The sequence below is a fragment of the Lycorma delicatula genome, chromosome 4 (genome assembly GCF_047948215.1).
Source record: "Lycorma delicatula isolate Av1 chromosome 4, ASM4794821v1, whole genome shotgun sequence".
Lineage (NCBI taxonomy): Eukaryota > Metazoa > Arthropoda > Insecta > Hemiptera > Fulgoridae > Lycorma > Lycorma delicatula.
The window spans coordinates 119121723-119193811 of NC_134458.1; the positions used below are offsets into that span (position 1 = coordinate 119121723).

At 30.8% G+C, this 72089-nt stretch overlaps 1 long non-coding RNA gene across 2 annotated transcripts; it reads left to right on the forward strand.

Moving 5' to 3' along the window:
* The first annotated feature begins 9066 nt into the window (after positions 1-9066).
* On the forward strand, positions 9067-26431 carry LOC142322932 (uncharacterized). Of its 2 annotated transcripts, none has more exons than XR_012755968.1 (3): positions 9067-9194; positions 22737-22872; positions 26391-26431. It is a non-coding gene; the product is annotated as an uncharacterized LOC142322932 (long non-coding RNA). The 2 variants fall into 2 exon arrangements; XR_012755969.1 differs by lacking the exon at positions 9067-9194 and adding an exon at positions 20833-21046.
* The last annotated feature ends 45658 nt before the right edge of the window (positions 26432-72089 follow it).

Consider the following 72089-nt stretch of genomic DNA (forward strand, 5'->3'; position numbering starts at 1 on the left):
TTAACTTGTTCATGTTACTTTTTTATAGATTGAGGTTTTATTTAATTCTGTAACATTTTATTGGAATTTGAAATTTCATAAAAAAATGTTTACATAAATATTTTAGTTGTGACAGGCTGACATGAACAATCATATATAATAAATTTCCTTAAGTAAATACTAGCTCTCTTCTGGTCATGAGATGCATCTTCCTCTTCCAAAAGTGCAGTGCATTGAAATAAAACATTTTATATTGTTCTGCACTAATGGTGTACTGAGAAAAAATTGCAACTAGCAATTTTTTTTGTGATTTTGCAAACTTGCATTGTAGGTCCTTCTATGGTGGTGAAGTTTCAGTTAATATTGAATTTAATTAGCACATTGGTCAATATGTTGATTAATTACTTGAATTAAATATATATATATATATATATATATATATTATTATTATTAATGAATGTAAAGTAATTGTTTTTAATGTAGTCAGTTCATTACAGAATTATTGTTAAAACATAAGATTAATCTATTGATAGCTATAAATTTTAAAAAAATGACTAAAAATTCAAGTTCATTATAATAACAAAAAAGCTGGAAAATACTTGACTTTCCTGGTTATTGATAATAAAAATTGAAAGTTAGAGCAAAAAAAACAAAACAGAATATGTATTTTTTAGAGGTGCGGAATACATTTAAAAATATTTTTTTAAAAATATTCATATGGTTAAGCTTAACAAGTTTGCTTAAGTAAAGCCTTCTCTAAATCTAACACCTTCAGTAATGGCTAAAATAAGAAAAATAAAATTTTCAAAACTTTTGTACATTTTAGATCTGGGTCTATTATTAAAAAAATATTGTAGACATTTCTTGGTAGTCTACATATCAAGTACAAACTTTCACAAATTTTTTGAAAAGTATTTAAACTGAACAGAGAAGGAGTAAAAGAACAAAAAACATATATTTCATTTGTAGGAGGTGGAGGGGTTGATTTTTTAGATTATTTTTTATGCACTGTAGGTAACAAACTTGCTTTAATAAAGTTTTTCCAAGATGACTCTGAAGAAAATTAAAATTGGTTTTTACATGAGATAACCCCAACATTAACGAATTTTGAAAAAGAAAATATGTTCAATGCTCCATATCTAGAAATATTTGAGTCAATTTGAAGAAAATTGCTTTGGTCAGTTCGAGGTATAAAGCCAAAAGCAGTGCTACACATGTATACAAGTATGTACTCACATACGCACATTCTTATGTTTTTTACGGTCTAGGTAAACTAGTTGGACCCTAAAATATAAACATTTGCAATAAACCTGATACCCTATTTTATGATCACCATACTCTCCCCTTTAATGTAGCTACTCTAGCTATTTTTGCCAGAAAAGTAATAGTGGATATCTGTATAGAAAGATTAACAAAATATTACTAATATTTAATGACAAAAAACTGGGCTCCCATATAAAATGCAGTCATAGCTGTATGTCAGTGGTATACTTAAATTAAAATACTTCAGTAAGTTATTAAATACATTTTATTATCAAATTTTATAACACTTAAATTCTAGAGTAAATGCTGAAAGTGGCTGCCATCTTCCTGAATACAAACTTCTATTTTTTTCACTGTATTTCTTGCAACTGTTTTCAGACTTTGTGACTATAAACTTAATACAGTTCTTTAATACTGATATTCAGTTGTTTTAGTGTTCATGGTTTGTGGCTGAATGCTTTTTAAAGAAATAAATCTAGTGATGTCAAATGTGGAAATCTTGGTGCTCATAAACCATGACTGATGATGTGATTATTAAAGAATTCAAGAATGAAAGGAAGTGTTGAATTTGCATAGTGTGATATTGCATCCCATATTAAAATCAACAAATCAATCTTCCTCTACCAAAAGTGCTATGCATTAAAATAAAACATTCAATATTGTTCTGCATTAATGGTGTACTCAGAGAAAATGGAACCAGCAATTTTTTTGTAATATCACACATTAAACATGAATTTTCTCTGGTTGCAATGGTTTTTTTATGATACAAATGGGGCTTTTCAGCATGCTAAATTGTACTGTTTTGACCATTTATGTTGCCATCCAAATGGAACCACACCTCATCAGAGAATTTTAGCGAGTCCATTTGTAAATTCTCACACACAAATCAACGAAACTAATGACAGTATTCTATCATATTTCTTTGTCAGTATCATGAATTTGACAAATTATTTGAATTTGATATAGTCATAAGTTTAACTGTTTTGTGATTTGATGAATGGCTGATGTTGGCAAATTAATTTCAGTTGACTATCAACTAATTCAGTGATTACCAAACTTCTTCAACTCATGGCATCCTTGCTGATTCTAGATTTTCCCTAAGTGCTCTGTTTAAATTCTAACTATTACACCTTGTGGAACAGTCAATTTTTTCTGTAAGGGTTAGGTAAAAATAAATAAAATATGTTTTAGATCACATAAAAATGTGACATCAGTTCTGCTAGATGTTGTGTGTTACCCACCGGGTTGGTCTAGTGGTGAACACGTCTTCCCAAATCAGCTGATTTAGAAGTCGAGAGTTCCAGTGTTCAAGTCCTAGTGATGTCAGTTATTTTCACACGGATTTAAATACTAGATCGTGGATACCAGTGTTCTTTGGTGGTTGGGTTTCAATTAACCACACATCTCAGGAATGGTCGAACTGAGAATGTACAAGACTACACTTCATTTACACTCATACATATCATCCTCATTCATCCTCTGAAGTATTATCTAAACGGTAGTTACCGGAGGCTAAACAGGAAAAAGGAGATGTTGTGTGTTATGAGATTCAACTGAAAATGAAAATAAAATTATGAAAATTGTGTAATATTTCATAGTGCCTCTGTGAGGAAGTTGCAGCTCCCAAGGGAGTCTAGGTATATACTTCGGGAACCATTGGTCAAATTAATTTTTTAAATGAGGCACTTATCAGTCATTGATTTTCAGTGATTGTCTGCATTCAGCAATGTCTTCAGTCTTTCATATTTCTTCTCATTAATAGAACGTCTCTCTGAATTTAGTCACTGACCTTAATACACTGTCTTGTTGAGAATTGGTCCAACTCAAAACTATTAATTTGTTTAACTATATTGAATATCATGTAAAACGATGAATAAAGAAAATTGAATTAGTTTGATTAGGTGTGTGATTGATTTACTCAGTAAATGAATGAATCTCTGTATTTTTGTACTATATCACAGTAATAATATTTTTTATCCATATTTGTTTTGTAAGTTTACAGTATTTATTGTTTGTCATATTTGTTCTGTCGATTTTACTGATGCCCAAGTAATTTTTTATCATGCGTATTCATTTACTAATTTTTTTTTTATTACTTTTTTTAACAGTGGAAGTTGCTAGTAACATATAGTTTTGTGGTAAATATAAAAAAAAGTTACTCAACTATTAGTACAGTTTGGAAAAATTAGGATAATAGAAAAACTATTTAGGAAAATACAAAAGCCATGAGTAAAGGTATCTGAACATAAGGATTTAGAGGAAACCTTTTCGATTTAAACAAAAATACCGTTGAAATGTCCCTGTGAATGGGCCAGTTTTACAGTCCATAAACATTAAGAAGTCAGTTACATTTCTCAAATGATTTACTATCCAGCTTAGGAATAAACCAAAGATGTGTGTATACAGTTGTTTAATGTACCATTAACAACATTTTATGTTACTAAACATAAGTGGAGGATTTTTTCAAACACAGTTTTCTAGTATTTATAATTTTTCTCTTGTAAATTGTTATTTACAAAAAATCAAATATTTAAAATTTGTTTTAAATATTCGTTTTTTTGACAAATATCGTTAATAGATGTAGGCCCAAAATGAGTCCTTTACGTTAAAGTTTAAATGTGTTTAAAAGAATATGAACAGAAAAAATATACTAATATATTACTCTGTTCATTTATTCACAAGAGTGGTATTGGTTATTGGAAGGAGATATAAGAGGTCTAGGTCTAGCTTAATCTGATAGACATGCTAGCAATTAGTGTTATATAGCCAGCAGAAAGGAAACATTCTCTGAGGTAATTCAGGTTCTCACATGCTCAGCATGATGTATCTGTCACGGTCAGAACTGTATTCAGAGAACTGATGTCAGAATCAAGGATAAGGAAAATGGGTATTGGTGAAAAAGGATGATCTACCTATCAGGGTAGATTTTATTAGTAATCTACTGTACATGCATATTGATTGTTATGTAAAGTATGTAGTTTAAGAACTGCTCCAGGCGTCCGGTAACAGTGTCAACTTGTGACATTAGATTCTTGTATTGATTCACTTATCCAAGAAGACCAATGACTTACAGTTGTAAAAATTGCTGAAAAATGTAGAGTAAGTGTTGGCACAACTCATTCCATCATTAAAAACAAACTGAATACCATAAGACTTGTGCAAGGTGGGTTCCCAGAGAGCTTACCATTCATAACAAAGCCAAGAGATTTCAAATTTGCACCGAACTCAAAAATCGTTTCAGTAATAAAGGTGACGCATTTTTGGACAGGATTTTAACCTGTGAAGAAACTTGGATACATAATTTTGAGCCAGAGTCCAAGTGTCAAAGCATGCAGTGGAAACATCCTGAATTGCCTGTCCATATGAAATTCAAAACGCAACTATCGGCTGGTAAGGTCATGTTGACCATCTTCTGGAGTGCCCATTGTTCTGATTTCTGTGATTATTTGGATTAGCAATGCACTATCAACAGCCTGTACTACTCAGCCGTGATTGAAAACAAAATCAAGCCTGTGTTTAAGAGGAAATGTCTGGGATGACAGAGGAAAGGCATGCTTCTTCTTCAAGCTAACACTTGACCTCATACAGCACAACTGATGCTGGAAACTATTGGCAAAGTGGGTTGGGAGCTCCTACTTCATCCTTCTTACTCTGACCTTGCCGCTTTGAGTTTTTATCTGTTTGGTCTGATGAAAGAAGCTTTGCATGGCATCAAGTTCAATAACAATGAAGAGGTAAAGGTAAAAGTACAAAACTGGCTTCAAGATCAGCGTTATGAATTCTTTGCTGAGGGGGATAAGAAGACTCGTAAAAAGATGGGACAAGTGCATTGAAATTGGTAGGGATTATGTGGTAAAATAGACAAAAAATTGTATTTATTTAATAAACCAGTTTTGTTATATAGCTATTTGTCTGTTTAATTATTGAAAGACCCTCGTACAATGATTGATATACTCTCATCACAATAAATTGCAATTAAGTTATTGCTATCTTTCAGTCCATAAAATATTATTAAACAATTTATGTACATGAAAGCTGTAATTGTTTGCCATAATTTTTATTACTGTAATGAATAACCATAGGATTAATGAGAAAATGAATAATTTTACAGACTGAAAAATTGTATTCATTACTGGTTTAAAGGTTTCAACATTATCTAGTGCAGTTCATTTACCATAATGGAAGGATTGTTACTCAAAAGATTTTGTTTTGTACAGAAATTAACAATCTTTTTGACAAATTTGTGTTGTTCAGAGGTGATATTGTTGCCATTACAAACATCAGAGTTGCCATTCTAAAGGTGTTTTCTGTATCTTACAGAAAATAAAATTTTTTTACAAGTCCTTATCTGCCTGCAGCTGCAGTCGATTTTGACGGGCTGTGAATGAAACTTGCACGCACACGTTGGAAATTGACTTCTGAGATTGATGGATGACCAGTTGATTTTATACCATGCACGAATTGAGTTGTCACTTGGTGGCTCCTTATGAAATTTCAACCGAAACGCACGTTGCACAGAAATTACTGACTTTGACAAGTGAAATTCTAATACACAAAACGACTTCTCGCTTCCTGTGGCAGCCATTTTCTCTACTGTCGACGCCTAGCATGCAAATGGTTTACTAACTGCCTAGTATATGTGGAAAAAACTATTTGAAGTACTCTTTCGTACAGTACTCGTTTTATTCTTATGAGTGAAATAGTTTTTTGTTAATGAATTTTTGAAACTCCAAAGAACATATGAAACGCCCTGTACTAATATGTCATTATGAATTTGTGTTAATGGTTTAGATTAGGACACTTGTGTATATATCTTTCTTTTTCTGCTATCAAGACTAAGAGTAAAGCACAAGCTACCTGTAAAAAATATAATTAATGTTCTCCTGAACACATGATAATCATAATATGGTAAATATTGTGCAATTGGCTATCAGCGATAATTATTGGTTACTACATTATGTGAAAATTATTATTTTTTTTTTTACAGTTATTTTTACTTTATTTAGTTGTTAAATGTTTTTATGCTAGCTATTTAATGTTTGGGAGACCTTGTAATTATTAATCCAATAATCATTAATCCAATAATAATCCTGAATTGTATCCACATTAAAGAGCGATATATTGCACAATTTTATTTTATGAATTGACTTGTGCTACATTTTCTAGCAGTTTTTCAAAACTATTTGAAACTGTAAGTACAAGGGTGATGTGGAAGTAATCTCCATTTGGCTATAAATAAACCTATATAAATAAAAATATTTTATTATGTACAACTTAAAACTACAGATTTTAACTATTTTACAACATAGTCATCATTGAAATTTAAGTATTTGTCATAGAATTTCACTAATTTACAAATACCTTATTCATAAAATTCAGCCGCCTGGGTACCTAACCAACCTTTCACAGCATTTTGAAGTTATTTGTCATCATCGAAGTGCTGCAGTGTAAGCCATTTCTTCATGTGACTGAAGAGATGAAAATCACTTGTTGCCAAGTCCGGTCTATAAGGGGGATGATAAAAAATGTCCCATTGGAATTGATTCCGAAGTTCTTGAGTTCTTTGAGCACTTTGAGGGCAAGTGTTGTCATGCAAAGAACAAAACTGGATGACAGCATACTGTGAAATTTGTTTTGAATGGCTTGCCTAAGTTTCTTCAAAGTTTCACAGTAGACTGCTGAAGTAATCATATTACGTTCCATAAAATCAACTAGAAGAACTCCCTTGGCATCCCAAAAAACTCTAGCCATAACCTTCTGTTGTTTTGCGACTGTTGTTTTGTTTCAGATTTCACACAGGCCAACCCAAGTTTTATCTCCAGTCACAATTCTCTTCAAAAAACTTTCTCCTTCCACATTGTAGCATGAAAGGAAATCTACGACAGAGCCCATTCATTTGGTTCAATGGATCTCTGAGCATTTTTGGAACCCACCAAGCACAGAACTTCCGGTAGCCCAATTTATTGGTGACAGTCTCATACAAAACTATACGACAAATTTGCAGGAGTTGTTAAGAAAGTTCAGAGATGGTGAAACTTCGATTTTCACACACTTTCATCAAGTTTACTGACCAGATTATCACTTACAACAGAAGGCCTACCACTTTTCTCTTCTGCATGAATATTTGTCTTTCCATTTTTTAAATGCTGGACCCATTGCCACATTATACAGTCACTCATAACATTTGGGCCACACACAGTACACACCTGATGATGGATACCCGCTGCCAAAACGTTTTGTGCCCAAAGAAATCTTATGACAGCGTGCACATTGTATTTCACAGGATTTTCTATTGCAGCACTCATGCTTTTAGATTATAACAAGCGAACAGACTAAAGTACATGGCTCACACTGACACAGCTGGAAGTGCACTGATTCAGAGAGTACACCAATGTGTCAGTGGCGGCGCCGCTAACACTACTTCTAGTGCCATGCTACAACAGAGATTAAGTTTCTGAACTGCCCTCTTATTTTAAAATATATTTTTGTGATAGTGTTTTGTGTTAGCAAGTTTTTATTTAAGTAATTCTCTCCTTTGAAAAATAAATGTAGTAAAAAGTTCTAACATTATTGCTAAATGTAGTTTTTTTTTTTTTAATAAAGCTTAAAACCTACTGTTCCTCCCATTGCTAAACTTGAAAATATTTATTGTACTTTTGATTTTTTTTAAGTTTTACAGTCTAGAAAAATTTAATTTACAGTTTATACATTTATTTAAAAGGTTTAAAAAAGGCAAAGTGTGAATGAGTTGGTGAATCGTTGCAATGATTTATGATGGTATCGTTTAAGTACTTTGTCTTAAAATACCTAATAAATTGAGGCAGTGGTTATTGGTACTCCCCATTTGAGTTGATTCATTGTTCCGCATTAGAATGGGGTACAGTAATTACTACTTTGTAATATATTTATCTCACTCTTGTGACAGTGATGCATGGCATGTTTAAGATTTGTGGTACAATTGGTGTCAGAAAAAGTTGGTTTCTTTGATTGTAATGCTATTCATTACACAACCAGTTTATATTATGAACAAAGTAAATGCATCTGTAGGACTTTATATCACATTTTAGTGGGCTTGGATGGTGATGTTCTATAGTTCATTTAGCTCTATAATGAAGTCAGTGGAAAACCTAATTTTCCCTAGTAAGCATGCCATGAAATCTTATTTTTGAGAATATTATGTTGTTATTGGGAGTGACTGTGACTTATGTCAGATCATCTGCAGCTGTTATTCTTGTAGGAATGAATATGTGTGGTCTTAAAATACTGTTAGTGAGTTCAATCACAATAAAAATGTGGTTCACCAGGAATTATCAGGAAAGGAGTCAAAAAGGAGTGGAATTTAAAAATTTATGGTAAAATTCTATATAAGAGAAAGTATTGCTATAATCTATTGACGTATATACTATAATTAATAAAAAAAACACAATATAAAACTTAGCAGTTTATGCTACATGCATTTCAACTATGCCGATCTCTGTGGCAGAGTGGTAGTGTCTTGGTCTTTCTTCTGGAGGTCCCGGGTTCAAATCCTGGTCAGGCATGACATTTTTCATTCTCTACAAATTTCCATCTTCATATTTCTTGGTTTAAGTTTTTTGTAAGTTTCTGTAGTGAATTAATTTATCAGTAAAAAAAAAAATTCATCAGTTTATAACTATCAGGTCACATTATGTAAGTGTGCCAGTTCAAAAATGTGTGTTCATGTTCAAAATTTACCTGTAGTCAAAAATGTGCTTATTTGTAAATATAACATTTTTCTTTATGCTCATGTTTGTTATTAATTATTTCTAGTATTTATAAATTATTTTTTATATTGTTATTATAGGTCCATAATGAGTCCAGGGGTGGACTTATAAATTTTGCAGAACCGGAATATTTGATTATCTATTACTGCAGATCGCAAGAACACACGCCACATTGATAAGAAGTGAAATTTATCTTTTTCATCTCAGGTGTTTAATTTTTTTTCATGAATTAGACTTTTAGCGACTTATTTTGTCGTCGTTTGCCTACTGATATCCAAAAGCAAGGACCATTTTCATGCAGTCTAATTTTGATAATGTAGATTATATTTTTTATTAACTCATAATTTTGATAACATATCAATAAAAACAAAAGTGATGAAAACTTTTTTCATCTTTTTTGTTTACTAGAAAATCTTGAACAAGTTCTTGAGTAATAGTTTTATTGCTAGCCCTTTTGGGATCAGTTCATCAAACATGTATTAATCAATTGTGTAATAATTTTGTGATTTCAGGTCCAATAAATACTTCCTCTTTCAGTTTGGCATCTTAATTTCTGAAAAATCTGAATTAAAGCCTTTCTGATTTTTATGCTTTTATAAAATTCTTTGTTAGGCCTACTTTTAGTCTGTGAAACCGAACAAGCAGAGTATTTTTATCATCTTGTCCTGATATGAGTTTATTTCTTTTTGGGCAGTATTTAACCATTAATGTTGATTGGTAACACAACTGTCCTGTAAATACAAAAAAACAGTAGTATTTTGTAAAGTCACTATATAGATCAAGAAGAAGCTCAATATCTTTCAGGTCCACATATTCGTCATAAGTGTTCATCATATCTATTAAATATGATGAACACTGAAAATGATATTGGTTGATTTATGTTTCCTTCTTTCATATGCCACTAGCTACCAATATAGAGGAAAGCCGTTTTGGGCTATGCCTGTCTCTTTTAAGCTTGTTTTGTCATGAGAATAGATGCCAATCTCAACAGCATGTATTAATTAATATCAGCCCATTAATATCACAGAAGGAACAGAAGTAAGCAGCATATATAATAAAATACGTCATTAAATTTTGGTTTCTATTTCTGTACAATGAAATTTTAGAATCTAATTTCAGATGTCTAATAAATTTCATTCTTTTAATCATAAACCAAGTAGTTCTGTTTGTTTTTTAAACAACCACAGGTCACAGACTAAATCACTGACTTCTGCTTATGTGATGCAATTCTTCTGATATGAATGTTTTATCTCTTGAAGTTTATGCTTTTCAATAATATTAGGAGAACTTTCATCAAAGTCAGAAATTTCTTGCCAAGAAGCTGGTGCTGATGGCAAATTATGTTTACTGCAAAATAATTTGTCTCATCAAATCATGTTTACTCCAAAAGGTAAATGCTCATTTTTTCCTTGTAATTACCGGGTTATATTAATATATAACACCAAATGTATCCTATACATGGAGTAGTCCAGGTTTTATCTTCATCTCCTAAAGCAATAATTAAGTGTACAAGCAGTTTCCAGCAGTGTTGGTTGTTTGCATTGACTTTTCATAATGAATTCTTTGCAAACGTAAAAAAGTATTTCAAGAATTTTTACATGTATAATTTCTTTTCATGTTGTAAATTCCTGAAAGAAAGTTTTAACATACTAAATGAAGCAGATATGTTTTATATCACTTAAAAATATTTAATAAAATTTGTTTTTACATGTATAATTTCTTTTCATGTTGTAAATTCCTGAAAGAAAGTTTTAACATACTAAATGAAGCAGATATGTTTTAAATCACTTAAAAATATTTAATAAAATTTGTTGACTTTGTATACAATAATTATATGACATCATATGATTATATAAGGTGTTAAGGTACATCAAATTACAATGTCCAGTTTCCAAAAATTTTTTAAGTCTAAAAAAGTTATTTATCTTACTAAAATTTATTATATCAGTTATGAGCAATGTAATTCTTTGACTTAAGTATTGAACGGAAATTCTAACACAACAAAAAACACACACAAGTTATACTGTGAACAGCTTAAGTCATATTGAAGGAAATTTGAGTTAGTAGAATTTAACTCATTGTTTTGTCTGTGAACACTGTGTTGATATTGCTGTTGGATTTTTACAGCCACATGCACTTTAGACCTACAACATTAGTCATGTAAGAAATCAGACATGAATAAACACATTTACTAAAACAACACTAACAAGTTTGTACGATTTTTTATACCAAAATTCTAATGGTACAACATAGATATCTTGAAAATGTGACATGATAAGAGAAATTTTGATAAGAGAAATGTGACATGATAATATATTGTCAATTCCTTTTGTTGCATTACTGTGATTTATTCTATTGAAAACTACTGACTTCCCAGTAGTGAAATCAATAACCATGTAGGTACCTGACTGAACTGGTCTTTTCCATTTACTTTTAAACATCATGTGATAACATTAGATTACAGATTGACTTATAAGAAGAGATTTAAAATCACTTCAATTTGTTTTTTAATCTTTTACAAATTGCAAAAATTATAAATTATAATTATTTTGCAAATTGCAAATTTAAAAAATTTTTAATCTTTTATCAAAAGCATTATTTTCAAAGTTAACATAATGTATTTAGTGTGATTTATATTACCTAGTAACATCTGGATTCAGTTTGTTCGTGACAAGCTGAATTAAATATGCATTCAATTGTATCATTTTGGGAGGGCATAATGATCTGTAAGAATTTAATACGAATGTGGTAACCCATTTACTTATTTAAATACAAAATATCACTAATTCACTCATGCACTGCAATATATGAATTTTTGAGTTCTGAAAATTCCTATGTTAAAAGATGTGAAACCAGAGCCTTCTCCCCTAAGAAGTTAACATTTTTTATAGAGCACTCGTGAAAATTTTTTAAAACATTTTCATCCCCAAAACATGAGCCTTCCAGAAACCATGGTCGTTCTACAGTCTAAAGCAGATTATTTAGTTAATGTGGTGCATGTAGAATTGTAGAAATAAGAGAAACTTACATGGGGTCAGACCTTGGGGACTATCTGCAAACAAGCTCTATCATTGGGTCCATTCCAACTGATCCAGTGGTGAGAGAAAACTTCGTTCAACCAATCCCATACAGAGTTATGCCAGTGAAGAGGCACATCATCTTGGTGCCAAATAAAATTCTCCGTTCCAACTTGCAGTTGAGAAAAGAGCAATGTATGCAGCATATCCAAATAAGCAATTCCTTTAATGGTTGCATAAGCAAAAAAAGGACAGCCTGAAAACTTGCTGTCAGAATATTGCAGAAAACATTTAATTTTGCGGAGTTCCTTTCATATTGTAAGAGTTCATAGGGATTTCTGATCCTCAAATACAAACATTTTGTATATTAACTTCTCCACTATTAAATGTTGACTAGACACTACATAATCAAGAAAGTCGTTATTTTCATACAATAACATTTTGATTGTGAAGTCGATACACACGGCTTATTCTGTAGACTTCAAAGCCTGAGACAATTGTAAATGGTATGGAAGCATATGTAAATGTTTCCTTAAAACGTTCCACATTGTTATCACCAGTATTGCTAGTTCACGTCCGGCCATCCTAACAGAGTTTTTAGAACTACGCTGGAAAGACTTAATGATACATTCAATATTTTCTTTGACATATCATTGACCATATCATGCACTACTCCCACGTCTACTGTGTGGAAGAAACTCCATTCAATTTGCGGATCACCGAAACAATCTATTCTCGGAATCATTCATGAAAAATTTGTTTCATCTTCTTCTGCAGTGGTAACTAACTTGGCAGGCTGTTGCCGTTCGGTGTCTCTCGCCTCATCTTACACTAATGAATTTCAGTGCTACAAGTTACAGATGCAAATATTATCGCTAAATGTTGGTGATTCGGTCGGTGAGTTGAATGCTCCATTCGCATTCAATGAGTTGTCACACGCACAGTGAGGGCTCATAGCTAAAATTAGTGGGGTACTGCTCCAGAAAATTTTTTCTGGGCCTTTTCAAGACCATGGTTAAGTTTTCTGTAAAATAAAACAATCCCAAAAAATTAAATAAAATGTATGGAAGCACATTGTGATTAAAAACCGTATTCGGTTTAACCGAATAAATAATAAAATGTCAGTACAGATAATATTTTCTAGTTATTAGATAACTTAATAAAATGTCCTCATAAAAACACTATAGTTCAATGGTGCTTAATTTAAATTTCTATATACACAGAAACAAATACATAATTAGTTTTTACTAATTACCTTCTCTTTCGCCCTTTCAGAGTGTTTTTGGACAGATTTGGCAATCAAAGAGCTCTTGCTTTCTTTCATCTTCTGATCATTACTGGAAAAACAACTAAACCACTTTCATATTCCTTCCACCGACTAAACTAGAAAAGGGAATGAACAAGGAATGTTCCATACATACGCGGAGTAAAAAAAAACTACCTTCCACCAGCACGCCAGGGTGAGCATTGCGGGAGCGACAGTGCTCTCTCCCTCGCAGCCACGCATGCAGCTTCCTATGTGCGCATGCGCATAACAGCCAAACACCACGCCGCTGGAACTGTGAAGCGCATAGTTCCATACAAAGATTTTTGTATCTTTTGCATAAACTGGGGGATGGCTACTGACGTTAAGCTTAAGAGTACATATTGTACAAGTATAAAGAAAAAAGGACTCGTATTAAATGTTATCGGTAATATCAAGTGGAAATAGGGGGTGCTGCAGTTCCACAGTGCCTATACGCGAGCCGCCACACGCACTTAAAAACTCACATGAACCTACCCTGGACTTGACAACATTCATTTCAGTATGTTCAAACACCTTTCCAATGCGTCGCTACAACACTTATTATGTATTTATACAGATTTGTTCTCCGCACAGTGTTGCCACCCGTCTAGTCAGAAGCCATTGTTGAACCAGTACTTAAATCTGGTAAAACACACGCCTCAGGCTACCGCCCTATCTCCTTGACAAGCGTTTTATGGAGATATAGCGAACCGCAAGTTTACGTGGTTTTTAGAGTGACATGAACTTTTATCTCCAGAATAGTGTGGTTTCTGGCAAGGACGATCTTTTCCATTGACCATTTAGTGTCACTGGAAGCAGCCATTCAAAACACTTTCCTACTCCGCCAGCGCCTCGTCTCAATCTTCCTTGACATCAAGATGGCGTACGACACGGCCTGGCGAAGTGGTACACCCTTAAAGAATGGGGAGTCAACGGTATTGTGGTTGCTTTTGTTACCGGTTTCTTAAATTACTGAACTTTCCGTGTTCGTGTTGGAGGGTTTTTATCGGGTAACTTCACCTTGGAGAATGGAGTGCCTGAAGGAAGTGTAATAAGTGCCATCTTGTTTGCTATAGCTATAACAGTATTGCTAAATGTGTGCAACCATCTGTTTCATGTTTTTTATTTGTTGATGATTTTTCTATAGATATTACTTTCCGTTCAACAGTCGCAGTATAGAGAACACTATATCTCTAAGGTTACCGGCTTCACCTTTTCACTTGAAAAAACAAAAGTGTAGTCTTTTCTCGCCTGCGGGACCCTGTTATTTCGCAAGTCTTTCTCAACGGAGAGCAAAATGCTATCTCTCCTAATAAGCTTCTAGGTTTATTTTTTGATAGACGTCTTACGTGGGCCAAACTCTTCAAACAATTAAAAACGTAATGTTTAAAACTTACAGATATGCTGCGTGTCCTGAGCAACACCAATCGGGTAGCTGATCGGTCAAATATGTTGCGTTTTTATTATTTCTTAGTTCGTTCCCGTTTAGATTGTGGTTGTGTCGCCTACTTTTCAGCGTGTCATACCGTGCTTTAAATGCTGGATGCTGCTGTACATCATGCTTTTCTCCGTCTTGTTACAGGTGCTTATTGACACCGCAGTCAATAAGTATGTTACTTATTGACATAGCATACTTATTGACTGCGGTAGGCCATCACTTTGGCCCACACAAACAAAATTTAATATTGTGGTGTATATATTTTATTCTGGTGTTAAAGCGATTTATTTTAATGTAGTTGTTTTTCTTTTTTCGTTTAATTGTTATGTAATTGTATTGTTTATATTGTTTAATTTTTATGTTTTTTTTTCTGTTCTCTGTGAAGGGACCATTACATACTTCTCGGATTTCGTTAAATTTTATTTATATTTATTTAAATTTCATATTTGTGTTTTTACCTTGGTGTTTCTTTTTAAATAAATGTATCTTATTAAGATTACTACTGTGAAGTTAGTTGAAAGTTTTTAGTGATATTTTATCTGTTTTGTTATTTTAAGTTTTATATATATATATATATATTTTTTAATATTTTAGTTTTTAACCTAGTTTTAGTTTTTATGTTAGTTATTTAATCTTTCTGTTATCCGAGAACGGGCCCTTTATATCCCTCTCGTACTTTGTTAAATTCTATTTATTTTTACCTTAACTTTGTATTCTTTATGTTTACTTTTATTTTAATTTTATGTTTACGACAGTGATATTAATTCGTATTTTAATGTGTAGCGTATTAATGAGTTTTAAGATCTATTTTAGCTGTGATATTAGTTTAAGTTTTGTTTATTTAAATTTTTTAGTTTTTTAGCCCATCTTTAGTTTTTTTGTTAAAATATTTTATTCCGGGCGATGATAATACGAAAGCATTTTTCGCTGTTTGGTTGGTTTGGTATGCTGTTAATACCAGTATCGTTTATAGTGGCGTCGGATATAATGTCATGTTGGATATAGTGACCAAAAATTTGTCTCTTGATTGGTTTGGTATGCTGTAAATACACATACAGGAAGTATATTGTTTATAATTATACCGGTTGTAGTGACATAACGGTTATTATGATTTACCTTTTCTACTGCAATGCAAATTTTATCGCTTAAATTGACGGACGAAAGTGACTCTTCAGTAACGAAGTATATGTACATTGTAGCTAAAGAAATATTTTGACGGTTAAAATGAGTCACCTTTTTATTTTTACCTGCATATCTAATATAGTTTTTCTTATCTTCTTCCTGTACCAGATTATTGTAAACTGAAGCAGTCGCTTTCAGTTTATTAATCTTTTACTGTGAGTGTAACATATCGTGCGGATGTAGTATCTTATTTTGCTTATCTTGTGTAATTCATTTAACAGTGATTTAATTATGACTTCACGAAAAACATTCACGATAGAGGAAAAGGCGCACATTATCTGGTGGTTAGAGAATGGTGAAACATTTAAGGACATTGTCTAAAAATTAGGCGTAGGTCATTTGACAATATCGGTGATATGGAAGAACCGTGAAAAAATTTTGAAACAAATTCTATGAAATCAAAAAAATTACGGTCTAGTCAAAATAATGATGTAGACCAAGCGCTGGTAAAATGATTTAAATATCAGAGGGCTAGTGATATTCCTATTAGCGGCACTATATTGCAAAATAAAGCAAACGATTTTTATAATTATATTATTTATATTAGTGTGTAAAAGTTAAGTATTGCTTTCAATTTTTCAGATTAAATTTCATATAAACACTAAATTTACCCCTTAATTTGATTTTCAAGAATTATTGTCTGGCTTAATTTTACCGAAGGCGCAGAAATCAGGTCGAGATCTTTCGCCAGCCAACACTCGCTAACGAAGAGTCTCTGAAGTAGTTTATTATTATTATTCACTTTTCTTGTTTATTTCGAATCCGAACCCCCGGATTAAAGGTTGAAACGTTAACATTCCGCCATGGAAATTGACAATATTTCTGTATTTAAGGCATTACTGATAATTAATTTTGACCGCAATCGGTCAAGGTAGAAGGGAGACCGTATCTTCTTAGCATTTAGCATTTTACTCAAAGGGCAGATAAATTTTTTCATGTACTATAATGCTTCGTAGATAGCTAAGATGCATTTGTGATGGTTTTGGTCATATTCCAACTCCACAAAGGGGTAGGGGCAGAAAACATTTTTTATTTTTATTTTCTGAACTCAAATTTATGTTTTGTAGAGAGTGTAATGCATTTCCCATGCTGAGAAAGTTGTGTAGAGCTGCCTGCCTTTTAAATGATACAACAGGAAGAAGAATCGGAGTTCTGGAAATTGTTCTTCTTCTGATGGTCTGGGTGTGCTTGATTGGTGAGCTGATAATAAGTGGAAGGGTTAGAACAAGTTTTTGTGATTTTCATGATGGTTGAAAGAAGCAAGTGGATCGTTAAGATGAATATATATAAATAAGGAAAACTGTTAAATTTGTAAGAAAAAAACCTTGTTACTTCTAGCAAAATTTGTTTCTAATTATGAAACAGCAAGTTATCCGTTATCTTTTTTTTTGGAAATAAATCATTGCTATCAGTATATTTTATTATTTATATTTGTTTCTATATTTTGTGGTATTAATATTAATGAAATGCCACAAAACATGAACTAAAGGTTTTTAGATGCAATGGTAATTATTCATTTGTGCAAAACGTTTGGATCTAATTACGTTTTTTATGCTAATCTTTTATTACTGTTAGGAAATATATAGTAAAGTTACTATTGTTTATTAATGAAATATATTATATAGTCTAAATGTGCATTTAGGTTTCATTTATTTAATATTATTACTGTTGCACATTGTTTAATTTATTATGCTTATAAATTTTCTTAACACAAAAAGAGAAAAATAGTTGAGTAGAGTATATATTTCGATAATTCCTATCAATAATTTTTAATCACTGTCTGTTAAGTATATTATGATAATTGACGTAATATTATTTAAGAATTATAGTAATAATACTAAGATAAGAAGGAAAGTATATGTCGATTACATTTTAGTTATACGAGTACTAAGTTACATGAATCATTTGTACAGAGTGTTTCAAGAAGAATGAAACTAACTTTCAGGCCATGATCTGCTGGTGAAAATAAAGAAGAAAGTGAATAATAATAATAAACTATTTCAAAATCTCTTCGTTAGCAAGTGTTGGCTGGCGAAAGATCTCGACCTGTTTTGTGCGCCTTCAGTAAAATTAAGCCAGACTGTAATCTTGTAAAGTAAATTAAGGGGTAAATTTAGTTGTTTTATATGAAATTTAATCTGAAAAATTGAAAGCAATACTTTTACACACTAATATAAGAAGAAACAAAAAACAGTGCAAAACCTAATAATGTTTTTAATAAAAATTATTCAAAAAGTAATACTGTACTTTCACTTTTTAACATTGAAGAATAGAATGTTTTTTTTATTTATTATTATTTCAAAAATGCAATATAGCGAGCACTATTTACTTAGAAACCAGAAACAAATTAATTTATCTTTTAATTATTATTAATAATTATACTACTTTGCATCGGAATTAAAGCCTAATAACAATCTAACAATTATTGTATACCCATTCCCAACCATTCTATCCTCTACCATTTTTGAAAAAAATAAAAATTTTAATTAAAGGGCTTTTTCATTTTTCAATGTATTAGTTAGCTCCTATATTGTATTTTGTTAGCTCATTTTTTATTGTTTAACTTTGTTAACATAATTTGTAAGCTCTAAATAAACAATTGTAGACAAAGAATTCAATCATATCATAGTCACATATTATGTCATCATATCTAATACTGAAGAGTGAGCCTTCATGGACAAGATTAACCACGTCTGTGCAGGTCAAAACATGTAGCTGTAAACACAGCCGTGTTGTTTGTATTAAGCACTGGATTTAGGAATGAATTACTTTGTTCAGTCTTATTGTTGTCTTAAGTTTGTTAACAGTGCAGTGTCATAATGCCTCGAAATTCTGTAAATGATGTACATGCCTTTTGTGTTACGTATGTGGTGAGTTTACCGTAAAATCAAATAGAAAAACATTACACCTTTAATTAAAAAAGCATATCATTTATACTTTCAGTGATACTTTCAAAATTGGTGATCAGTGTAAAATTGGTGAGGCGCCCACATCTTAACATGGGGGCCTCATATAGTATGTACTAATTGTTTTATATGTTTAAGAGGATGGCTGAAAGGTACACGGAAGGCTTTGCCATTTGGTGTACCTATGGTTTGGCGTGAACCAAAGGATCATATAACCGATTGTTATTTTTGTTTAACAATTGTGCCTGGAATTTCTAAAAAATCTAAACATACTGTAAAATATCCTTCATTGCAACCTGCAATCAGGCCTACACCTCACAGTAAAATTATTCCAGTTCCTGAGCCACCTGTTAATGCATGTTTCGAAAGCAGTGAATCAGGCAGTACTGAAGAAGACAACAGTGATTTTGATTTTGAAATATCTTCCGATAAACCACCTGTTATATCACAAGGTGAATTAAATGACTTGGTTAGGGATTTAAATTCTGCTAGGATCAAGACTGCATGGTGGGAATTTACTTAAAACAAAATACAAAAATTTTGGGCTTTCGAAGCCAACAAAAAGAGCTAATTTCTCGGTACTTTATTGATGAAAATAATTTGGTTTATTGCACAAATATTGAGCTTATGTTGCACTTACGACAAGTTCATTAACCTGAGGACTGGTGCCTTTTCATAGATTAATCCAAGTATAGTTTAAAATTGGTTCTACTACACAATGGTAACAAATATCCTTCAATACCAATCGCATATAGTGGGAACATACTTGGTGATTTGAAAGTTATAGCTATTTTGTTAGGCTATACTAAGTACATATGTTTTCTTTGCGAATGGGACAGCCGAGCTAGGGATAAACATTATGTTACCGAAGAGTGGAAGAAACAACACAACTCCAAACGGGAAAAGTATTGTCCATGATGCCTTAGTTGAACCCAAAAAAATATTTTTACCCCCCTCTTGATATCAAGCTAGAACTAATGAAAAATTTTGTAAAAGCAATGAAGAAGGATAGTCCCGGATTTCTGTACATCAGGCAGAAATTTCCGAATGTAAGTGAAGGAAAAATCAAAGGACTATTTGTTGGTCCTCAAATAAGAGAGTTGGTCAAAGATGGTGTATTTAATTCGATATTAAATAATGCAGAAAGTGCAGCTTGGGCTTCATTTAAAGACGCTTGGAAAACTTTTCTCGGCAAACAAAAATCCGACAATTCCCACAATATTGTTAATCAACTTCTTTCTTCATACAGAGCCAGGGATGTAATATGTCTTTGAAATACATTTCCTCCATTCACATCTGGGTTTTTTCCCAACCTCGGAGACATAAGTGACAAACACGGTGAACGTTTCCACCAAGATATTTCGGTGATGGAAAGCCACTATAAAGGGAAATGGAATACTGACATGCTAGCCAATTACTGTTGGACATTAATTTGGGATATGCCTGAAGCTATTTATAAAAGAGAAGCATCAGCGAAATCATTCTAACATAGGTACAGCCATGCAAAATTATAAATTTTACAGATTTTAACTATATTTTCCCTTATTTTATTTTGAAGTGTAATTTATTTAAAACTAAGGGTGATAGAAAAAATGTATTTACAGATCTGTAACGTATGCAAAAAGCAATTCAAGCAAAGTATCTTACTTAGAGAAACATTAAATTTTTTTTGTCTATCAGTGTTATTGATAAGAATTGTTGAATAATATATTCTACCAGACTATTTTTCTCTTTGTGTGATAAAGGCTCAACATAAATAGAAAAATAAATAATTAAACAATAAGTTTTATTTCCTATTCCTAATGTGTATATTGCAATCTATTCAACTTATGAACAACAAGTAACTCCATGGCCCAATTAGATGCGGCTGTTGCGTATGACATATAAATGAGAGTACTGTACAGACTCAAGCTGAACATTCCTGAGATTTGTGGTTAATTGAACCCCAGCCACCGAAGTATACTGTTTAGTATTCAAAGCCATATAAAAGTAACTTACTTTTTACTAGGACTTGAACCTTTCTGGCCTCTGTGGTGCAAGTGGTAGCATCTCGGCCTTTCATATGGAGGTCCCAGGTTCAAATACCGGCCATCACGGCACTTTCACATGCTACAAAATTATCATCTCATCTTATTCTCTGAAGTTATACCTAACAGTTCTCGAAGGGTAAAGAAAAAGAAAAAGTTAACAGTTCATTTGCGACATCAGTTTATCACTAGACCAATTAGGTGGTAAGTAAATTGAGAATCTTATTTTTTTAAATGTATTTTGTTTATAATAATCTGTTGCTAGATTATTTATTAACAACTTCTTGAAAATTTGTTTAATGAACCTAAAACTTACTGAAACTATTAGTAATGCAAAAAATTGTTAAAAAACAAATTGTATAATAATTTGTACAAAAATATTTTTCTTTGAAAAGGAAAAATTAGAATCAAATAATCAATTAATAATGTAGCGATGTGCTATATTAATTTTTTTAAATTGTCAAAAGAATTTATTATTTACAACTTTTTTTTTGTCTTTGTTGACTACTTTACAGTGATTTCTGATTTTTAGAACAGAGGTAGGGTATGTTTTCATTAGAGTTTCATTAAATTTGTGAATCTGTTTATTGATTTTTAAGTAAATCAAGAGAACTTTGAATAAACTGAATTGTAAGACAAAATTGTCGTTGTTTTGATGAACACTTGTTTTGTTGGTATGGGAGTAGTATTTTTGGTGTTTAAAGACTCGGTCAAGTAATGAGCTGGGTGTGTAGTCTAATTAATTAAGTTAGATATAGGAAAAGTTATTGTGTGAAACCTTTGATGTTAGAGGAGGACGCGGGGATCATGCTTCTGCGAATTGGTTTTTTTGATAGTTGAGGGTTGTAAATTATGGTAGTTGGTCATGGTTGGAAGAGCCTATATGAAGGTGACCTCGGTAAAAGATGACTTCGGTAAAGTCCTTCAGGGTTAGGAATGGAGGGGATGGTGTAGCGACCGGGATTGTGATTGTCTTCCCCTATGGAGGTCAGGATGTTTTTTAAAACAAATTGTTTTATACTACAAAACTATGAGAAAATGTTAAAACTCCAAAAATAGCTGTTTTTAAAATTGGATTATATTTTTTTATTGATTTATTATATGTAAGTATAAAAAAACTGTTCTAAAAAAACAGAAATCCTTACAAATTTATTTGAAGGGGATCAAAGAGAAAAATGATCAAATTTTTGTAATTAATTTTAATAGATTATAACCTTCTGTTTGGAAGCTATTAAAACAATTTATAAGATATTTTATTAATTTTTTCAAAGATTTTTATCTACTGTATGTTATTATTTAAAATAATTTGTATATGATTTTTAAATCATAAAAATGAAATAAGAGTAGAAAACATTGCAACAGTTATTTTATAAAAATTCTTTCATGATGTTTAACTGCATTGTTTTTTTACGTCAACTTAAAAGTTAGGAAAAACAGTAAGGGAAAAATAGAAGCCTTTGAAATTTAACATTTCAGGATTATATTGAAAACAAATTATTTTTCAATTTTGAAATATGTCAATAAGTTTGTTTCCTTTCTTACCTACAAGTACATGCTTCTGGTTAACATCTTGTGTAATGTATGAATTTAAGAAAGAAATTTCAAAATTTAATTACTTGAAATAAACATGCAAGTATTATTAAGAGTTTTTAACAAAGCTGTGAAGTACACTAATATCACCCAGTACTTCAATTAAATGACTGAGACTGAAAGCTTTAACACACATTAACCACCAAAACATTAAAACATACATACATGCATTATTAATACTAAATAAATTTATTTATTAATTTTGTATTATTTAACATACACTTTTACAATATGATTAAGTTTTAGAATGTAGTATTTTTTATTATTATAATCTAATTGTATTTTGTTTTGTTTGGTTATAAAGAGAATATGAAATGTCTGTCTGCAGTAAGTAAGAATAGACTGATACCACCTGTTGATACTGCAGTCTGGTGGATAAAATATGTACTAAGGCACAGTGATACTCCACATCTTAGACCAGCATCACTTGATTTAAAATGGTATAAATTATATATGATTATCTATATTATTGTTAGTAATTAGGTATAACTTTAAGAAAATATTTTGTATTACATTTAGAATTTTAAAACATAAAAAACACAAAAAGAAGGCTGGTTAGTTTTAGTTGAAAATTAATTATATATCATTTATCTCATAATTAAAATAATATATATTTTTTTAATTTTCTTTTCTATTTTATTTATTTATCACTTCTTGTAAATTGCTTGAGTACTGACATCACCAGGTATCAAAAAAGTAGAAAATATTATTCATTGGCCCTTAGAAATCCCATTGAAAAAAAAAAAAAAAAAAAAAAAAAAAAAAATATATATATATATATATATATATATATATATATACATACTGTGTGTTGGTGACTAGTATAGTCATGATAAACGCGAGTAGAAATCTTGTTTGCAGCAGGGAAGTACTACTTTTGATATTCCTGTTTTACTACTTCATACTGGGAACTGTAAATATTTAAAAATATATTTTGTTGAAAATGTATTCTGTTTTTAAGTTTTCTCTTTTCTTTTTTAAATATTTTCTGTATTTAAAAAAAAAGATAATGGGAAAAAAGTTTGCAACATTGTTGCCGAACGTTTCTTCTATAAACTTCTCCCAAGTGATATAATGGAAATTACAAAGCCACTTCAGAGCCCTACAGAGTCGCTTGGCAGGCTGTTCTCGGGGTGCCTAAGCTGGGGCTGCTTCCGGACTTGTTAGAAAGTGGCTTTGGTGAGGGCGCTCTTAAAACCAGGAAAGAATCGTAGTGAGGTCAGCAGTTATCGACCAACAGCCTCTTGCCGGTAATCGGAAAGTCGCTTGAAAGGCTGTTGTGGAACGGCTCTGGGAAAGCATTGAGGTGAACTGTTTTCTGAATCGAGGCCAGTATGGCTTCACGAAAGGGGTTGACACCGACGATTGCATCTTAAATGCTCTTGCCGAGATGGAAAGCGCCACTGTAAATATTTTTTGGCAATTTTTATAGATATAGAGGCAGCATTTTCTTTGTGTTGGAATTCTGTCCTCTATCAGTTGGAACGCTGCAATGTTCTCGTAGCCCTGCAGGCCCTAGTACGTGACTATTTGTCTAATCGTTCGGCTCTGTTTAAAGATGCGCACTATCTGTGGAAAAATCCGTCACCTGAGGAAGTTTGCAGGGTTCCGTTTTCGGTCCCTTGCTGTAGAACCTGGTATTTGATGGGTTTCTGGGATTGACATTCCCGAGGGGGTCACGGCCCAGTCTTTCGCCGATGACTGTCTCCTTTTAGTTCGTGGTAATTCACATCCGTAGCTGGAAGATCGAGCGCAAGCGGCCTTATCAACCGCGGAGGGCTGGATGGACATTCAAAATTTAAAGATTTCTGTGCGCAAGACGAAGTATATACTTCTCAAGGGTGCAGACAAATTATCGTAGAGTCGAAACTCTCACATTAAGTGTAAAGGCTGTGTAATCAGCCGAGTGAGAGTTCATAAGTATCTAGGTGTTTTGTTTGTTAAGAAGTTGCTGTTTAGCAACCACATTAGGCAAGTAGCGGCGGACGCCGTCTCAGTGATGCACAAGCTTAGGAGGATTGCTCGGAAAGACTGTGGGTTATCGGGCCGTCAAATGTACATGGTGTACCGAGGTGTCTTCAAAAGCATGACCTCATACGCGGGGCCCATTTGGACGCATAGGTTGGATATGAATAGAGCACTTGTTCAAAATTTAAGGATTGCTCAGCGCAGATTCTTAATTGTATGCACTGGTGTTTTTAAAACAACCTCCTACTAGGCTATGTGGATATTACGAAGAGGTCGGGAGGCTGAGGTATTTTGGATGCAGTTTCGAGCCGGGCCAGTACCGAAGAGGAACGGTGATCGCAATGAACGGGATTTAAAGTTCGTTCAGTAAGGCCACCCTGGAACTTAGAGGTCAAAGGGAAAATTGGCCGCTCACAAGCGGTGAGTCAATGTGGTGAGAGCCGCATTGTCGGACCGTGTGGGAGTTCCTTGATGCGGTTGCTTTGTTCAACCGACATCAGTAGTTTACCTAAGGGAAAAGACTCCTACCGCACTGCTGTGTGAAGCTAACCTGGAGATTTATATGAGTGACCACCAGCTAATTAAGGCCCCAAGCGCTTTAATACGGTGGATAGGTACTTTCTGGCATTCAGCAACCTAGGCGTGGCAGCGATTACTGTCTAGACTAAATAAATTTTAATTTATGGATGTCATATATAGTTTTAGTAATTGACGGTGTGCGCCTACCCATTTTAGCAAATATATGACAAGTGAGCGGTTGGGACACGTAAGCCGGTGTATATGGCACCGCGCTTAGTCCGTTCATGCTGTTAGGTAAGCTCTAGGAGCTACTTAGAATACTGGTCCCTAAACTGTTCGAAGCTCAGTAGCCGTTTGTGGCACAGACATTCGGTCATATGCTTTAGGGCGACCGAATGGGGTGGAGGCTGGAGAAATGTCAAATAAACCATTTAACTCTACGGAACGGATTAGCATTGAACAGATCTCGGTAACTCACAAAAGTGATAGCTGATTGACTTTGATCTTGCACGGATCACACGCTGTCCAAACCAAGTACATCTACTACGGTATGTTAAAGCATAAAAAAATTCTAATTGGTTAAGTATTTGCTCAGAATTACCTATATTTCTTTTCGTAAAAAATAAGTTAAATGGAAAACTAGCTTTTTAGTTACTGTAGCGAGAATAAATAAGTAAAAGATTGAAACAGAAAGTTACATACAGCACCCATTTTAAGGAGGAAAATGAAATGATAGATAAAAATTTACAGGCCCTTATAGGAATTAAGTCGGAGACCAGTTGGCTGTAAAAGAAAAGTTTCTGATTTCATAAACAACTGTCCAATCGTTTGTATTTATCGTGTACTTTTAAATAAATAACTTTATTTTTCGAATTTACTAATTTTTTTATTTATTTTTTTAACAGACTAGTTTTTTGAAATTTTAATCCATCGTTTCGATCTAACATTGGTTTTTATTCATTATATATAAGTTGTCTTTTCATGAGGAATTTCGTACGAGATTTGTTAAACAATTTATTTTTCTATACTATCTCGTTAATTTTATTGAATATCAAATAAGTTTTTAAAAGAATCTGTTACGTGTGGGTAGAAAATATATTGTAGGCTTGATGTTGTGTTTTTTGTTATTTTGAGCTGGCACGTGTATTTTAATTGTAACCTTTGCGTTTTATTATGTAATAATTGACATGTTATTTGTAATTTGTTATTCTAATGTGCTATTTTATTTTTCCGTAAATTGATTTCGGTTTACAAAATAATGAATAGGTTACAATTATTTTACGATTGTTAGCATGATTTATCATGTATTATCTTGAATTATTTCTTAACTTTTATTTTATAATGTATGTCATTTTTGAAAACTACTTTAATTATTTTTTCCTTATTTCTTTTAGTTTGTAACTATTTTTCTATCTAGAATTTTTAAATCTATTGTTCTTTAATGTTTTTATTTTTTTATTTAAATTTTCAGTAATCTTACAACTGTATTTTGTCCGCTGGCAAGCCATTGACACTATCTCCATTCGATTGTATTTATTTTTTTAAATAAATTCTAAATATCTTTAGGCTATGTTTAATTATCAACTAAAACCTTCTGGGTATTATTCCAGCTTTCTCATGTCCTTCCAGTGGGATATTGCTTTGATTTTAAAAATGTTATTAGCTTGACCTAATAACCAGTTAGTTTGTCTCCTTAAAATTTTATCAAATATTTATTGTTCACATACAACGTTAATATTTTAATCAAGCATATCCTACTTAAGATTTTTGCCAGGGGTATTAAATTTTGAAAAGATATCTAATTAATTCCTATTTAAAAAAGAGTTAAAAAATACATACTATTTCTGATGAATTTTCTGTAATTAAATTAAGTAATTCTGTAAATTAAGAGTTACTAAGTAGTTGGTAATTATTTATTAAGAGCTGTTTTCATAAAGGATAGATTTCGAAAATCTTTTTTTTACTTTTTATTGCACTTTTTATGTTTTTAAAAAACGCAAATATCGAAATAAAAATTTAAAGTTAAAAATCTTTTTCTTATGTTTATATTCCATTACAATGTTACAGTTTTACCAGTTTACTGGGTAATAAAGCAAAACATAATACAAACAAATAACTCGACACGATCTCAACTGGAATGATATTAATGCAAAGATATTAACAATTAACGTGGCCACCATTTTGAAATGGATTGAGAGATCAGATTTATTATTTTTATACGTGTAAACCTCTAGGTATCCTAGCAGTATATGAAATTTCAGCTTGATACGATAAACAATTCCTGAAAAATAAATTTTAATGTTAAAACTACAAAATGGCTAATTAGCCGGTAAACTAATCGTTTCCGGACATGTGTTGATAAAAAATTTTTTTTCTTTATTTCGATGTAGGGGACCATCCCATGAATTACTGAAACGGTTTTAATAAACACTCTATATGTAATAGTTATTCAGAGTGATTTACGAAAAACTTAAAAAATTTCAGGGAATGTTCTACTGGTGAAAAAGAAAGTTCATATATACTTAAGTTCGAAAACGCTTTGGTAGCGAGTGTCGGCTGACAAAAGATTTCATCTTCTGATTTCTGCGCCTTCAGTAAAATTTTGAAATACAGTCAATTATAAATACAGTATATTATACAGTATATTATTGAAATATAGTATATTATAAATATATATAAAAATTTTTTAACTAAAATTTAAGAAACTCAGTCGGGAAAATGAATGTATTTCTTTGAATAATAGGTTCTGGATACCGGTGTTTTTTGGTGGTTGGATTTCACTTAACCATACATTTCAGGAATGGTCGATCTGAGACTGTACAAGACTACACTTCATTTACATTCATACATATCATCCTCATTCATCCTCTGAAGTATTATCTGAAAGGTAATTACAGGAGGCTAAACAGAAAAAGAGAGAGACTATATAGTCTCTCTCTTTTTCTTGATTCAAATTATGGGGTAAATTTAATGTTTTTATACGAAATCTGACATGAAAAATTAAAAAAAAAAGAAAACAGAAAAAAAGGTCCCAGAACCTTTCTTTTAGTAGTTTTCGAAAAATCTGGGGTAAAAGACAAGATCAAGCTCGAAAAACACACTACTTCATGTTTGGCATAAAATAATCTTGTTAAATGTATAATAAACAGATAAAAGTTATAAACAAAACTTATTAAGAATTTGATTCTGAGTAAAATATGTGAAAAAAATGTACAAAAACTAAATATAAACGTATTAAATATAACATGCCACATAGAATGTGGCATGTTTTAACTTTGTATATAAAAAAATTTTCATTATTAAAAAAAAAAGAATTAAATATTTAAAAAAATAAAATAAAACAACACTTCCATAAAATCATTGATGTCTAATCATTGATTAGACATCTTTAAAGATAATTAAAAATTAATTTTATGTTAATTTTTGAAATAATTTACTTTATAAGTTGGTAATACCAACAGCTGAATCCAACCATTAAATTCTTTGAATTACATTTGAACGGCAATAAACACTTAAATAAGGGAACGGAATAGTGGGTGTATATCATTATCTAATATTGCCTTATCTCGGATTTCTCAAATACAACTAAACATGTAGACCTGGGTCCTATATTATTATTTTTTCAACTTTTCAGGTCAGATTTCATATAAAACCACTAGTTTACCCTTTAAATTGGATTCCGAGAATTATAGTAAGGCTTAATTTTACTGAAGGCGCAGAAATCAGGGCGAGTATTTCTCCAGCAAACATTCATTTACAAACCTAGGTAATATGAACTTTCTTCTTTATTTTCATCGATAGAACATATCCTAAAAGTTTATTATATTCTTCGTGAATCATTCTGTATATATATAAGAATCTTTTAACTAAAATTTAAGAAACTCAGTCGGGAAAAATTTAAGTAAAAAAAATTCGTACTCCCGCAACTCATATCTGAATCTTAGTTCAGTTATTTAATATCGTTTTTCTGCAATCCCGTTATTATTTTTACTCATCTAGAGGTTTTAGGTTCCAGTCCCAGTGAGTTTGACATTTTTCAACGTTATCATTATTAATTATCATCAGTCATAGCGGCTATTATTTGGCTTCAGACTATTTTTGTAGTAGAAATAAATATTGATATCTGTGGCGGAGTGGTAGCATCTCGGCCTTTCCTTTGGAGGTCCTGGATTAGAATCCCGGTCAGGCGTAGCATTTTTCATACGATACAAATTTTCTGCATTTTACAACATTATTATATATAAAATAATTAACAATATATTATAAGAAAGAAAGTTAATATCAAAAATAATTTCTTTGACAATTCTTTGTTTTGCCGGCAAAACAAAACTTGAGTGCTAGTAACGAGTATTCAAGTAACAAAAAAGTAAAGCAAATACCTACTTCACTAAAAGAAAAAAAAAAAAAACTTTTTACTATTGCTGATTCGATTATTGTTTAGGTGAAGTAAAATGACAAAATGGTGATTTATCCATTTTTGTAACTAAATTATATAAGGATGATATCTAATTATAAATATTATATCAGCAATATAAATGAACATTAAAAAATAATAGTAATATAAATATTATTATATTAACACAAGTGTGTAAAATTATTGTTTTTAACTCTGCGAATACATACAGTTTGCAAGGGGTTAAAAATGAAAAAAATTTGTTACATTTAACTCGTACTGCAATTTGTTTAACAAGAGAAGTGATAATTTTTTTCATTGATTTGCTCCGGATTAAAATTTATTAAATTGTTACAAATTTAAGAAAATTGTCTACTGTACACAGTTAAATCAGTGTGAGGAACGACATAGTTACATAAAGGTTGTAAATTGTATGGTATGATGGACACTAAATATGTGTCTATTTCATTTGTATGCATTACCACACTTTTTTAAAAATAGATTTGTTTAACGGTCATAACATTGAACTCATTAAAAAGTTTCTTGCTGGGATAAAATCATGGTTTACAAAATGCTGCTTTATACTCTTTTGTATTATAAATATCTTATTTAGGTGCGTGATAAAAGCGCCACCCCATGCTCTTATTTGTAAGCTTCTGTGGTGAATTAATTCATTAATAAAAAAAGAAGAGGATAGTTTCCTCGCTTTTTCCAATATTGGTGAATTGGCAATTGGCAATATTGGTATTTTTCCATTTCGGCATTGATATTTTTGTAAACATATATTGCATATTAAAAAAATTGACATTATCTAAAATTGTAGATGTATCCAGAATTTAAATAAAACTAAAAAATCTGATGTGGACAACACATGATTTCCTTGTGCGCCTATTAAATTACATTTACACATTTTTTTTTTTTTTTTAAATGAAAAGTACATAAAATTTTATTTCATTAAAAACTTCTGATATTTTGTACTTTTTTTTGTTGTTATTATTAAACTATTCATCGTAAAAATCGTTTTACAATGAGAGGTTAATAATTATTAATAAATCAATATATTTAAATTAAAAAAAAAAAAGGAGACGAAATCTGATTCGAACCGATGATGTGCCTTCCCCTAAGATTCAAATATTTCATTAATTAAAATTTTATTTGGCTGTAACTCTGGAACCAATGAAAGTAAGTACCACTTATTTAGTTAAAAAGCTTTCAATGACGGATTATTACTACAGTTAAGAAAAATTCCAACATCCAATTTTTTTTTGGATTCTGGGCTTTTTTTGACACTTTTGGTTCAGTCGATTGCAATCAAAAGGAAAGGTGCACAACTAGTTGTTACAAGAGTCCTAAATCCAAAACTTCAACATCCTACGGCTAATCGTTTTTATGTTATGCAACATACATACAGATGTCACACCGAAACTAGTCAAAATGGATTCAGAGGTGGTCAAAATGGATATTACCGTTGAAATCTGGAAACCGAAATTTTTCGCGATCACAATACTTCTTTTACTTCGTACAAGGAAGTAAAAAACATTATCAAAATTTTAAAAAAATGTTATCCAACTTAGGGAAAAATGTAGAAACAATACTATTTCATTCATCTTTAAATTAATAATTCTGTACAAATAAATCCAAACTTAAGATTCGGCTTATAAATTATTTATTTTTAATTTGGGATTATTCAATAACTCAAGGATTTAAAGGAACGAAAAAGTTTTTTTTTAATTTTTAGTGCAAATCTTAAAAATAAAATCATAATACTTTTGTAAATAATTTTCTTTTAATGAGAAAATAAATTAAAAAAATAAAGAAGGTGTAACTGCGATAGTAACAACAGTCAATTAGTTCTTTCGATAAAGTAAGGGTTTCATTTAATCACTAATTAAATATTGGTTCTTAATTAAGCGATATCGTTGTCACCTTTTTTAAAAATAGTTTGTAAGTCTATAAACGTAACCTTCATTTTCCGCTTGTTTTCTCAATAAAACAAGTAAAAATTAATTATTTTCTCGAACAATAACTGAACTTTGTTAAGTGATAATTATGTTTAATAATAATTAATAACATTTCTATAATTTTCTGCAGTATCGAAAAATTTGTATTATTTAATTTAATTCTTTTTTCGTTTTGTTTTAAACGGTCATATTTCTTTTAATAAAGAAAATTTATGCAAAATCTAAAAATTGTGTTTTTCGACTCTAATATTTTGGGATTTATTTTTAGAAGATACTTTCATATCTTCTATGAAAGTACTGGCGAAATAGTTAAGGGATTAATTTTTTTATTTTATTTTCAAGCCAAAAAAATGTAAAATTATCATTTGTTCTCCCCATATTTTAATTTTGTCCAAAAATTTTAGTATAGATTCATTTTACCACCGGAAAAGTTATCAGAATGAAGTTTTTTCTTTAACTGTAACGTAAAGAAAGCGTTTGCAGAGTATGTTTAATGAACCTTTTTCATTATTTTAACCTGAGGAAACTCCTGTAATGTTATTGGGTAGAATATCCTTAAACACTTGGTAGATATTTAATTATCTATTACCTGTTATATGTATAAATCTAGTGATTTCTGTTAGTCTGTTACGCTTTCACATAAAATTATTAACCGATTTAACTGAAATTTTGCATGAATATAGTTTTTATACCTGGAAAGAACATAGGATTATTGCTGTTACGAAATGTTTCACTGTTTCAAGATGGTGGCCGTTTTAATGGCTTGTGATAACAACCGGATAACGTTCCTTACCGATATTCAACTTTCCTACGGCCAAACCGTTGGTCAAATCGAATTCGGAGACCACTTGCAGTAGTTGAAATTAAATTTTTTACAAAAAATATCTCTTAAAAGTCTTTTTCGATATATCTTTCGGTTATCGAGAAATTTAATTCTAAATGTGCGATGGTATACGTTCCTTTAGATTTTCCCTTCATTTTCAAGCGCTTCCAGTTTCATCTTAAAGTTGTTTTTTTAGTGACAATAAATACGTTACAAGGGCAGACGCTAAGTCACAAGTGGAGAATGACTGTAAGTCACTTGTAGAATGAATGGTTATCGCATAGGCACTGTATACGGCTTGTTCCAGAGTCTCCAGTGGGAACGCAGTTCCTAGCGGGCCACAGTGGTTACCGGTCGTATTTGCATCGTTTCGGGTTGGACCACTCAGACCTATGCCCCCGGTGCGATGAAGAGGAGACCCCCTCTCCATTTATTTTATGAGTGTTTAAGATTCGATGTGGAGCGCACAGAAATGCTGCATATACTGGGCCGAACAGATATGTTCAAGCCTGAGGAGACGCTAGAAGTAATAGTTAAGAGAGAGAAGGAATGGAGGGCTGTAGAGGGTTATTTTAAAAGCATGATGGTGAAGCTTCGCGAGTACGAGGATTTCTGCAGGGGAAGGAGACGTAGGTGGCGCTGGGTTGGACGGGCCTGCGGCTAAGTGCCTCGGGGGTTCTTGCGAGCGTGTGGGGATTGCCTTGGCGCGGTGAGGCCGTGGACACTCCGCTCCCGGTGCTTGAGGGTGTGCTTTCTTCTTCTAAGCAACGACAGATTTGGGTAAGTATGCGAGTTATATGCATGGCTACTAGGCGAATGCGTGAGCCTGTGTGTGCTTATTAGCGTGCCTGAGAGTGCCTTTTGGGCTTGGTCTGTGCGTTGGCATGGTTAGTTATTGCGTGTGTAAGTCCGTGTTGTATATGTGTGCGAGGTATCTATGTGCCTGTCCGGTATGTTTGTGCTTGAATGGTATCGTGTTGATATTCTGATGCGTTTTGTGTGATGCAAGCGTGATGGTTGGATTTTGATGTTTGCTTGTGGTGACCGATTGTGTGTGTGTGGGCGTTTACCCCCTCCTGAAGTAATGTTTTTTTAGCGCTTTCCAAGTGGGTGGGTTGCCAGGGGTGGAGGTTTAGTCGGTAGTGCGCAGGAATACATACGCAATTAATAAAATCTTGCGGAACCTGTTAGCGAGTCCGACACTGCTTCGGCACCCGTAAATAGGGTTCCTCCACCTCTTAAAAAAAAAAAAATAAAAGTTTCCTGTGTGAAAAATCTGTAAATGTATACTCCAGGGAGAACATTTTTTAATATTATATAAAAGTCCATTTTTTAGAGTACCTAATATAAAAAAAAAAAAACACAAAAAAAATAAAATAAAAAATGAGAAAAGAAGTATAGACACCTCCTCGTGACGTTTTCGGGTAACGCTAAAACCGTGCAAAATACTTTTTAGCAGTAAGAAAGACGGGTAATCAGTTAAAACTACTGTTTTTAAGATGGAGGTCGACTGTTCTAAAACCCTTATACTTAAAATCACTCAAACGTTTCGAGTTCTGAGTTGATCAAACTGTTGCTCTGAAGAAATTACAGTAGATTGGTAGTTTTTATAAATTGAACCGCTTTAATTGTTATTTATCAATATTATTTTATAAGCTTGAGGATAATAAACACAGTGAGGATCCAGGGGACGGATGCTTCTGGGTAGACGGGAAGAGTCAGAAGCGAGCTCCGTTGTGCTAGTAATTTGTACATATTTGTACAAGTGATTTCGTATGTTTAAGTATCAAGAAATCTTATTTAACATGTGGTAAACATATTATTAATTTATACTTTTAATAAGCCACTCTATCAAAATATAATCACATATTTTATGAACTCGTTAATTACGAGCTTTATTAAAAAGATTATAACTTATGTTATTTTTGGATACTTGAATTTGAAAATCGTGTTAAATAAAATTAAAATACATTGTATATTACAATTTTAGGACATAGAATGTTTCTTTTTTTATGTATTCATATATTAATCTTCACTTCCGTTTGTTGTATTACTATAATTTATAATCTTTATTGAGGATTACGGACTTTTATCTCTGAATAATAAGCATATTACGTTAAGTATATTAGTCCCGTATCCTTCTTTTTACTCCATCTCGTTCTTTCTCTCTTACTTACCTCCTTCTTACTTGTCACTTTGTTTTTTTATCTTTCACCAAAAGAAGAAACAAAAGAAAAAAGAATGAATAAAACATTATGTTGTATGTATTAACATAATACTAATTCTTAAACTAGGCTGTACGACATCCTTAAAGGTGGTGGTGGGGGTTGGTTGGACGTTTTATGTAACCTACTATAGACTTTACCGTATTCGGCACTGTTTGTTGTGGGTTAAATTTTGGGTGGATCTATCAGTGTAACGGATGTTAGCCTAAAAAAAAATCCTATAATGAATATTGTAATAAAACATTTATGAACTAGCATAATACTTTATTATTATTTAAAATTAAACTTGTTTTATTATTTCAACCAATTAGGTTTATTTTTTAGTATGTAGATTTATCAAGTATAACTTCTGAATAATATCCATAATAAAGCTCCTCATATTTAGTATATGACATCTTAACATCTAGTATTAGGAATTTAAGAAAAAAAGTTCTAAAAGGCTTCTATCAAAATTGTATCTAATTAATTTAAAAAAGTATTACAGTGTAACCCCATTACAACGTGGTTATCGGGGGACTTACGTGACATCCGCCTTGTAGGCTAACCGCATTATTTCGAGAAGTAAGTTTTAACAAAGGGAATCAATTAAAAAAATAAGCAAAAATCAAGCAATAATGGTATAATAGAAAAAGCCAATACAGTATAATATGCAGTTACATTGAAACAAGTTAAGTGTGGAAGATACGATATTTTTTATTGGAATGTAAATTTGTCTTTTTAAATAAGAAGTTGTTTTATGTTTGGCGTTTGTATGTTTCTTCTTTATAATATATGACTTTACACTATGTAAATGCAATAAATGACGATCATCACTGTCACTTTGTTGCTCCATCCATGTTATTACACTATTTATATTTTCCAGAACGTCTTTTATTGAGGGTGTAAACCTCTCCGTAACAGCAACCTCTGCAACACCTTCCCCTTCTTCCTTCCATAAATTATAGTTAGATTGTAGAACGGAGTTCACAATTTCTTCGTCGGTCATGCAATGGGCAACGGGTGTTTGATTGTCTTCTTGAAACCACTCGTTGAGATCACTTACAAACAATTCTTGCCCGGTTGAATTTGACAATTCCAATGGCTGATATTGAAACATTTCCTTTTTCAATGTCCTTCTGTATTACTCTGTGACAATACCGACCAACAATTTTTAATTGTAAGAATTTACGTTATTCCATGCTGTTCCTGCGCTGTATACAACACTTTGTAATGACACAGTTTTAATAAATTCTGTTACTTGTAATTCTAGAGTTAACGATAGCGGTCGGTAATAAGCTTTAAATGCCCGAATAACTCCTCGGTCTAAAGGTTGGATCAAATATGTGATGTTCTTGGATAAAAACATTGCGATTATTTTTCCATCTTTAGATTTCAGCAAGTCAGTAGACGGATGAGCAGGGCAATTGTCAAGAAGGAATAAAGCTTTTTCGTCCAATTTTCGAACTCGTAAATAAATTTTAACACAAGGCATAAATTCTTCATTAAACCACGTTAAAAAAATATTACACGTCATCCAAGCATTTTTACTCTTTTTAAAAATAACCGGTAACGAATTCATATTAACGTGTTTGAAGCAACGTGGGCTGGCATACTTGCCGATGAGCAACGGTTTCAATTTATGATTTCTGACTTATTGGAACACCAAAGAAAAGTTACCCTATCTTTGTTCATTTTCATACCAGACTTGTTTGGTGCCCGCTTCGCATCTAATGTTTTTGTTGACAATAGTTTATAATAAAAGCAGTTTCATCACGATTATAGAACTGTTCGTCATTGAAGTTATTCTCTTCTACAACTGATTGTAATATTGTTTGTGAAAAATGTTCGGCTGCCGTCGCATCTGCTGACAGAGATTCTCCTTCGATATTTACTTGGCCTATGCCATGACGGATTTTCCATAGCGATAACCAACCGTTAGAAGCACTGAATTCTTCTCCATTGTTAATTTGTTCGTGAAAATTTAGTGCGTCAGCTTGAAGTATTGGCCCTGATAACGGCACTTCTTCACTCCGTTTTTGCAAAAACCAAAGGTACATACACTCATCTACAACATTAATATCACCGAGTCTAACCTTTTTGCGATCAAGTCCGACTGTTTCATCTACAGAAGCGATAAAAGAACGCAATTTATCTTCTTCTTTCATCCAACCACGTATAGTACCTGCAGGCGTACCGAATTCCCGGGATAGACTGGTTTTCGAATGACCTGCCTTAACCTTTTCAAATCCACCTTTTTCAATTCTAATTTTTCCGTTACAGAATACGTTTTTCGTTTAGACGACATGTTAGGCAAATACGAATGAAAACAAACAATACAAAATTTAATAAATTAACCAACATAAAATTAAACGATGCTGATAAACACAGTAAAAGCAGCTCGGAATAAATCACAATATGTAATATTCAGATACATTCAGATACCGTATACTGTGCCTTTTACAGGCAGCAGAATGATGCTCTTATCGCTGTTACAGGAAATGAGTCATGTGCAGTATATCATAAGAATTTCTCCTAATACTATATTAGAATCATAGTTTAGTTTTATTGATCATGTTTTTGGGAATTCCAAGGCTTTAAAATTGGTTGTGACTAATTGACAAATGTTATATTAAATGCTTATTGTTGACAATTTCAAAGGATTTATGATGGGTTTTACATCGATATCGAATACAATGGTAGAGTGACTAGAATTTCTTCATCCTATTTTATTTTTTCAGATATTTTTTGGGGACAGGTTATAATCCGCGTTATATCCGTATCTGTGGTATATCGAGCCGCGTTATAGCGGGGCTGTACTGTATTTTCTTATCCCTGAAATGTTTTTAAAAACACATCTCCTATTTTAATTTTATTTTTAGTATTAACAGTCTCGGAAATTAATAAATACAAACCTATTGTAATGAGGAGGATGTCCAGCTGATCTAGAAGTAATAAACAAAAAAAAAAAATACTTTATTTAAAAATCAAATTTAAATTATATTTATGCTACTTTTAAAATCATGAGTTTGTATCATCAGCTAAAACGAGTTATCTATGCATATAAATAGTTCAACAGCAGCAAGTTCTTTTGAAAAAGTGCAATTTTGAAGAAAAACATTCGTCTTAATAGGTCCCTGTTTTTTGAAGATTTAAAACAATCTGACATTTATTTTCGGGTACTTGACAATACGGTTAAATGTTTATACAAAGTTTTATTACTGGGTTTAACAGTTTAAAACTAGTCGAGTAGGCATTATTGATAGCCAAAATGGAAGGTTTTAAAATGGAATCGAGGTTTTAACTTCAGCTTAGAATCTCGTTTTAAAGAATGTTTAATAAATGAATTAGTATTGATACAGTTTTATCAGTTATTTATAACAAACTAATGTAAAATGTATGTATGTCAAGACAACTTGTGAAAATCATAAGAAACTAGACTTCGCGTGTTTATGATCACTCAGCGGATGACATATTGAGAGAAGTGAGCAGGATACTCGCTTCGAATACTTTAAAAAAAAATATATAATATGTAGACTTTTGCTAGTAGTATCGAAAATGTGGAGGTAAGTACAACCTTGACATTTGACCCCATGAAATCACAGAGGTCAAGGTCACCCTCACTACGAACCAATATATTTGCAGTATTTTGATCACGTGACGGAGGTCCTGCCACTAAAAAAAAAAAATATCAAAACGATATATCTCGATAACAGTTGGACTTAGCGTAACGGGACAAAGTTCGTTGTGTTCAGGACGTAATCTATCTTTTTTTAGGTAGGGGGGTTTCGGGTCGGAGTACGCTTGCAATTGCGCGCATCAGTGATGTTGCGCGAGTTAAATTTTTTGTATACGTGTGTGCACTCTCTCTCTCTCATACAAATACTTCTCTTACGAATTCACGCTACAGTTTGCCAGAGGACGGATCTTTCATCAAAATTTTTTACGCTATTAGTCGAGCGTTAGTGCATGCGCATTAAAGTGTTTGTGTGGGTGTAAGTGTGTGTGTGTGTATGTACGCGTGTGCGAGCGCGCATGTGTGTGTACGTATTGTGTTGTACTTCTGAAAATTAATTTTTAAAAAGAAGATTTACATTCAATAAAAGAATTCAAAAAGTAGCGATTACCATGTCCGTTTTTCACAATTGTATCGCATTACTAGCTCTTCTTCAGAAAGCCCTACATCGTTGACTTACATTTTATATTTTTTGTAACCTCAGGTGTTTAAATTCTTCACAATTATTATTTGGTTGCGTTTCCCCACCAAAATAAAAAAAAAAATTCATTTTGTGGCAACCATGGCGCGTTGAGATACCTTTTATTATCGTGTGAAATCTTTCCCTCGGTAGCCACTATAAAACATTAAATATTGTTTATTTATTTTTATTATTTTTTAATTTTTTATCACTTTACAAATAATTACAGTCCCAGCTGAATATTGTGCGTCTGTTTATCATCTTTCAACCCGAAATAAACCAGTTTCATTGTATAAAACTTTGCATGTCTTAAATCTTCATCGCTAAACCGATTTACACAATTAGGTGTTAAAAAAAATTGAAACAGCTCATTCTCTTTGTCGTGTAACTCAAAACTAGTACCAACGAAACGTCACATTTGGTAAACACCCTTTTTATGTCCCATAAATTGTACTCGTAAGAACAATGTAGATCTTTTAATCTTTTTGTCGGATAAATGATTGTAGACGAGGATAATGCTAAAATAAATGTTCCCGGTATCACATAGTACTCCTCGACTATTCCGCTTGATAGACTCGTTAATATGAATGAAAAATTTTCTGTTGAAGAGAATGTATCATTCTGTAAGTAATTATCCAAGTAGACATCCATTCCTTTGAATCTCAACTTCACTACTGCTTTATCCTCCACACGTCCCTTAATGATATTGATTTCCCCTACAGATATTAATTCTCTTCTTACAGATATCGCATCTGTCTAATAAGGTGTCGAAAAACCCTCACATTCCTGCTTGATTGTATCTTCGATTATATTCAAATGCTGTCTAACCGCCGTTTGCAGAGACACTTGTCTGAATCATTAACAGTATAACATCATGCGCTCTCTTAAATGATTCTCCTTCTCGCATTCCGTCAAAGTTTATTGGTCGATTCTGGTGAAATGTGTTCAAAATAACATAGCAAGTCTTGAAAGAGAGTTTCAAGCTTTACTGCCCTCTTCATCAAAGACCGTCACCAGAACGATCTGCACCAACTTAAAATAAAACTTTGGGAGAAATAGCCTCTTGATCATCGGTACCTATTGTAAAATATTTCACAGTCTTCGGCTTAATATCTATTATTAATACGATTCTCTTGGTATTATGTTTTCGTACAAGATGGGTATATTTTCTACATAATAATCTTCACGTTTTTCGTGAGAATTCAAAGTCCGAAGCACCAATTACATCTGACTTTTTGGTCTTTGAAAGAATAATAAAATCCTTTCGAAGCGTGGCTTTCTTTATCCTCGATGTCAATGTCAAAATGAATGCAGCCGATTTACCTCCATGTAAAAGTCCTTTGATGGTATTTACCGTATCAACCATTCCATGTAGAAGCAAGCGCTAAGCAGAGCATATTTTCCGCTTTTGTGGAGAGGACAAATGTCTACATTTGTGAAATCGGGTTTAGGCGCGGATTCCGGTATCTCCCAAACGTCGATGTGGAACCTATGGAGGAATTTAGTCTTTCTCCATCTCTTTGTGTATTTCTTGGAAAAACGTGAACAAAGTTTTTCCATCGTATCCTCAGTGTACACAGCGCCTCCGTAGTCCTAGTCTAACGAAAGTTGTTTTTCAACCAATTTGCCATTCGACGATATCGGTTTGAGGTTAGATTTACATAAGGTGGTAAGAAGAAAAGAATCGTAAAGGAGTAACGATTCACTGTAGTCAATTACTTTACGGTAAAATCGTCATTATTATCGAGAAAACAGTGAAACCCAATTTCACCTTCAATATTGATAACCAAATAAGGAATGAAACCAATATTATTACTTACACTTCTATAAACTGAGAATAACGGTTGCCATAAAACTCTTGAAGAAAACAATTTTTTGTATTTTTATTATTTTTTTCATTAAAAATTCTTTTCCTTCATTTTTTCTATATAAATGTCTGTTAATTCCACTTGTACTGCCTCATTTTGAGCAATATCAACCGCTTAAACAACCGATTTAACCATTCTAAAACGGTCAATTCCAACGACTGTAAAAACGTCTGGTTTCAGGTGTTATTCGCCTTATAGTTGCTCGTCGACTGCTACTCGGGGTCATTGTCATTCCGTTCTATGTTGTTGTCCTCCTCCTTGTTGTTCGATAAAAACTAATCCAATTTTTAAAAGTCATTTTCCTTTTCTCAGATGAAAATGGCGGTGTGGCGTGGACAAGATGACAGAGGAGCGGGGCCTGCGTCACATGACAAAAATACTGTAATCCTGCGTGGTTGTGGAGGGGAAGACCTTAACTTCTTTGATGTCACAGTTTCAAAGGTCTAGTTGGTCATTAACTCCCAATTTCTATATTAATTTTGATAATTTAAATACAGAATCTAATTTAAACTACGTTTTCATTTCATTCATAAAATTTTACACGACGAAACTGTTTTTTCTGTAGCGGTTCGGTTTTACGTTTCTCTATCTGTTAAATGATAACTTGTTATTTTATTATTTTTTTATATTTAAAGTGCATATGTTTCTCTACTTAATTTACCTAGCTGGGCCTGATATGAGGTACTTGTTATTTTTTATGGTAGCTATATAATTACGACACTCAGGTTAATAATAGCATTTAATACATTTATAATTTTCTCTAAAAAAAATTTTGCTGGTAAAGAACTAAGAATTGTTAAGTAGAACAACAAATGCAAATAGTAATACTAACTTAGCTGAACAAAATTGTCAGCATTGTTTAATAAGTTAATTTCAGTTTTAAATACATTACTTAAGAAAGAACCCTGAGTTTTAGAGAAAAGTAATCTCATACGTCCAACGATACTAAACGAACTTGTTGAATCCTGAATGAAGTTTTATGAAATTTTATAATTTTTCGATACTGAAAACAATACCTTTTCTTTGAGATATCAAAGTAAACATATCTTCCATTTATTTTGAGTATCACTTGATATTATATGATTACAAATTAATCAATAAGAAGAGATTTAAGAATCAACTTATTTATGAATATTTCACTATAGGCACTCCATCAAAGCTGGTTAAAAATTATTTTAGACGTTAACCGGATTCATTTGGTGAATGATTTTATATTATTACTAGCACCCCCCGTAGCGGCTTCACTCGCGCTATATGTGTATAAAACTTCAAAAAATGAAAATATTTTTTTAGTTATTATGTGCGGGCTGTTGCTCTCAGAGTTATCGCAATTCACAACTTACCGGATAAAATAAGATGTTTATATAAAAGATTTGTTCCCAAAATCAAATTTTTAATAAGATCAGGAGGATATTGAAGTTATTCAAAAACAATTTTGCTTCCAGCGCAGCAAATGCCAGGAGTTTTATCATTCTATTTTTTGACATTACAATGGTTACATATTTTAATCACGTTACCTAATTGAATATTTTTTAAATTTAGATAGTCGATTTCAGGGTAATAATCAAAATCTGATTTGAGACCTAACATATTTGTCGAAGGTTGGGCTTGATTATAAGTCAAGCGCATACACAAAAATACAAAAAAAAAAAAAAACATGAAATTGTGGTGTGCTCTTAAGATCATTGAGAACCCTTAATAAAGTCATGAATTGTTGTGGTGCACCCTTAAAGTCATTGAGAACGTTCTACCGTAGATTCACGTTATCTACGATCATAAATTCTTTCGATCATAAATTCTAGCAGCCCTAGAAGTTCTTCTTCCTATCTCTACTTCGCCCTAGGGATTATGAAAATATTAATACCAAACTGAAAGTCGAATCTCCGCAGATTATGCGGATAGCTTACCTTGATGGAACTTGCTAATTCATGATATAAAAATATACAGAGTGATACGTTACTCGCTTGAGGATGTGCTCTCGCTGGTTCGCCGCCAGATTAGACAATTACATTAAATTTAGTAAAACGCATAATAACTTTCGAAAGAAGTCGATATTGATATCAAAATTCTATATTCCTAAAACCATCAGCACTTTGTTAAATATGTCATACCGTTTAATTTTACAATGAAATTAATTTGTTTTTATGTATATTACGATAATAATACAAATTGATCTTTTATAGACGACATTAAATTTAGTTAATTCCATAATAACTATGATCGATATAGCAACGACATTAAATTTAACAAAACAAGTTCTACCGTATTTACCTTATCGTTTATTTAAAATTTATTATTTATATAGCAGTAAGATTGGTGTGGTTAACCGTAATAAACATTTTTGGAGTAATAAGAAAGCTAAAGTTAAAATTTCGTAATTATTGCTTCGCTAGTTTTCGCGGCTATTGGGAACAAAAGAAAAGACGTTGTCCCTGTACGTAATAAGGAGATATATCTGCGATCGGTGACATTTGAAAGTATTCATATGAATTATAAATACCACTCAGTTAAATAAACTTTGCAAGGTATAACGATCCCTAAGAATTCTATTACAGATCTACGTATATAAACGCGTAATATCACTTCAATTTAAACATTGCAACATTTTAAAAACTTCTAAGTGAAAAAATTCTAAAACCAAATCTTCTCCCGTAGAAAATTTATGTTTTGCGTAAGAGAACCCGTTATGAAAACATTTTTCTTAAGGCGAATTTTTCTAATTGCGTTTTCATTCATCTCTCTGAAATAAGAACGGTTGATGTATTGTTCTAGAATCATAGAGATGATTGTAATACTTTTTGTTTGAATTTTAAAATCTATTATGAATTAAAAAAAAAAGAAAAAGAAACCACAGTTAAACACGAATCGTAATATGCTGTTAATCTATGACAGTCGAGAAATTAAAATTACTTTAACGATCAAAAGCGCGGTCAAATCTTTTCCTTCAGAGATTCTTCGCTTAATTAACAATAAATCATGTCACATTAAGGTTTTTATTCTTTGCAAATGTTTAAATGTAAAAAATAATAATAAATATTTTTGTTTATTGTCAAAAAAACAAGAAGAATGGTGCTTTTAAGTAACTAAAATTTAAGTGTATGCGGTTGTACGCCCTCTAAATAAATCATTAGATAGAAGGTTACGGTATCACTATAAAGTTAAAAATACATGGGTCGACATTTATCGGTCAAATTCAACATTCTTATGTTAACGGGGTTAAGAAGGTTAACAGCTATCCACAAATTTTCAGAATTATCTATTTTATGATAGCTTTTCTGGATTTCTGCCGCTAACCTATACCGAAACGCAGAGTGTAAGAGCGAGAGAGAGTGAGAGGTAGAAAAAAAGGAGAAAGATATTGTATGGCGTTTAGAAGTGTAAAAAGAGGTATTGTGTTCGTGGCTCATCGATCTTAATATTTTAAAAAAGAAGTGTATGCTTTAATGGAAGTATCACATTTTTTAAGCGAGTATCAATTCTACAAACTGGTTTTGGAATCCTGTTTTTTTCTTTATTCTTTAATATTATTTTCTACTACTTCTCCATTTTTTAATCTTTATTTATTTATTTTATTGCTTTTTTCTTTTGTATTCTCATTATCGTTCCTTATTCTATTTTTAAATATCAATAAAATATTGGCAATCTTTGTAATGTAAGCATTTATCATATTTCTTACTAAATAATATTGTACAATTCGTTCAAATTTATATGTATAAAATTTTGATAAAGATGAGTTATGTGAGAATAGTTTTTGCAAAGTTTATTATTCAGTTAATCGGGTGTAATATCTTCATATTTTTTTAATAATATGAAACAATTTATTTTTTGATTATTATACTTTTTTCTTCTTTACATCTTTTTTTTTTAATTTCTAGTTTTGGCATATTAGTCAGCTACTTTTAAATAATTTGTATTTATAATAGATAATAGTCTTATCAATAATCACGTACCAAATTTATAAAATAGAAAAATTAAATTAAAAGTAAAAAACAAAAAAATCACGGTCAATGTATTATCGATTAGTTACGGCTTGTAAATAAACCATATCGATTTCATATTCTGTATTGTAATTATTAAACAGATAATTTAACAAGCTATAAAAATGGTGTTACTTTAATAATAAACGAATGTCGTTGAAGAATGACATAATTATAGCGCGACCAATTTAATATTGCATGCGGAAAAAAGTATAATTAACTTCTAAACCTCCAACCCACTGAGTTGGTTCTGCGGTGAACGCGTCTTTGTAAATCAGCTGATTTCGAATTCGATAGTTCCAGCGTTCAAATCTTTGTAAAGGCAGTTAATCTTATACGGATTTGAATACTAGATCGTGGATACCGGCGTTCTTTGGTGGTTGGGTTTCAATTAACCATACATCTCAGAAATGGTCGAACTGAGACTGTGCAAGACCGCATTCATACATATACTCATTCATCCTCTGAAGTAATAGCTGACGGTGATTGCTGGAGGCTAAACAGGAGAAAACTTTTAAACCTCCAGGTTTTTCAAAAGTCATACGCTGACGTGTATAGACGAATTGAAAGCGTCTATTGCAGCTGTTAATGTATTGTATTTTAAGTATTGTTACTTTTTTTGTTATTATTTATTAATATTACAAATTTTTGTAGTTTTTATTTTATTCAGTAAGGATATTTATTATCTTTTAATTTTGTTTATTTACGGAATTAGCGGTCTTCTAAATGTCTTTTTAATTATTATTTTTTAAGTATCTATTTTGTAATATTTATGACTATAATTAGGATTTACAGTAATAAATTTTAATTTTATTATGCTTGTAGTTAAGTGCTTTCCGTAACCAAATGGTTGAAAGCAAACTATTCAAGACACCATTTTTTCTCAAAATAGGGTAATAGCTATTCCCCACGAGTAAAACCATTTCATTCTGGGCTTACTACTAAGAAATATGATGAGTGAAGTGGTTTTATTTTAACTTCTTTCTGAGAATATACAATAAAATTATTCAGGTTGTTTTATCTTGTAAGTTTTTCTAACCCTATCCCTCCAACTAAAAAAATTAAAATATACATAAAGAGCTATAAAATTTTAATTAATATCTAAAACTCTCGATATCCGTGACGGAGCGGTAACATCTCTACCTTTAATCCGGATGTTCTGGGTTGGAATCCAGGTCAGACATGGAATTTTTTCACAAGCTATAAAAAAAACATTCATTCTATTGTCATCCATCGGCAACTGTTACAGCGTGATCCAGCCAAAATAAAATGGAATATAGAGGAGTTTATTGCTGTTAGTGAATTACAGGCATTCAACGCATCTCTTCATTGTTCCGAGGGAAAAAATTGTTGATAAATAACTGTGTAAAAAAAACAATCTAAAAACTAGATAGCCATTTGGTTTGTTAAACCAACATCATAAGTATATATATTGAGGAAATGTTATATATAAATAATTAAATGATAAAATGAAGAAATAATAATAAAATATCAATAAATAAATAAATAATACCAAAGAAATTTTATAAAGTAATATTTTTAATAATGTTTTTTAGAGAAAAAGTAAAAAATAGAAACAACCTTTGTCGTTTTAGGGAATCCAAATGGAAAGCGTAAATTTAGTTTAAAAACATCTATACCACTGAAACTAAAATTCACATTTACCTGCCATGATTTAATAATACACACTTCTTATGTTGGTTGAGTAGATAAAGCGTAAGAAAGATAATCTCATGGGTCTCAAACCAATCAAAGAGTTATTTCCGCCCATGAGCACAAATTTAATGTTCTTATAACTAAAAAACTTGAAATTCCAAAAGGATGCTAATTATTGATTCTCTACCACTGTCCAACAGATATGTTTCTACTTCACTATTGACAAAGTAAGATTTCCACTTGTTTAATTCATGTATATTATGTACATTTAAAAAAAAACTACCGTTTCTAATACTAATTTAGCGATTAGTTTCCAGGGAATTCTGAACTACAGCCCAATGTTTTGGTTTTCTTTTTTATAATCAGTCAATTTTTTCTTATTTTCGTTTAAATCTTTCTTTTAGTAAACCCTAATATCCTAAATGTCTGGAGTGATGGACGCGAACAGCTAATCCTATGCCTCTAATCGGGTAGATTAGTAGGTAGCTGATTCACATACACAATAACCTTTATAAAACCCCAAGGAAAAATCATATGGGGTCAGATCCGGTGACCTTGGAGGTCATTCCAAATAAGCTCTGTCATCAGATCCATGCCGACCGATCCAACGGTTGAGGAAAAAGTCATTCAACTGTTCCCGTAGACAGTTAAGCGAGTAAGGAAACTCGCCATGTTGTTACCAAATAAAATTCTTTGATCTATCTTGCAGTTGAAGAAAGAGCCACGTACGCAGCATATCCCAATAAACAACTGTTATGATTGCTTAAGCGAAAACAAATAAACGGCCCGTAAACTTGTGTCTGGATATCTCACAGAAAACACTTAATTTTGGGGAGTTACTTTTGTATTGTAAGAACCCATGGGGATTTTATGACCCACAGATACGTCATTATTCTATTCTGTCATCACCAGCATCGCTAGTTCGCGGCTGGCTTTCCTGACAAATATTTTAGGACTACGCAGCAAAAACTCCCTGATACGTTTAACATTTTCTTCACAAATCGTCGGTCTTCTCGTACTCTTCCCTTTACACAAAATCCTCCATTCGTTTCAAACTGATTACCTCATTACGAATTTTATAATGTAACTGGAGGAAGACGATTAAACTTTCTACGGAAAGCACGTTGAATTGTAACTAAAGATTTACATTTAGCACAAACTGCAAAATTCATAAGTCTTTCCGTTCTGGAGCCACGATTGTTCCTAGGACGCTGTTATGCGGAAAGGTAGGGAATCAATCTACGGCCTTGCGCGAGATTAAAACTACCTTTTCCTCTTTGATGTTGCCTTAAATCAACACTTTACACTACAGCCAAGAAATAACACAACAGATTAAAACTCCTATTATTTTTTATACACCTAATATTATAGTTTATACATCAAAATATAATATAAAGAATTTTTTTTATGTATTTTTTCAATCGCTCATCGATCACGTAATTTTTAATAATTCGATCTTAAATTGGCTATTTTCACATCTATATAACTACGTTCTAGACGTACACGGGTTAGATATGAATTTATATTCACAAATTCCTATTTGAAACATTTGTAAGATCATGACTATCATTTTTATAAATTATGCAATTTACCTTGCCCTTAAAAATTAATTCGGATAAGTTCTTTACGTACAATCGCTTGCGAATCAATTAATAAAATTCTTAAACTCATTAAAGCCACGATATATCTTTTTGTTTGTTTGTTCTTTTTTTTAGTTTTATAATTAATTTTTCTATAACAAATAAATGTTTATATAGTAATACTTTCCTGGCAATGGTTATTTATTCTTATAAAGTGGAAAAATAAGGATACATGAAAAAAGTTACGTAAGATTTTTTTGGGGTGGGGGTAATTTGTGATGAAGTTTTATTGTAAAATTATCATTATATATCTAAATAAACCAAAGGAAGTTTTGAAAAATTCAAAAAATCTATGTTTTTAAACTATGATCTGCTGCTCCCCCACCTCGAATATTACCCGCAAAGTATTTTTTTTTGGATCACTTGCCTACACTACTATGCCTAGGAAGACAATAAAAAAAATTCGGTTAAAAAATATTCAATAAATAAAAAGATAGATCTTTTCGATTTTTGGAGAAGGGGATATTTTGAGCCAATTTTAAAAATGGTAAGATAAGCATGCACGCATGTGGTAAGCTTAATATAAAGTGAGGTTATGTTTGCTAAGTTCTGAGAAAGTTGCCCTATCCACTAAAAATATTGACCCCCGAAATTTTACCAATAAATTGCCCCATACACGCGAGTCTCTGTACAAAATTTGATCAAAATCAGTTTATCCAGTCAAACGTTATTAAGCTTCAAACATGCCAACATACGTATGAAGATTATACCTGACGTTTTTTTGATTTTGGGGTCCCTGGTTCATGAAATGTCGAGAAATTAAAAAAAATCCTTACCCCATATTTTGACTGATAACCATATTTTCCTTCTTACAGCATAGCTCTAGAGCTATTATGCCAGGGAATTAAAAGTCAAACCGTAATTATTGAATTAATAACGGGTTTATTGTTTTGAAATCTTTACTACGTATATATTTATTCAACTTCTAAAATTTGAATAAATATATAAGTTGAATAATTGAGTTACAATTACAGAAACGGTTAACTAATTTTTTTAATTAGTTACGAAACAAATTTTTGTTTCGTAGGTAATATAATGTCGATAATGTCGTACTAATTTCTTTGACGCTAATTATAATTTAAAAAAAAATAGTGTAATTTTATGTTATTTGATCTGAAAATTATAAAAAATTGGATCTAAAAACTGTAACTCTAATCGTTTTTGTGAAATCACATGAAACTCAAATTTTTAAAATCAAGAAACGTTTTTTTTAAGTGTGGCATAAAGTAAGCTTGGTAGAATGTCAATTAAAAACTCCAACTTAGTGAAATATTTTGTCGGGAATTTAATTCTTAGAAAATTTTTTAAATAAAAACAAATTCTAGTACGATAAATTTGACTAATTATAATCATAACGTGACAAAATTTTTTACCATACTACTCATATATAATAAAAATCATACAAAAAATCAATATTATCTATATTCAAGCTAGTAAATATTTAATTTAATTAAATTTAACCTGAATTGAAAGTAAAACATACTAAACTTTATTAGCTTAAAAAGAATTTTTTAAAAATCCATCTTTAAAATCGATACATTTCTTAACTCGTTTCCGAAGATCTGTATTGTTATGTTCACTTATGAAGGCAATGGTATTTAAAAATCGAGCGGTCACTTCACCTCACATATTAACTTCGGTTAATAAAGTAACTATTCATTCAACCCCATAAGTAATAATCTAATGAAATGAGATCTGAAAACCTAGGTATCCAATTAATATTTTCTTTATGACCAATCCATTTTCTCGTAAATTTTCATTTAAAAATTCTGTTATAATCATATAACAGAATTTTTAAGTAGAACGTAGAGGAACTTCGTCGTATTGAAAATAGATGCATTCGTTTTGACAGTGGGCTATCTTAATTCTATGAAAATTTAAGGTTGTTTTTCTCTATAAGACGATGGTCTAATATGATAATTAATTCGATAAAGGTTATCTATCATACCAATTACACATTTATTGAAAATCTATATTGAAAAATTACATCCGAAGTAGTATATGGATTCCTTCTGGCCACCAGTGAGAGTTGTTGATACAAGGATGGGTAAAATTAGCTTCATCTATAATCGCTAGTCGTGAAAACATGTAGTGTTTAAACGATACAAAATTCATAGGATTCAAAAAAATTAATCCATTCATTAAATTGCAGTTACCTGGCGTAATCTCCTGGTTGAAAGTGCTGCACTTCTTGCACATGAAATGGTAATGAAAATGTAATATTTACGTACTCGAGTTTTTGGAATATTAAGTTGCCTAAATATTCTTTGAAAATTTATGAGACTGTGTTCAACTGTTTCAAAACTATTTTCCATCTTGTTCGAGTCTTCGTTGAGATGAAATATTAGCTTTAGGAAGAGTTCCATTTTAATGCGACTTGTTAAAGATTCTATTTAGTATTTCACTGCCTGGAACCCTGCGTCTAGAATTCCTACTTCGTGCTCTGTAGCCGAAGCTTTAGCCTTTCCACTGCAGAATTCATACATGCAAACTAAATTTGCGTATTCGGCATGTAGTGAATAACTTGAGGAATTTAGAATTCACAGAATTTTAGTTTTTATTATTACTATAAACTGAATTTAAATTTTAAACAATTAAAATAAATTTGTATAGTCGCAGATTAAATTCAAATTTTAAAAAGCGATAATAAAAATTCAAACATACAAGCCTCCATCAGTGCACAATATTACTGGATTGGACAACAATGGAATACGTCAAAATTAAATTTAAATTCCTGTGATGCCAACTACGTTGAAGAAAGTAATAAAATTTTAAATAATCAGCTGATTTGTGTTGCATTAAAATTGTTTGTGATGTATCTGTGATTATAAATTTATTCGATTGTATTGTGATTTTTTCTATTAGCTTTAACTATTTTTTTTTTTTATTGAAGTCAAAATTCTCAAACAAAATTTTTTTTTTATTGACTTTATACTTTATATAAATTATCTCAGAATTAGTTTTCTCCTCAAAAATAAGTTAATTACAAAGTTTTATTTGGTAATTATCGAGAAAGATGCTACTGACAGCCATAAGTTACAAATAACTTATGTAAGAATACAAATGTACAATATATATTCAGATAAAAAACACAACTTTTAAACTACAACACAAAGAGTTCAAGGCTGCAACGACTTAGACTCTTCCAATGCTGTAAATAACGTCTTTCCTCATGGAACTTGGATAAACAGATGTTTTGCTGAGCCAATCCAAGAACATGCTACATAAAGCTGTCCGTGAGAAAAAAACAAGGGATTCTAGGTTAACACTACACCACTTGATTCACTATCTTTGGGCCTTGTTAATTGAGATAGTAAAATCAAGTCTAACAGGAAATTGTAATCGCGAATGCTCGAGAATATTCTATAAACCTTTAGGAAGTTCTACTAATTTAAAAAATGTAACAAATAGTATTCGAAAATTTCTAAAATTTTAACCTTTTAAAATTTTTTAAGATTCTCATCCCTCATCCCTCCTCAGCGGTTACGGTAAGCTTGTCTAATACCTACAGAATTTTTTTCTAGGTTAGTAAGTAATAATTGTTCCAAGTCGGGTTGAAATCGGTTCTGTGATTTAAAAGCAGATGTGGAACAAATATATATACATATATATTCACATACATAACCATACACATATATATGCATATGACTTTTTTTTATATTAAGATTGTATTTTGGATCGTTATTCAAGATGATGATAATCTTTTAAAAGATTAACTATCTTATGTTATGAAATATTAATCTATAATATTTTTTTAATCTATTTAGGATAGTATGTTAGGGAACATATCGATGATTTTAGCCAGTTCAAGGATGACAGTCCGGGATTTAATTTTTCTATTTAAGTTGATGGCTGTAAATCTTGTCACGAAATTGGTTAAAGTATCTTTAGTGGACTTAGCTTATTGAAAACCACATATTTATGTAGCGGTTTGGTTTTACGATGCTCACTAAATACATTGATAAGTTATTATTATATTTTAATTCTTTTTTGTACTTAATTTGCATATATTTCTCTCTTTACTTTTTCTAGCTGAGTCTAATATGGGGTGCTTGTTATTATTTATGGTGGCTATGTAGTTTTTGATAGTGAGTAACAAGACATCATAAATGTCAACTATGGCATTTTATGTATTTATAATTTATTTTAAAAGAAATTTTCTTGATATAGAACAGAGAGAGTTCTTAAATAGGATAAAAAACTTCACTTAGTAATACTATCTTAGCTGAACGAAATCGCCAGCGCTGTCTAATGAGACAAATTCGGTTTTAGAAAAGGTATTTATAAAGAAAAAAAACTTTAGTTACATAGAAAAGTAATCTAATTTATCCAATGACATTAATCACATTTGTTGAATACCTAATGAAGTTTTATGAAATGTTTTAATTTTTGGATACTGAAACCAACATTTTTGTCACTGAGATAACAAGATAAACATATTTTCCATTTAAGTTTGAAAATCACGTGATATTATATGATTACAAATTGATCAGTAAGAACGTATAGACTGAATACCATCAAAGGCTGGTATTCAGATAAAATATTAAATATCTTATATATTATGGAATATTAATCCATAATATTCTTATCTATTTAAGATAATATGTTAGGGAAAATGTCAAAAATTTTAGTCAGTTCAACGACGACAAGATATTTAGTTTAACAGCTGTAGATTTTGTTATAAAATTGTTAAAGTACTGTAGTGGACTTAGTTTAATGAAAACAAGATTGGCTCACTTCAACTTATTATTTATTAAACTTTCTCTTTTTTTTTTTGATAAATTATAGAATAAATTTATGGTTTTGTAACTTTAGGTAAGTCTGGATTATCTGTTTTTAAAAAGTAGGTTTAATTTTTATTTATTTATTTAAAGTACGTCATAAATTATCCATTTAAAAGTATTTATTGGTTAAGAATGATAGTTGTTCAGAAAATATTTAGCTATAGTTTGATTACGTTATTCCAGATATTACATATACATATGATTATTAGTCAAACAACGCAGCTACATTCACGTGAATGTTTCCGTTTTATTGACAAAATCCGTGGGATAAAGATTAGACTGTACAACAAATTATGGTCTGCAGTATTAACACTAAATATTACAGAAATAATACGTAATATTTCTAGATTATGCAATAAAAGCACTGTATTTATAATACCGTGGTTTGTTTTTGATTGCAGGTGTATTGTGTTACAAATGTTTCTTGAATAAGAAAGTACGAGCTAGTTAATTACGTATTCGAATCCAGTTGTAAAATTATAACTTTGGACAGGTAAAATTAATTGTTCGTATTTTTTATTATATAATACGCACATAAAAATATATCTTAAAATAGTTGAAATATTAAATCAGATATAAAATTTTGTTATGTATTTTAATGATTAATTAAAAAAAAAAATTACAATTTATAAGATTCATTCGTATAACAATTTATTATCTCTTTCATTTGTTTAGAGTATTGTTTGGATACATTATACGCTCATTTGATTGTATATTTTGTTAAATTGACAATATAAATAAACCAGTATATTAATGTAGTTTAGAGGCCGACTCGATAGAAAAGAAATTACTATTTCTAACCGTAATGAATTTCCCTTTTTCCCGGCCGCTCGGAGGCAGCCTGCGTGAGGGGGCGGAGATAGTTTGGTCGTGATCCACGATGTCGGTTTGTTCGTGAGAGTTAGTGAACGAGCAGAAGCGCGCGCGCTAGAGCGCTCGGAATTCCACTCCACTAGGCCGGCTATACGCAAGGGTGTTCTCACGTCGCAGCCCCTCTTCTTCTGGTAACGCTTTCCTGCTATCAGAGTGATGAGAAACCGCCAACTAACCATTGACTGTCTGGTCTGGGACGGACCATCGCTACGGTAATGCATAAACAAGTTTATCGATCGCCTTCTTCTTCCTCTGCTTCTTCGGTAATAATCTGAAAATATTTTAATGTTTTGAAAGATGGTCGGTGTTTCATTACATAAGATTTTACAACACACTACTCGTGTACTATAAGGAATCCATTTGCAGTATTTTGCATTAATTTACAATCGAGTGACTCACTCGTTGGTGCTTCACCCCCTCCCATGACTTTCTCTCTCGCGTTTTTTCCTTTCACCCTCTCTTCTATCTCTTCTGTGTATTTTATTTTTTAATACTTATTTACGGTTATCCCTACAATAAGGCTGAGTAAGTTGTGATAAACGTTATTAATTACATTATAAGTTTTTATCAAATGACAAAAACATCATTCCTTTTTTTATTTTATTTATATATATATATATATATTTTTTTTATAATACGACTTTAGTTTCTCCTTAATTACGTAGTAATGTATTTTTATATAATTTAATAAAAAGATAGATAGGGTTTTTAAGAGTTGACTTTTATTATTAAAGAAGAACTAAAGTGAATATTAACGCTGATCTAAGGATAAAGGGTATGTAATTTAAGGAAGCGATCGCTTAGTCAAATTTTGGAATATTTTAACCTAATTTTTGGAAATTTCGTCGGCGCCTTGTGGTTAATCAGGAACAGAATGTTATAAAAATATAAACAACAGTGAAAAATATATTTTTTTTAAATTTATAAACGTATAAAAAATGCACTTGCAATCAATTTTTTTGGCTGTAGTTAAAACATTTGCAAGTTAAGATGTATAAAAATAATGGATTATTATAAAACTAATTACTCATATATCTAATTAAATATAAATATCATCAAATTTAATTAGGTACGTGTTGTTATGAATCGCTTTAATGAATGGCGCTTGCAACAAACAACAACATTTTTATCTGAAAAAAGCTAGTCTTTTTTAAGATTTGCACAGTTAAAATTACATTGAGAAAGCTTAATAAGCGAATGAAGATCTCTAATTTGAAATAAATAGTATTGCAAAAATTTTTCAGAATTTATGTTTATAGAAATAAACCATAGTATTATTTTAAGAAAGAGTTACGTAGGCGTGATTTATGTAAAGAATTATATTAATTAAAATTACTTTGAGAACAACGATTTTTTTATTCGTACAATTAAAAAAAAACAGGATTATAAACAATAACAGTCATTTTATGATATATGAATTTTTTAGCGAATGAAAAATGCTAAGTTTGAACAGGATTCAAACCCAGAACTTTCTGGTTGAAATGGAATAAGTGGTAAAAATAGTGGTAATAATATAAGTGGTAAAAATCTGAATTTAAGTGGATTTATTAAGCTGATATGCTAAAGTATACTCAGAAGATAGCAAAATGAAAAACCATTTTATTGCTACTTTTTTTTGGAAAGCACGGAATCGAAGTGAAATGGTTGTTCTTGGAAACACCTATAAAATCTTTGAGAATGATTTATCTTGTTTCAAATCACCTATGAACAGTTCGTTTATGGTGTCTTAACATGCATTTATAATCTTGATTTATCATGCATTATTCTTTGCATTTTCAAATTATTATTATATTTTAATGTATCATTCGAAATTGATTTATTGGATTGTTTTTAACTTAAAAAAATACTTCACAAATAACGTTAAATTTTGTTTTGTTTTATAAATCGATGACAACTTTTTACAAAGGTACACCCTGTAAATTATGATCACAAAAATAAGTTGTCATCGCAAAAATCACTTTTTTATATTTCCAAAAATTTCAAGTTCGTTTTAAAATACTTACTGGAACATTTCCAGTAGTATTTTTTGTAAGTAGATCTCTTAAAATTGTATAATTTTAATATATTAGGTGTAATACAAGTTGGTATTCAGGATTATGATTTTTCTTAAAGAATTACATTCTGTTAATAGTGTAGATTTTTGCGATTCTTTTGACTTTGAATACTTCAAATTTATTTAATTCTGCATAGTTTTATTTATTATTATTACGATCTCAAACATGTTTCTTGACGAATTTTAACGAGGAAGATGAGATAGATAAAATTTTAGATGAAAAAATGACAGAATGGAATATATTGGAATAATCGGAATGGAATCCGATACCAAGTAATCAGAAAGCTAATCATTATACCAATTGGCCAGTTCTATTACGCTCAATTCTTCCTATTAATGTATCTCAAGGAATTTTCAGAAAATTATAATTGTTTCTATAAAACCAGTTTACTGGTTTCATTAAAGTAATTTTCATAATCATAATTTTTTAAATAAAATTCTACTCTATAAAATAATAATAATAGTTTTAAATGTAAGCTTGTATTTACGACATTAACAGTTTTTCAACAAAAAAATTTTTTTTGTGTTTAAGGGTGATGTATAAAATATAATTTTTAACAAAATTTTCATGATAAGCAGAAACAAAGTTAAATAATATCAATTTATTAAAAATACTATTTAGCTACAAAATTACCTACCGCAGTATTATGTATGAGAATCAGATGGGCGGTGGAATTTAAAAATGTGTTCCTCTGACTTTAACATATCTAATGTTAAAAATGAATGTATGATATTGATAAATTGTGTTTTCTTTGTAGCGACAAAATTTATTTTAAATGTGATGGTAAAGATCCGCATGTTTATTTTAGATAATTATAAAAAAAAACACACATATCAGTTTCTAAATTCTATAGTTTTTGAATTATAGTATTCACAAATTGTTGTAATAACACGAGCGTAGCGAATTTTAATAAACTGTTAGCAAAATAATCTTTTAGTTAAAACGAAAACAACGGTGAGGTTCTCTACCCAGGAAATAATTATAGAAGCTTAAAAAATTTTAACTAATAATATATTAAAAAAAAAAAATTATCTTTGATTGCTTGTGGGCGTGTATTGTGTTGACACAAATTTTTAAATGTATAAATATCGTTTTAAATGTGGTCATTTAATATTTAAAATCAATTCCGTCCTGTATTGTTCATTCAACTAAGTAATGAATCCATGAATGATTTAATTGTAGAATTTCATTAAAAGCACAGACAAATTGAATATAAAAGTATAGATGTATAAAGCATTGACTGAAGTATTACGTTATAAAGAAATGGATACAAATTATTATTCCGAACAAGGTTTACTGTACTTTATTCTCTCAGGAATCTCAAGGCCCACCAACATAAGTCCATCATTGAAAGAACTCCATGTCTGATTAATTTAATAGTGAAGTATTATTATATATAATCATAGAGTGTGTACACAAGTAAGTATTAAACTAATTTATTGCACGAAAAAGTTACTTAATTTAATAATACTTTGTTTTGCTTTATAGCATTTTCTTTTCTTTTTCTTGTTTTAATTTCTTTAAAGTAAAGAAAGTACACTGTTATTTTGCAGCATAAAGTTATATACATACTTTATACGAAAAATAGAGCTTTGATTTAATTATTAAATCGAAGTCTAATAATTTGGGGCTGTCGGTATTTCAATACTGACAGATTAAAAAAAAATGTTACGGTTATTAGCAGTTTAATAAAGCCCAACCGGGTTTTTTTAACAAAATAGAATATCATGATTCCATTCACTGTTAAATAATTAAAATAATATTTACATTAAATATAAATATATATACACGTATATAAATCCGCAAGGAAAATTATTGAAATCAAAATTCGTGGTTTTTTTTTTTAAGAGAGGAGACGGGAAATTATGCAATTAAAAGATCTCTACTCTACTGTTCAGTGAAAAAATCATATTTTCCCGTAACGTACTTTAAAACAGATGTAAAGAAATAATAAATCCTCACCTAGTCATTATGTACAGGTCGGCTGAATTGCTAAGAGCAATCCATTCGACTAAGCATCCATTCGACTTGTCTTGACTGCATGTCCCCTCCGAATGCACAATCCTCAGTACATTCCGTGTAATATTGAAAATATATAAGGTAATGCGTTGCTGTATACGCGTGTTATTAGGATTTATAATTCAATAAACATTTAAGTGTGTCTACTAGAATTTGAATGAATTCATACGTAGAATAATTACTGTATTGTTTTTTAAAATTTAATTTATTTACCTTAATAGACGATTAAAATAAGGAATCATTGCATAATTATAAATCAAAAAATCATTAAAATCGTGGGTACCGGTGTTCTTTGGTGGTTGGGTTTCAATTAACCACACATCTCAGGAATGGTCGAACTGAGATTGTACAAGACTACACTTCATTTACACTCATACATATCCTCTGAAGTATTATCTGAACGGTAATTACCGGAGGCTAAACAGGAAAAAGGAAGAAGACCAACCCGGCGGGCTTATCCGTAAATTAAAAAACTTCTTATTTTTATTTATTTGATGATTAATTTATCATATAAGGTTAGAAAAATGCTATGCTCTTTGTTTTTGAAATGTATTCAAGCTTTACCTTTTACAAGTAACCAATTTTAACGATTTGTTATTTTTTCTTTGTAGAGGAAATTTATCTCATGGTCCGTTATTATTTATTATGAGATTACTAAGGTGGAAATTTTACATAAAAAATTACATCTTCAATACAGAGTTCTCCCGGGACTTTCATAACCTATTCTACTCGTGAAAATAATAGAAAAAGTTCATATAAACATCTATCCTAAAATTTTTCGTTTGCAAGTTACGGCTAGTGAAAAATTTCGCTCAGATTTCAGCAACCCTGGTGAAATGAGGTCGCACTGAAATTATTAGAACGTTAATTGAGGGACAAAATTAGTGATTTATTATGTTTTTTACCTGAAAAATCGAATAAAATAGATCCCAATGTCGTATCTGCAGTAGTTTATGAGGAATCTCAAATCTGGGGTGAAAATCAATAAATTGGGGTAAAAAACCCTGTTTTTATGTTTTACGTACAATAACTTTGTTAAGTATGTAATAAACACATAAAACTTCTGAACAAAACTTGTAGAGAATTTAATTTTGAACAAAGCGGTATAAGATAAGTTGAATAAAAACGAAGAAAAGTTAGAAAAATCTGAATTTTATTTTGAAACAAAATACTAGACCAAATCGCATTATACGTAACAGTTTATTATAAATGTTCAAAAAAGAGCGCGCCATTTTCAATAACATATTTCTTGTCACGCTTCTGTACTACCTTTGTTGCTCTTTTTATTTCTTCAAAGATGTCTTTAGTTGCTCAGCCGCATCGATAATCTGGATAATTAGTTCCTCACGAGAATGTATTTTTGTTTCATATACAATATTTTTCATCCATCCCCAGATGCAAAAATCTAAAGGTCAATCAAATCTAAAGGATCAGGCGACCTTGGTGGCTAGGAATGTGGACCTTCACGACAGATCCATTTCTCAGCGAAATGATGATTTAAGTTAGTAGAAAACGCACAAGAGAAGTGGGGAGGGTGTCATCGTGCTGGAAGTATACTTTGCGTCTCAGTGCTAGTAGAACATCATCAAGTAGCTGCGGCAATTCTTGAAGAAAGTGCAAGTAGACCTCAGAATTTAAGCGGCAGTGTTATGTGAGCCGTCCAAACAGCTGATTATGAAGAAGGTCGCACCATACATTGACGATAAATCGGTGTTGAGAATTGTTTTCAACCGTTTCATGAGGATTTTTTTCTGCCCATGTATGCTCATTGCGTCACCTCGAGTGAAATTTGCCTACAAAATGTAGTTGTTGAGTTGTCGATTTGTTTTCCATCAGTTTCAGAACTCCAAGCGAAGCGGGGCGTCTCCATGGTGTAGATATTGAACTGGCTGTTTGTGATAAGAATAAAACTTGGTTTTTTTAAGTGTCCTCCAAACTATCGAATCCGAAACTCCGATCCGATTAGAAAGACATCGTGTACTGACATCTGGGCTGCGCTGAACTGCATCGATAATAATTTCATCAATAACTACGTCGTGTTGGACAGATCGTTCATAGCCGGTACGAATACTAGGTAGTGAACCTGTTTCCCGAAGATTGTGAAAAGTCGCGCTAATTATTTTCGGATCTGGATCCTGCGATTCGGAAAACGTATTTCCTATTTTGCTTCTGCAGCAGCAGAATATAAAATATGTTTTGGGTATGTGTAATTACCATTACACAAACCCAAAATGAATAGGGATCACGGCCCAGGCTTTCGCCGATGACTGTCTCCTTTTAGTTCGTGATAATTCACGTCCGCAGCTGGAAGATCGAGCGCAAGCGGCCTTGTCAATCGCGGAGGGCTGGGTGGACATTCATAATTTAAAGATTTCTGTGCCCAAGACGAAGTTTGTGCTTCTCAAGGATGCAAAAAAATTACCGTATAGTCGAAACCCCCACATTATGTATAAAGGCTGTGCAATCAGCCGAGTGAGAGTTCATAAGTACCTAGGTATTTTGATTGATGAGAAGTTACTGTTTAGCAACCACATTAGTCAAGTAGCGGCGGACACCGTCTCAGTGATGCACAAACGTAGGAGGATTGCACGGAAGGACTATGTATTTTCTGGCCCTCAAATGTACACGGTGTACCGAGGTGTCTTCGAAAGCATGACCTCCTACGCGACGCCCGTTTGGGCGCATAGGTTGGATATGAATAGAGCACTTGTTAAAAAATTAAGGAGTGCCCTGCGCAGAGCCTTAATTGTGGGTTTTTTAAAACAACCTCCTACGAGGCTACCACGGTATTGGAAAAGGTTCTCCCAATCGATTTAGTGGTGAAAGTTTGCGCAGACAAAACAGGATTTGATTTTTGTTTACTTTAATACTTTTCTGACAAATGTAGTAATGTACTGTTTCTAAATAAAATTCGAATTTTTTTCATTCTTCTTTGTTTTATTCAACTTATCTTACACCACTTTTACAGAATTAAATTCTCTACAAGTTTTGTTTAAAAGTTCTGTGTTTATTATCCATTTAACAAATTTATTCTACGTCAAACGTTTTTTACCTCAATTTATTGGTTTTTTTCCCTCCAGATTTCTAAAAACCTACTGCAGGTAAGGTTGTGGGACCTATTTTATTCTTTTCAGATCAATAAACATAAAAAATCACTAATTATATCCCTTAATTAACGTCCTACAAATTTCACCGGGGTGAAATTTTTAGAACGTTTATTGCTGAAATTCGACTGAAATCTTTCTCTAGCTGTTAATCGCAAATAAAGAATTTTAGGACATATGTTTATATGAACTTCTTGCATTATTTTCACGAGTGGGATAGCTTTGAAAGTCCTGGGAAAACTTCGTGATAGATCTGTACATACGGTTCAAGGATTACTGTTCAGTTCATAGAATTGTTTAATAGCATCAAGTCATTGTGATGTAATAACTATATATCATGCGAAAATTCAAGAAAATTAATCGGAAAACCTGAGTTAAAACAACTTTGATATATTTTAGCTCACCCTAGAGAAATAGTTATTTAACTTGTTTTCTGAATTCTTTTACTTATTTTTATCAAGACGCAGCTTTTCTAACTTTTTTTAAACAAGACAATTTTTTTAAACACTTTTATTTTACATAAAAATAAAGCTAAAAATATAAAGTTCAAAAAACAAATTACATAAAGTAAGAGGATAAAGCTTTTTTGAAGTTCCGTTAGAAAACTCCCGACTTAAAAAATAAAAATTAAAGAAGTGATAAGATTTTTTTACTACGTTTTTTATAGTTAGTTTATTTTGTTAATTAAAAAAATATTTTCTTTAAAATTTTCCAATACAAAACATTCAGCGATGTGATATAAACAATCCTTAGGGATTAAATCTAAAAAATATAATTAGTAATCCTCAGGACTCTATGGTTATATTGACCTTTTTTGGTTTTGATTTGATTTTTTTGTGTGATAGCGGTAGTTCAGATGCTCAATTAAATTTTATAAAATTTCAAAACACTTTTTTGTTTAGAGAAATTTCATCTCAGATGATATTGTGTTTTGTTAAATTATCAATCAAATTAACATTACATGCTCGCCAATTAATTTTATTACAAGGCTAAAATTTTACTTGGTTCTAAACTGCTCAGGAATGGACTTTCCGTGATCGAAATATAATATAATAATAATAAAAAATAATAATTTAATTAGTTTTTTACTTTCTCGGTGAACACAGCTAGAAAAGCCGTGTTGTTAAAGGGTGATCACGTCGAAAATTGGATATCGGTTTTTAAGAAATTTTTGCATTTTAGAGTTCTACTAGTTTATCTTGACCAAGAAACATACGGTTTTGTGGATTTGCGAAAGTATCATGAAAAATACTTGTTTTGATTTTCTTCAGAGGAATATTAGCGAAAACATTATTGAAGCAAATTTGTTACCTACAACAATGCATACATATAATTATCCAAAAAATGTTTTTTATTCAAAAAATAAATTCCCACCTATTAAAATTGAAATATATGTTTTTCTTCTTTTGCTCTATCTCTTCGGTTTAAATATTCTTCAAAATTTTTTTGAAAGTTTTTATTCCATATTATAGAGTAAATCAAGAAATGCTTACAATTTTTAAAGTTATAAACCCGAGACCTAAATGGAGTAAAGTTTTTAAAAATTTTCTTTTTCTTATTTTAGCCTTTATTAAAGGGGATGTTAAATTTAGAGGCAATTTTAATTAAGCAAATTTGTTAAGCTTAATCTGTATATGAATATTTTTAGACAAATATTTCTTAAAATTTTTTCCCTACCTCTAAAAATTATATATATTTTATTTTATTATCATTTTCTTTTTTTTGCTCTAAACTCTTTTAACTTTTATTATTAATAGCCAGGAAAGTCATGTAATACTTTGCCAGCTTTTTTATCTTTAAATTATATATTTTTTAATGGTTACAAAATTGTACGTTGATCGTTGACGTGTTGTATTTTCCCACTTTCGTCTCAATATAAATTATATCTATGAAATAAAGGTGCGCAAATATTTTGAAATATACATCAGTTATTAAGTTATTTTTATTAATTTTGTCATGTTTAAAGTATCATTAAATAACGTAATTTAGCATGACCGATAGTTCAAGAAACTAGCGAAATAATAATACGAGTTGTCTCAGGTGGGTGTGATAATTTGTAATGTGTGGGTATCGAATTGTGTAAGAACTATAAAGGTTAAAACATAAGTGTTAAAAGAAAAGAAAAAAAAACCGTTTTGAGTTTTACATTTAACTATAAATTTAGTTGTCAAAGTTTGTACGTTATAAATCTTGTTCAATTTTATCGTGGTGTAATCAAGGGAAATTATTTGTCTGTGGGAAGTATATTCAAATACGGATATTGACTGACCGTAATAGTGGCATGACAAGATATATTAAAAGGGTGTTTTGTTTTAAGGGAATTTTATGGTACATTATCCTAATACTTTTTCTCTTTTGTTTATTCGTAGAAATCATTCGTACTTTGGTCGTGTTTGTTTTTTCATATGGTGTTTATCTTCTTATCTTGGGAACATAATATTTTCAGGTAAGACACGGAATGTATCGGCCCACCCTTAGTCTATCCCACTTTAATTATTAGTTTGTGTCTAATTTGGCTTTAAAAAGATGGTATATTTTGATTTGATTTCTAATTTAAAAGTTTTTTTTGTAGGGATGATTTTACCATTTAATTATTAGTTAATATAAAAATATATAATTTTATGATTTTTAAAAGAGAAAAAACATTATATCTTTCCGAGTAATTTATTTATATATAGAGTGATTCACAAAGAATGCAACAACTTTCAGAACATGTTATACTGGTAAAAATAAAGGAAAACGTTTATATAAAAATAGGTTTGGAAACGTTTCGTTAGCGAGTGTCGGCGGGCGAAAAATTTCGCCCTGATTACTCCGCCTGAATAATAAACATATAATAATTTTAAACAAAACTTTTAAAGAATTTGATTCTGAGTAAAATTTTATAAAAAAGTCTACAGACACTAAATTCAAACGTAAAAATTTCGAAGTTTGTTAAAAACAAAATATATCAAAATGTGGTAGATTTAAGTAGGTATTTTAAATTGTATTACTGTATAAAATTATGTTTAATTTAATATATATATATATATAAATTTTCATACTGCAGTCGACTATCGATAACACGAACCTTGATAACGCGATTTTTTTCGTTTCGCATGAGAAAACCAGCCCTACTCGAAAAATAAATCAGTGCATATCTCAATAAAAAATTATTCTGGGAAGTTTACCTGTTTAAGTTGAAGTGATCAAGTAATTACCGCTATAACTCGAAAAACCGTGTCTAAATCAAAACCTTATACAGTGTTACCTTTATTATTCGAGCTTAGCTCTGTATCTCGAAGTGTTACAAACATTTTGCACATTTTCTAAAAAAAAAAAAAAAATTATGAAATTCCAGAGTGTATTTTTTGCTATTGTTTCTATTGAGAAAATGACAGACTTACACGTTGCCAGTAACCAAAAGCAAAGTAAAGTTGCAGACATTTTTACAAGTCAATTATGTACATTACTCTGTTTATTGTTTATTTTAATTTACATTTAATTTTAAGTTAATTTTTATGCAGTATTATTTATTAATAGATTCTTAAAGTTTGTTCAATAATTATTTAATATACAGTACAGTACTTATATATTTGTAGTTATTATAAGATAATACACTACATTGCAAAAGATTTTACCCTGTATCTCGAAGTTTACTCACTTATATTTCTTTCTCTCGAAATATTTTATAAACACGAAAGTCGAAAAAGTCTGAAAATTAACTTATATAACCCGAACTATACATAATTTGAAGTAATTTATTATTCCCTTGGGATTCGAGTTATTGAGAGTCGACTGCATTGAGAATTAGCTGTAAAGGAAAATTTCTAGAGGTTTAATCCAAAAGAATTTTGAAACCTTGTTTTTTTTTGTATTCAAGTTTGTACAGCCCATTTTTATAATCTCTATATCCTTTAATTTGTTCCATCTATAATTTCTTATTTCTTTTAACAAGAAGTTAAAACGATTTACAGTTATCAAAAATTTTAAATATTTTATAGCACTAAATATAATTAATTTTAAAAAATTTCTAAAATCCCAAAATCCTATTTAATTAACTTAGAGAATACAGTCTAAATGAAAATAATTGTTTTAACTTACAAAAAATTAAAATTACATTATCGCATAATTCTGTTTAAAAAAAATAAATTATTATTTGATATTGACTTACAAGTATTGTTTGGAAAAGGTAAAAAATTAATGTATTCAAGATTTGTTGTATAGAAAACTAAGACAAGAGTATATAATAAAATAAAAATCAATTTGATGCGCTGAATATGCCGAACCAACACTTTAATGCAATTTATAAACAATAAAAGAAATGTGTCAAAACCATAAAAATGTATGTAAAATAAATGAATATAATTACCTGAAGTTATTTGATAATCAAACGTGATTAGTAGAATAATAAAATATATAAAATACAGTTACTTTTATAAAAATATTATTCAATATTTTCACACTTCATTCGAATAAGCATGCCTGCCACCTGTTGGCAGCAAACTAGATTTATAAGATAAAATTTCCCAAAGTTATTTATTCATTTTTTTAACTCAATGAAGACCAGACGTTTTTTGAAGATGGCTAAAAAAAATCGCTTGCTTACATTGTTGTTGGTAAAAAAACTCTACAGTGTCTTATGGTGATTATTATTTTAGCTTGTGCTAAAAAAATTATAAAATTTGTTTTTACCAATACTTTTTAGCAGTTTTTTTTTTAAATTGTAGGAAAACCTATGCACTATAAACTAGAAATGTTTTTATGGCCATACCTTATTCGAAAATATTTCTAAAGATTAAAGAACCCAAAAAAAGAAATAAAATAATCCTCAAAAAATGACTTTGAAGTCACTTAACTCAAAATCAAGAAACAGTTTTACTATGAGAATCATGATTTTTAGAATTATTGCCCTGTTTTCTGTTAAACCTGAAAATTTCATGATTTTTGGCAAGAAATTGATAAATTTTAGTTAGATTTGTAAAATTAAGTTTTTTAGAACGGTCAGTACACAAATCGCTATCAGATTGAACATTCCTTCTTTTTTTTCCTGTTTAGCCTCCGGTAATTACCGAATACTTCAGAGGATGAATGATGATATGTATGAGTGTAAATGAAGTGTAGTCTTGGATAGTCTAGTTCGACCATTCCTGAGATGTGCGGTTAATTGAAACCCAACCACCAAAAAACACCGGTATCCGCGATCTAGTATTCAAATTCGTGTAAAAATAACTCGCTTTACTAGGTCTTGAACGTTGGAACTCTTGACTTCCAAATCAGCTGATTTGGGAAGACGCGTTCACCACTAGACCAACCCGGTGGGTAGATTGAACATTCCTAAGTTCCCGATAATTTTCATTCGGTATTCGAGATACACCGCTCATTTTGCCTGTTATAGCAACTCGATAATAAATATTGCCGGTAAAAAGAAAACAAAACAATAGGATGAAATAAATATAATATTACTATCCGAACGTCACAAATAACTAAAAACAGTGATAAACGCACAGTATTCTCGGCTCATCTAAGTAGTATACAACATATCAATAAACACACTATTGTATAAAAACTAAATAAATAAAATAAAGTATTCCTTTTCACTCGGAAAAAACTGTGACTTCACGGCCAACTCAAAATAATAACAAACGAACGACATTTATGTATTACGTAAAATAAAAACATAAACAGTCGTTAAGAGCAAAATAATAATTACTTTTGTTTTCCATCCGATTTTTTTTTTTCCGTAGGGGAGGAAAAAGCTCTGCCAGCCGCCGTCAGGACCGCACTGACCGTCACAGACCGCACTGCGGGTGAGAGACCCACCAAAAAGCTTCTTATCATGCAGGGGCCGGATCTAAGCCATATGGTATATACAGCCCCTACATGATCACCAGGCGCTCTACTATCCGAATCCGGATGACCTGAAGGCGTCCCCAGGGGGCGATCGACAGAGCCCCCTGCCCACCACCAGAAGCTGGCCCTTGATTACCCGTCATCCGAATATTAATCATAATGTCACACGTGACTTTAAACAATAACAAACCTAACCTTTATTAAGCGGACCCATGACAACCAAACACGTGATCAGTACAAACGTGATTTTGACACTGACAAAATTTCGTCAAATCGTCTTTCTCGCATAAAATGAGATTGACGAAAAATAGCCATCTTTTTAGCATAAAACTGAACGTGACGAAAAATCTTCAAGTGGTCTTCGAAGGATTAAATATAAAATAATTCATGTAAAAATTATTTAGGATATAAAATATATAAAGATGTAACAAATTTTTAACAATTTTTTTCTTTTTCAGTAATTTAAGTGAAAATGAATCCGTGGTATACTACGTAAAGATCGTTTATTTGTTGATACAGACATTTATTTACATATCAATTCAATTGCAGAATTGTATTTATTAAAAAAACGTTTTTAGAAAATTTATACGATATTACTAAATACAGAAGATTTTAGGAAAATTATATCTAATATTTTGATGATGTATTAGATTACATATTCCAGACAACCGGGATGATCGCGACCTACAGACTAGATGTCTAGATTTATATTTTTCATCATTATTTAAAAAAAAAATTTTATACTATGCGCTTCAAAATATTACTTACTATGAAAAATGGTTGTTAAAATAAAATTAAAAAAATCTTTGGTTATATTTATTGAAATTCAGTTAGTGAAAAAAGTACGAAATGGTGACAGCCCCACTATTATATTTTTTTATGAACTAATTTTTTTTGTTGATCTAATTGTAAAAATATAAAATTTATACCACAGTATAAAAAATGATTGGCCATAATAATTTTCAGTATACCAACAATATATATTTTTAAATATTTCACATTAGCAAGTGAAATGTATTTCATTACCCGTTTCAATCAACCGTATTTTGTTATCATGAGTGTGGAAATTTGGGATTTCATTTCCGACCGTTTTTGTTCATTCCTGAATAAAATCTACGAGAGCATTTTTTTAACGGCTATACGGTTCAACGAATTGGAAAAATTATCTTCGACGATTTTGTTGTTGTTGAGAAACTTAAAAATGACGAATCTAATAAATCCATCTTTTACGAAATAATGATCATCGAACTACTTATTTGAATTTTAATCCAGTTAGTTGTTAAATCATATTATATATTTTTAACTCGTCGCAAATCATATATTTAACAGCTGTTTTTTCACAGTCGAACGTTCTGAGGTTCAAATCCTCGGAAAGGTCATCTGCTTTTATAAGGATTTGAATACTAGAGAGTGGATACCGGTATAATTTGGTGGATGGAGTTCAATTAGCCACACGTCTCAGGAATGGTTGGTCAGAATCTGTGCAAGATTACACCTCATTTACGTGTCATACATATCATTCTCATTTCATTGGTCTATGGGTGGAGGTCTATATTGGTCTATATATTGTTCACTAGTTGAACAAATTGCAACTTATAGATTAGGGAAATAAATATTATATTTTTTTTAGTTATATAAAATGATAGGTAATGATAAAATTTAGTAAATTAATATATTTTTAAGAAAATATTATTAATGTTTAACTGTAATATCAGATTATACTTTTCAGCCAATCAGCGGTCGCGATTCTGAAACTAAATATCCAATATTTCTCAAATCGATATTCTATGAAAGTTATAGAATCCCACAAAATTTTGTCTATTTAGGTCATATTTTTATGCTGCAGACAGAAAATGAAATTAATTAATCTAGAAAATACGAAATAAGAATAATCTGATTATTTTAATATGTTATTCCGTTTTTAAAAGCGCAAAATTCATTCCAAATAAATTGAGTGAAAATGAATGGTTAGGATAAAATACCAGGTAAACAAGACATTTTTATTCAAACATTCCGAAATTGATAACGCGTTCTTGTGACAAGAGATGAATTTTTGTAGCGTTGAAGAAATTCCAAGCCTGACTGACTGGATTCCAACTCAAAACTTATTGGAAGAAAGGCAGAAAACTTATCAACTCTCCAATCTCCGTGATGGGAGTGAATTTATAAAAATAAAGGAAATTTTTATGAAAAATTAAATTATATTAGATATCTGTAATACTTACCGAGTTAGTCTTACTAACTCGGCATCGGATCTTTGTATTTTAATTCATTTGTTAAATGGTAAAATTTATTTTATAAAATCTAAGAATAATAAAATATTGCACATCTAAGAGGAAATTATTGCTTTTTTTTGTAATTTTTAACTAGGCCTCTCATTCTATTTCAGAAGAAAGTTTATGTAATGATTTATGCGATCAGCTGAGAATGAATATTTTTCCATAACCAACAAAAAGAACAGTACAACTTAAATATTTTATAGAAGCTATTATCTTCTATAAAATAGATAGAAGTTCAAATCTTCTATACAAAAAAACATAAGTGTGTATGTATGAGTGTCGCACTGTTTTGGCCTAGTATCTCAGAATTGATCGAACCGATTTTCTTCAAATTTGGCTCATATATTTCTATATAAGCAAGCATTGAAGCATTGATCATTTTTTTTTCAGATTTTATTAAGGGATAGGAGATATTATGAAAAACCGATATTAATTTTCTTCAGAGACATTTGAGAGAAAACTTTAATAAAGAAAATTTGTTACTAAAATGCATATATAAATAATAAACAAAAAAAAATCAAAAAATCAACCCCCACCTTTTAAAATTGAGATTATGTTTTTATGTTTTTTTGCTCTATCTCCGATTGGTTTAAATATTTTTCAAAAATTTTTTGAAAGTTTATACTTCACATATACGTCCACAACAGAGCTATTAAGATATGTCTAGAATTTAAAAAATTATTTTTTCTATAAATCTAAATTTTTATTTTATATTTAAAATTAAAATGCCTTATTTAGAAAATGAAAAATTTGGTTACTAAAAAAGTGTTATCATATTAGTATATTTTCGTCATTGTTTTACTTGTATAAAAATATGAAATTATAAGTTAGACCCTTAATGTTTGAATTGCGAATTCTGCAATCAAAATCTGTGCATGGTATTGTATGTCTTGACTGGCATAATCGGCTTTTTGACCAGCTTTTTAGAATTTTTTTTTGAGTACGTTTAGGAGCTAGGTATTCTGTGTTGTCTCTATGTTAACAATTCAATGATTTTTAACTCTGGAAAGGAAGTATTCATCGTAATTTTGTAGTATAACTCTGTTACTTGGACAATAATTTATACATCAATATCATGTATATATATATATAAATCATAAAAAAAGATTCAGTATGAAATATTAAAGATTTCAGTAAGGAAGAGCGCGAACTAGAAGCTGCTTCCTCTTGCAAGACTCCATCTTATTTTATATATGTAAGCAATTAACACAAAAGTTTTGAAAAAAGTTATTCTATTTTTTTTATCCTTGCAAATGATTTATTTCAAGTTTGAACCTGTTACAAGTTAAATAAAATGAAGTAATTCCATTTATTTTTATAAATTTAAAAAAAAATTATTGTTGTATTAGTCAGAGGCATTTGGTATTAATATAATTCAGTTCTTACCACAAAATTCCATTTAAAATTAAAAATAGGTTGATGACTTCCGGTAAATTTCATTAGGGCTAGGAACGGAGGAAGTGGCAGTGGGTGTCTTCCCTTACGGGGATCAGGATGTGATACAGATAATGTGAAGAAACAGATTTATATAACTTTTTCAGTAGCGAAACAATCCATTTACTTTCTTTAATTTAATAAGGCATCATAAGAACTCAGCATTAGTTTGTTTCCTTGCCATTGTTTGACAGTGTTTAAGTTTATGTTGGGTCATCTAAATAACGTCTAAATAAAATTAGAATATGTATTAATTCGATTTGTGTCTTTAAAATAATGAAGGTTCGGTGAAAGAAATCTATGTTAACCTAAATCTTGGAAATAAGATAAATGCGATGAAAACGTAATAGTACATCGTAGGACTGAATAAGTGAATATAAAAAATTCACATAACCAACATTTATTTTGTTTTCAATTATATATTTAACAATTTTTGCTGTTTCTCTAAAGTGACGTGAAATTAATTTTTTTTTTTAGACTTTGATTCTCATCAGAGTAGGTGTAGTTTTCAACCTTTATTATTGGTGGTGCATCCCACATACAAGAATAGAATTTCCACTAAAGATTTTTTAAAAAATACTTCAGTATTAAAATTTGTAAACGTTTATGATCTTAAATTATTTTATTTAGATCTTATCAAGGTTGGAATCATTTTTACTTCTTTTTACAAAGTAAAGGAAGTATTGTGATCACGGAAAATTTCGATTTTCAGATTTCAACGGAAATTTTGACAATTGCTGAATCCATTTTGACTAGTTTCGGCCTGACGTCTGTACGTACGTACGTATGTACCTTGCATAACTCAAAAACGATTAGCCGTAGAATGTTGAAATTTTGGATTTAGGACTGCTGTAACATCTAGTTGTGTGCACTTTCCCTTTTGATTGTAATCGACTGGAGCAAAAGTGTCCAAACAAGCCCAAAATCCATAAAAAATGGATTTAGGACTTTTTCTTAACAGAATTAATCAGCCCTCATTGAGAGTTTTTCAATGATATATCATAAGTGGTACTTATTTTCATTGGTTCCAGAGTTATAGCCAAATAAAATCTAAATTAATGAAATATTTGGATTTTACAAGGGGAAGGCACATCGGTTCGTATCCGACTTCATTTCCTTTTTTTTAATTTTTCTTTAAATTTAAATGTATTGATTTATTAATAATTATTAACCTCTGATTATAAAAAAATGTGTGTATGTAATTTAATAGGCGTACAAGGAAGGTCATGTGGTGTCCACATCAGATTGTTAATATTTGCCATTAAGGTAGGAGGTATATTTTTGCTAGTTTTCTGTTCCAATGCTCAAATTATTAAAATATGATGTGGTTTTTAATAGAATTGCTTGGAAAGAGTACAATAACATACTGTTAAAATAAAAAAATGACTGGTTTAATAAATTAGTATAAACGATTTTCTTAACATTATAATTAATTTAATAAAGAAAAAATAAGTTGTAGAATATGGAGTAATTTTAAGCTCTATTTAAACTTCAGAAATATTGTTTTATGTCGTCACCAGCTTTATTTTTTAAATTATAATTAATTATTACTTTTGGCAATTCAGAATTATAAAACACATCCACGTTGTTCGTATATAACAATTAAAATGTACGTAAATTTTTATTATTACGATCTCGGATGTACTGATGATTAACACGCGAAAACTAACTCCATAATTTTGAAAGATTTCTAATTTCGTACAGTAGAATAATTTTCATATTGAATATCGTGGATAATGAGTAACAATGAATTAATGAAAGAACTAGATATACATTATCATTTCCATATGTTTATATTTTTGCTTTACATATCGCATCAGAGTTGGTAGGAGTTCATAACGGTCACGACCGGCCATCCTACGTTATTTCATCTATAAAATATAAATTTATGTATATTTTAACTTAAGAAGATGATATGAATGAAACAGACAGCGAAAGAATATCATATCCTTAATAGAACTCCAACCCGGGCTTTTAAAATACTATCGAGTATACAAAAAGTTTTAATTTATTATAATATCTCTTGAATGAGAGGTACAGTATTGATTTACAATCAAAGAGCAAAAAGTACAGTTT